The sequence below is a fragment of the Salarias fasciatus genome, chromosome 14 (assembly GCF_902148845.1).
Source record: "Salarias fasciatus chromosome 14, fSalaFa1.1, whole genome shotgun sequence".
Classification (NCBI taxonomy): domain Eukaryota; kingdom Metazoa; phylum Chordata; class Actinopteri; order Blenniiformes; family Blenniidae; genus Salarias; species Salarias fasciatus.
The window spans coordinates 6,198,822-6,270,910 of NC_043758.1; the positions used below are offsets into that span (position 1 = coordinate 6,198,822).

Sequence of the window (72,089 nt, forward strand, 5' to 3'; positions counted from 1 at the left end):
ACTGTTCAGCCCAAACTCCAGTGAACACCAGATATTTTAGTTGCATTTGGCTGACACTACTGAAGCTCATCTTTATTTCATCCGGAAACAGCCAAAAATCCAAAATAAAGTCCTCAAGATCACAACACATAGGTACTTATTCACTGTAAAACAGAACATGGACTGATTTACTGCAGAATGACCCACACAGAACCACAGAAGACACTCAATATATATACTCCGCAGCCACCAGGTGAAGGCGATCACACACTCAGGCACAGCTGAAACACATCAGGTGGGAGAACAGCAATCAAGAAGGAGCGGGGGAATTAATCCAAAATGAAACATGTTGTCACAAAATCTCATAATTAGAAAAATGCATTCATATTAATGGGGTAGATTTGCTTTCACTGAAACATGTGCAGAGGTTTTGTTGGAGAGCATGTCCTGTAGGAAAATGTCTTGAGTGAATCAATCTGAGTTCATATCTCTTCGTACACATAAGGCATAGTGAAAACCTGCTCTGCTCTCTCTTCCAGTATGGATGAGATCTCGTACGATAAGCACTCAGTGTTCACAGCCTGTAACTCAGGCTGCGCCTGTTCGTCGAGCGACTGGGACCCGGTGTGTGGAGAGAACGGCATCACGTACGTTTCTCCGTGTCTCGCTGGCTGCACCACCTCTGCTGGCTCAGGGAAAAACACAGTAAGTGTCCAAACTGTAAAGTCACTGAAATACTGAACAGTGGTGCCTCTTTTAAACAGTTTCCTCACCTGTTGGGGTATAGCTTGACCTTTAAAAATGAAGGTACAGAGAATTACCTGCGTGATATTCCTCAACAGGACAAATGAAAGGTTTTCATCAGAATTATATTTTCTGTGTTGCGCCTGAAACATTTGTCATCCCTCATTACTTTTCTTTCCCTTCATCTTCAAATTAATTAGATATAACACTGCAGTATGCTTGATAGTGTGGAGCTACACGCTGTCACATTTAATCACGCAGTCGCTCCACTGTGAACGTGAGCGAGAAGCAAAGGAACGATGCCATCCTCAGCAGATTGCTCTTTTATAAACATCCTCTATGTGCAGAATGCTCATAATTCTCCTGTATGCACGCGATGTCACTCACGGTGTTATTCTTAGCTGTTCACCTGTGAAATGCACATAAAATGAAAGCACACTCTGTCTGCATGAACATGGAATTCAGCAAACTTTGAACAGGATCTTAAGAATATCTCACACAAAGCCGCTGCCACTCAGTAACAAGAACACTCAGGACTTAAGGGCAACTCAAAGAAACCGCAATAATCAGAATGGTAAGAAAACATGAGTCTTCAAACAGGCCAGCCAGATTTTTTCTTTTCTTTTCCCCATTCTCATTTGACATAAGAATTGACGCCATCTACACTTCATTTTGAACTGCCGCATGTCTTCCACCTGCATATTTGTGTGTAGCCCGTAGCGTCGTGTGCACACGCGTGTCGCTGTGTTTCTATACGTGGTCATGTGTGTGCGACTGTGCGTGTCTCTCCAGGTCTTCTCTAACTGTAGCTGTGTGGGTGTGGCTGGTAACTTTACGGCCAGTACAGGTCAGTGCCCTCAGAAGGACGACTGCAACAGGATATTCCCGTACTTCCTGGCCCTCTCCGTCATCACTTCCTTCATCATCTCTCTTGGAGGAACGCCGGGCTACATGCTCCTCATTAGGTAGGGTTTTGGAAAGTGGATCTCATTTTGTCAGTGTCAGGGTGGAGAACTCCACACATTCGACTCGAAACTCATCCCACACTTTTCTTTTTCCACGCGGTACACGCTTTTTTCCCCAACACTTTTTCCAAAAGGTACAACTTTACTTTCACATGTTTTCTTTATGCTTTAATGCTCAGGCTATTTAATTCAACAGTGATTTTTGTTTCAATAAATTAATTTTGTGACCCTCTTGCGGCCACTTTTGGCCCACGAGCCTCATGTTTGACATCTTTTGGCAGCCTCTCCAAAAGTCTGCTGACTGATTTCAGAACCTTTAACCAAAAGCTGGCAAAGTGGCTTTTAGCTAAATGCCCGATGGGACTGTTGTAGCACTGTCTCCAGTGAGCGGATGACTCCTTCTTTGACATGGTTTTATGCAATTAATTTGATGTAGTTAGTTACACTTAATTGACATTGAAATGAAGTTCTTTGTGGATCTTGTGTTCGCCCAATCTCTGCACGTCTGCGGATCATGAAGAAGTAATTGATTTTATCATACTTCCCCAAGAATCAAAGCCATCAACCTAAATGAGTCACTCTTAATGGATTCACTACAACTAAATATCAGAATGTTTGTGCTTTTTGTCTCAGAGGAGTTTTGTGGAGCAAACGGGTCAATAACAGTGTTCAGATGGTCAAAACTGGTTTTCTTTATTTCTGAGGGCAGATCTGTGTTGTGCTCCATGCAGACGAGGTCAGTGAGGTTGCTGAGTACAAAGTGAAAAACATCTGCCTTGTTGACCTGGATGTTATTTCAGTAGGGAGCACATTTTCTGGCAGTAACAGACGACTCCGATACGCTCGCGTAGTTACCTCTCAGCGAATACTTGAAAATAGATTTCCCATCATCGTGGATTAGGCATTTCCTGACAGCTGAATTAAGATAGACATAATCCCACACCTGGAAATACAGAAGCAAACACATGCATTCATTCACTCATTCATTCAAATCACTGCACTTTGTTTCAATACTTAACTCGGTTCCTCTTTATTTATGACATTTTATTAAAGTGAAAAATGTTAGCAGCTCCAGTCTGGGCTCTGTGATCACAAGATTGTCTTTCTGTCCTGACACTGTTTTGGAAAGTGGCTGCTGGTCTCTTTAACTCTTCAGTAGGACACTGGTGGAGATACTATTCCTTGGAAAATGAAAACTTGCGTGATAAATGTCTAGAAAATGTGTAATCTAGCTGCGGTATCTGTTGGTTATTTGAAATGTAATTAATTTTATCTCAATTGTGTTTGAAAAAAAAAACCTTATTATTTTTTATTGTCATATTGGCATATTTCTGTCAGGTGTTTTGGGTGAAATGTAATAATTTCTGTTTAACCTGAATTTAGGAGCAGTGTATCCAGGTTTTTATGTCTTTAAGGAAAGCTTCTAATTTGACGAGTTGATCGGTGTCATCTGGCTTCATAGATAAGTAGATCTGTGTATCCTCAAAAAGTCTGTTAAACTAGGATTCAAATCTTGTGCACTACAGCAGCCTCTGGTGTTTACCTCTGAACATTACTCCAAGATGAGAGAATATATTCCACAGATACAATCTACTTTCGTTTTGATGCATTTCCAGGTTCTTGTGAAGCGTCTAGAATCCGAATGCTGCTGTATTAATCAGTGAATCAACTCACCTCGCTTCCCTGCAGGTGCATCAAACCACAGCTGAAGTCTTTGGCCTTAGGCGTCCACGCTCTGGCGACGCGCACCCTCGGTAAGTCCAAGTCAAGTCAAGTGTTTGAGGGGTTCGCTTCAAAGCGATGTGACTGTGAAAATGCTGATCCCGCAGCCGGAATCCCGGCTCCCATCTACTTCGGAGCAATCATTGACACCACGTGTCTGAAGTGGGGTCAGAAGCGGTGCGGCGGCGTCGGAGCCTGCAGGATCTACAACACCACTGCCTACAGGTAGCATTCACGTTCACGTGCGCGCCGTTCAGCAAAAAGCTTTTCTTTCAGTCTAAATTCGACATGTTTTACGGCACAGTGTCAACCTCCACTGAATCAGAGGCGACAGGCGATGTTTTCATACGTTATCACTGCACGGCGCTCTCCGTGTTGCATCTACTTTCATGACATGCCTGTTTGGTTCCGTCGGACTCGTTTCCCGTCCCTCTCAGGATAGCGTACCTGGGCCTGACTCTGGGCCTGCGGACCATCTCCTTCATCGTCTTCATCCCGGGATTCATCCTGCTGAGCCGACAGGTGAGGCAGGAGGAGCGCAGCGCCCTCCACGGCGCGCTGACCAACGGAGGAACTGAGCTGGAGGCGCTGAGGAAGGAGGAGTTCGTGATCTGCAACTCGGATCAGCCCCAGCAGACCTCGGACAACAGCATGGACAGACAGACGCGGCTGTGACGGACGCCCCGGGTTCCCCATCACACGCTCGCACGTCGACAGCCTCAGCGTGTGCGCGCCCAAACTGGACACACGCACACAAATGAGATTTGCAGGGAATAACACGTCGCATCCAATCCTCTCATGTAAAGCAGAAACTCTATATTTGTACTACGGGACCAGTGAAGGTTTTGTTAATTTGAGAGAAATTTATATATGTATTTATATAATTGATATAACAGAACTATTTCTTGAATGTACATGCTTTTCTTTTTTTTTTCTTATAACCAAAAGCATAATAATTTTTTTTTTTTTAGTTTAAACGCTGGCACAAGAGATTAGAAAGGAAATGTACCTTATACAAACTACTGCAACACACAACAATTATGAACACCAGCATTTACGAAGCTGCCTCTTCTTGACTCCTCTCTCAGATTAAAGGTTTCTTCCTGACTCCAGTATTACACAACAGCAACGTTAAAGTGGCCTTAGAACCAAGAGGCGCCGCACTCTCACAAATATGTACAAACTACATAATCACACGAGGAAAATCGGGCCTTAAAAGTAGTGGGGGAGTGATTCAAGTTCCTGTGGAAATACATATTCGGATCTGAATTTCAGGAAGTTGTAGAGCAGTGGTTTTCAAAACTGTGGGAGGAGGAGCTTGAACCAGATTGTAATCCCAGGCTCCCCTAACTGACCGTCCCAAGTGGCAAAGTTGAATTGAAATGACTTTAAATGTCGTCTTATGACTGTTCCACCCCCGGTTTCACGCTGTCCTTTAAATTTTGTGCTTGAATTTTTGCTGGGGAGCGTTTTCTCTCAGCGATGGAGGTTTTTCAGAGTTAGTGTAGCAGCCTGAAGTTGTCCTACAGCGCCAGCTGGTGGTCCCAGAATGTACGTTCTACTATATTTTATATTATAAAGCACCTTTTGTAGTGGAGCACCCTTTTAATGCTCAGGCCACAGCCAAAAGGTTGTGGGTTCAGATGTGTGAAATGTGCATGTTCTCCCTGTGCACTGGGTTGGATGGACGTCACCTCTTAATGCAAGTTGCACTAATCAGCCTGGAAACCTCAAAAACAAGTCGTTTGGCTGGTTATGTAATGGAATATAAAGAACAGTGGCAAAAAAAAAGAAGTGAAAATCAGCAATGAAATGCTTTTGACATCATTTATGAACAAACATTGAGAAGCAAACGTCAAGCCCACCCCAGACTTTGAAAACCACTCGGCAGTAGATTTTACTCACGTGCCTCATTTACTCAACATTTACCTCGAAATGTGTGTGTTGTCTGTCTTGAGCTAAAAGCATTTTTTTTCCAGTTTTTGAACAGAGATATTTGAATACTTTTGTTCCTTCTTTTAAATTTCGCTCTTTACCTGCAGATGTCTGACTTTCACTGAAGCCTGGAAGATCGATTCTGATTGTATCAATATTTAAATTGTCTGCTTTCTGGATGTGCACCTTTCCTGTCGCTATTCCTACTCTTTGAAAATTGTGTTTTAAGTGTAATTTAATTTGAATAGTAGAGACTTTTCTGCTTAAAATATAAATAACGTTCGAAGAGAAGCCTTAATAAACTCCTGTTCTTATGTGGTTTGATCAAGCAAGAAGAGCCACAGCACAATGAATTCACTCAAACATTACTCATTAGTTTTTGTTTAAAATTGCTCCAAAATATCAGAATGGTGCTGGTCAGCCTCTGGTAATGTGCCTTTTTAGAGGCAGTGTAACTTAATCGGTGATGTTCTTTATGCTGTCCTGTCTTTCACTGGCCAGTATTTTATTGTTTTAACACAGCTCTGTTTTTCTGGGCTTTTTTTTGGGGGGGGGGGGGGTTATGAAGTAAATCATCAGTGCCAACACATAATTCCCTCCTGAATTTTAACCATTTTTTCAGTTTTATTCAGCTTCACGTCATAATCATCACACCGTTTTACAAAATCAGTCATTTCTGAAGGCATTTACAACGGAGTACAAACTGTTAAGTTGTCATTTAAAAAAAAAAAAAAAACAACATGTAGCATTTCTCTGTCATGTCATAGACTTTATTTCAGGTTTCTATGAGTCCTGGAAAACTTTGAAACCAAATGAAAAATATGACGGAAAACATGAAAAAAAAAAAACCCTAGAAAATACCGTCATCATGGATAATGCAAACAGCACCGTCGGTGGACTGACAGGCTTCTCTTGCCTTGCTAGTTAAAGACAGTTCCTTACAGGTCCCTGCAGACGTGCACTACTGTGAATCCTGCAAATAAATAGATTATCTGTGTGCACCGAAATTCCACAATGCATGTACAAATCTGTGAATGTCCAAATAAATCTCTTTACATCAAGTCATTTTACTTAAAAAAGCCCCGATATAGTCGAATCCACACTTCTGCTGCTGTTGTGCATTAATGTTTGGAACTCTTTAACACTCGCTGAAACAATAAAAAAGTTTTTTACCTTTAACACTTATTACTGCTTTACTCTAAATAACTGCAGGATGTCATGACGTATACATAGGAAGGTAAAAAAAAAAACTTCTTTGGTGCGATCTGATGGGTTCATAGAGAATTAAGCTAAGAAATTAGTGTTCGATAGTAGATCAGGTGCTGTTAACATTTAATAACAGTGATCCAGGCGAGGTGTCACTGGAAATTAAAACGAGTGTTAAGGTATTGCCCACCTCTGCGTGTGTACTTAAAAAAAAAACATTTTTATAACGTGTAGTCTTCAGAGTGACAGTGACTTAACTTTGGAAAGCGTGAAAAAGAGAGGTGAAGATGAGTGGTGCTGCTCGTCTGCTGTGGGTTCAGATGATTCGCTTCGAGGGTCGTACTGAGCGTCTGTCTGTCTTCACTAAAACTGGCTTTTGGTCTGGCAGGAAATTAAAAGCCAACATTTCCTGTTTTTTTTTTTTTTGTTTGTTTTGTTTTGTTTTGTGTGAGCTTGTTCTGCACACCAAAGACTGAATCTAGTGTCTGGTCATAAAGAGGGTTAAACGTAACACAAAAGTGACACTGTGGTTCTAACTAATTGTAATTTCCAATTGAGGCCTACTCCAATGTGGTTCAGTTTTTTTTTTTTGTTTTTTTAAATTCCTAATGTGCTCCAGAATTGATGGAGATATTTAGGTCTATTAAATTATCGATCCATTTTTTTTTTTTTCAAATTATGAAATGGATGTTAAGCTATTTGGATGCAAAGCATCATGTTGTGTCGTCGTCTCATGAGTTTGAGGCACAGGCAGAGCGATTCAGAGCAGAGCTGTGAAGGGCACATCGGTTAAATCTCAATGATGTAAAGGAGTTCACTTGCGCTGAAGAAATCAGAATGTAAATAATTTTCTTGAATTATTTTTGCTAAATTTCAAACAGTATCTCAGATGTATTACTAAAATAAAACTTTTATTATCCAATTAAATGATGCGTTTGGTTTTTGTCTGTGAGAGCTTACAGCACCAGATCAATTCTTGAATTCGTGACGGACGCGGAGAACGTTTACAAAGGTGAGCTTCCACTGGAGACCAGTAGGGGGAGCGCGAGAGCAACAGTTGCATCGTTCTGCTTTAACAGCAGAGCGGGCGGGGCGACTGTCACGAGATAGCGGTGGATGGGGTGTCTATTCTTTATATATCTACGGCGTTTACTCTTTGTAGATCTATGGTGGTGTCGAGGCTTGTGCCGTATAAAGCGTCAACTTTTCACACACACAACACACACACACACAAAGTCGTGATTTTCTATTCCTTGTGGGGACCGTCCATTGACTCCATTCATGTCTAGCCCCTAACCCAACCCACACCACAACAAAGCCTAACCCTAAAGAAATGTTTTGCACTTTTTCTTTTTTCCAGTAACAACAACATGGTCAAGAAAACACTGTTTCTCCTACTTAGGACCGGAAAAAAGGTCCCCACAAGGCACGCCGTTCCACGTTTTGCTTATCCTTGTGGGGACATTTGGCCCCGACAAGGATAGAAATACAAGAACACACACACACACACACACAAATACACACTGCACATCTGAGATGTCTGAGCACGTTGGCCAAAGGGCACTTCAATCATCACGCATTCACCAGCACACTTCAAGCCATTTCTTTAGGCCTCTAATGTAACTTTCTCTTATAATTCCTCTAATGGAGAAGTTCAGTTCAGGTTGAAATAAGTGCTTTGCTCAGAGCTGAGAACAGAACATCCAGGAAGCATTCAGGGTACCAGAGGTTTTCAGCTGCCAAACTTTGTTGTTGCAGGTACAATTCAGATTGTTAATCAAACTGGACGATGTTTGGAAAAACTCAAAACAAGGCATGGCATAAAGGAATGTATCTTTATTAAAGGAAATGTTTTACATTCGTCTAAAAAGGCACTTCAATGCGATTTTTGGAAAAAACAGAATGAAGCTCAAGTGATTTTTTTTTTAAACTCTAAGTAGCCAGCTGTGGTGAACCAAAGAGACCTTGTTTTTGTTTTTTTAAATGAAACATGTGGTGAATACAATCCCATCTTTCAGAGATTAGATAATGGACACACAAAATAATACATTCCTGCTTTGTGAAACACAGTATACAAATCCCAGTGCAACCTGTGCTAGAACAAAAAATGAGCACGTGTGACGCGAAATGCAGTAAAGCAATTATTTCAAAAGTCTGAACTGTGTGGATGAAAAACAGACACGGTGAGACGAACGTCAATCTATTGCCATTTCAAAATTAAAATAAGTCGTGTAAGAAAACAGCAACATCCATCCCAAAATCTGAGATCCTCTGAAAATGTAGTTAAAAACCCAAAGAACAATTGAACAAACAAAAGATTAAAAACAAAAAACAAACACCCTTTAATGAGAGCTGAAACCACGAACAAATGTAAAGAAAGGTGGGGTAAAAAAAAAAAAGCACACCTGCTAAGATAACTGGCCAAGTGACAGCTGCTTCCTCTACCAGCTTTTTATAGCAGAAACATGACTTGTGTGGGCACAAAGTTCTGTACGTGTGTGTCATGATGTGTGTGTGTGTGTGTGTGTGTGTCTACAATAAGGTTTGGATGTGCATACTGATGCTTGGCAAGCGCAACACAACTTCCATGTGTGTAAACTGTTCTGTGCACACGTCTTTGGAGGCACACCAGACATTTTACACGAACACAAATCATTGGTTTTTATATTTACAGTCCGATGTGGTTGTGTTTATCAAGTCTCACAAGCAGAACTCTTCAAATGCACGCACAAACCATTTTTTCTACTGTAATAGCCCCATAGTGCAAACACTGCAATAACATGGAAGCAGCGGGAGACCTTCAGGTGCACAGCGTTAAAGCCCTACATGTTCAGCAAAAACATTTTATACCTTTTCATATCCATTTAGCGCAACAATAATCTGCTCCAGCTTTTAACACCCATTGTTCTTTGCGCTGTAGAAATAGCTGACACAAAAAAAAAGACACCTTCTCTCCAGCATTAACATTGTCGGACTTCAGCGATTAGACCTCAGTTAATAAACTGTTTGTGACGTGAGTTCAGAAACTTCTCCAGACGACCCCGTCCTGCTGATACACGCTGTGACACGCGGTGGGATATCAGTGACGTATACGTTTCAGTGGCTCCTTTGTGTTTGCGTTTAGCTGCTGTATTGTCAACACGTCAAACATTCACAGATTTAAAAAAAAGAAAGAAAAAAAAAAACTAGTCGTCCTTTTTATTCAAATTCTCTTGAAGATTCTGGAAGGAGATGAAAAGAAAAAGGTCAGATCCACAAAATAAGGCAGAATTTTTCTGTTATAGTTGAAATTATAGGTGAATTTTTATTTAAAGTATGTAACTGTAACAACTATTACCCTACATTCCACTTACGATCAGTCCAGTTATGTGTAAATTTGTGTTTTAATAAAAATAATATCTATTATCTTTTTAGTGATGATGATGATCCTGGTGTGGCGCCATGCTGAAGCTTTACAGCATCTTCCGGGGAAGATCGACTTAAAAAAAACCTGCTTTGGCATATTTTATATAGACTAGTCTCAGAGCCGCTGTTAAGGTCTGAAGAACCTTCCATTAAACGTCCATCCTGTGTCTGCCGGCTTGATGGCAATTCGTTTTCAGTGCCACCCTCAGATTGCTCTCTTCAGGAATTCGAGTCATTACCTGGAGCGCCTGGTGCTCTTTCAGCAGTCTGTCGTACTCCAAGGCGAGGCTGTCCATCTGCTTCTTCATGTTCTCCGCCTCCGACTGAGAGTTCGTCAGAGCTGCAGCGGAAACAACAGCAGATCACCATCAGGCACCCTCCTGACACACGCTAAACGCTTCAACGTCTAAACACGTATGGACAACAGCATGATGGCGCGACGGAGCAGCTCCCTTACTGTCCGCCGAGGTCTTCAGCTCTCCTTTCAGCTTCTGCACCTCCGTCCTCAACAGCTCCATGCCCTCCTCGGTAGCCTTGTCACCTTTCCCTTCCATCAGAGTCTGGAACGCACCAAAGGAAATTCCTCGATTCAGTCATTTCATATGTGGAACTCATAAAATTGGTGAGAAGCAGGGAGAGAAATAAATGAGGCGAGCATCTTTTGAGCTTCTCAGATTTACATGAGGAAAAACTACTGTAGTTTACATAATCGTGATCTGGAGCGATAACTCTCTTAGTGCGATGGCCCCAGCTCCAAGAGCAACGTGGCTGTGGCTATGTGGTGATGTTAAAGGTCCATAGTTACCGAAAAGGAGAAGTTAGCTCAACCCTAACACCCGGCTTTTAATCTCGCCTCTCCGAGCTTCCACTGAAATGAGTGTGTAGAAGTTGTACCTGTTTAAGCCGCTCATTCTCCTTCGAGCACTTCTCAGCATTTTGATTAGCGCTATCAGCCTGCGCCTGAAATGCAGCCGTGGTCGCAGAGGCTGATGCCAGTTGGTTGATTAAGGTGACCACACGCTTCATCACCCTGAAAAAGGGGAAACAAGCGGAGCAGTTAGAGCAGGGGTTGGGCTGCGGATGGAGGAGTGGAGTCACGGCACTCACAGCCACAGGAAGACGGCAAAGCCGGAGATGTAGAGGTTCCTCTGTGCCCTGAACAGCTTCATGTGCAGATGGTCAACCATGTTCGGCTGTAGCTTGGCATCGGCACTAGCTTGTTTACCTGAATACTTCCTCACTTCACGAACGGCATCTTTAAAAACAAAGGACTTCAGTCAGATCACCATGTTTACATTCTTCAACTTTTAAGTGAATCCTCGGTTTTACTACACCGTCTCAAAGATTACTATTAACGTTTGAAACTTCCCGTCATTACTTCATGAGGTCAAAGGTCCTGCTGAGGACAAAGGTCCTCACAGACAAAATCAATCCATGGACTGTTGTCCGTTTTTTTTTTAAATACTGCAATTTTATTTCAGTTTGATGAATATGAATATCATTTGGTGTCCTTTAGTTTAATTTGTTTAACATTATTTTTAATATTTTTGGTTTGTATTACTGTCAATTTTTCACACCGAACCGACACAAATGATTTCAAAAACTTTGAGTGAGTTCATGTTAGACTTACCGAGGAAGAGAACAATGAGTATTATGATCATGGTGAGAAACACTTTATTCCAGAATCTGGACATCCAGCTCCAGACCTTCAGGTGGATACACGCTGCACATCTACATGAACACCGCGCACAGGCACTCAGAAACAGGAAGGATGTCAGGCTCATCAGTCCAAATGAACATGACTGCATTACATCCACTGATAAATGATCTGTTTATCTTTCATTCAATGCTGCTCACAACAGATGAAAAGAGCAATTGGTCCGAATTGAGACTGAAAACCAAAAAAATAAAACAGACGAAGCGCATTAAGAGCAGCAACAAACCTCAATAAATGATGGAATTTAATAGAAAGTTTTAAGGGAGTTCAAGAACTCGAAAGAATTGTTTGAAAAGTCTGATTAAAACATATTAATCACATTTTTTTGGAGAGAAGATTGAAAAGCTGAATCAACACTTAAACCGTGACAATTACCTTACATGTGTCTGTTTTGTTTACTGTACATTTAGTTAATTGTGAAGATTGTACTTATTACAGCAGCACAGACTATGTCCCCGTTTGCAGCGTGCTATAACTCACCCTTTTGGCTGAGATGAAGGGTAAACAGAGGAAGGATGAGGGCGATCTCCCATAGAGGAAGAACGCCACTGCAGTCCACTGCAATGACATCTTTACCGAATGCTTCTGAAGAGGACCAGAACCATGGAGAAGAAACACAAAATGTAAGGAGTGAGACTGACCCAGCCTTTTGGACTCATGAAGCAAACTCCACACATTTCACTCACTACAGTTTAGCACGTGTGGCTTTGATTGTTAGACAATAGTGCCACTGTTTAGCAACATAAGACTGATGACAACCTCACCCTTTCTTTTCACAATTCACATACCTGAAGGAGAAGTCAGCAGCTGCAGCTTACTCAGGAAAACCCAGCAATACTGAAGTTATCTTCTGATTTAAATCAACTTTGAGAAGATAACACGTTTTATAATTAACTACATGTGAGGTAAAAGTTCAGCTGAACATCTCTGATTGAGCTTTCAATTCTAGACGATCCAACATTTAGGCCGTTGTAAATAAATGGAAAGTATACTATGAAGAAATGTATCAATTTATCAACACCGTATTTGGGAAGAGAAAAATTCTCAATCAGGGTGTTTGACAGGAAATGTGTCCACCAGATGTGTGGATATATGAATGAAGTTTGTTGTCGTCTTCGATTTCATAGGATCCCTCTTGACAAGAAGCAACACGTCGAGCTAATAGTTAATGAAGTCACTGTTAACATATAACCACATCATTTTGAAACGACAAAAAACTAGAAAAAAAAGACAATGTAGAGAGAATTAAAGTAGAAAGCAAGACAAATTTGCTGAAGCCTCCGAAGAGTCAGAGGCGTGTTTTATTCATTTGAAGTTAAGTTATGTGAAACACCTTCATCACAGCTTAAGTCCTTTAAAAAGCGAGTTTAAATGTTTATTTGTGGAAAACTGAACTTTCCTAAATGTTGAGTTGACGTTTCTAATCAACAGAGCTGCGTTAGCAGACGAGCACCAAACCTGTGCGACGTACAAACTTACTACGAGCTAAAATCACGGAGCAACTTTCTGAAAACATGCTGCGAATCAGTCGCAAATAAAAAAAAGCACACAAAAAAGAAAACAACAACAGAGAAATAATTACCGAAAAACTGCCCAACTCTTTCCTCTGAAGCAAACTTGCTCTTCCTGTTTGCTACTTCCGGCTTCGACAGCTGTGACGCGGAAACTGACGCGCTGGCAATGACGTAATGACGCAAAAGCTTTACGTCGCTGCACTATCGCATCAGTCATGTTGACGTGCTTATCGTTCTTATAGAGAAATTGACAGCAATCACCTCGTCCCTTTGCAAATAAATCCCTACATGAAATAATGAATCAGTCATGAAAAAAAACCCTGCTTGCATATTTCATTTGTACAGGGCTCCTGCATTTGGGCATATTTCATTATATTTGTGTAAAACACCTTCAGTAAAAAGCACTGATTGTATATATATAGGTTAAAAGTCAAATGAATTTAAAGTTCTTGCAGGTACACATTGCCTTTCTTAAAAGAAATGCATAAAGGGTTTCAAACATCAGGCCTGTGGACCAAAACCAGCCCACGAGGTCCCAACGCAACTACCATGCAATTTTCAGTAGCAATTGTTTGGTCTTTGTGAAAACACTATCAATATACTCTGTGGTAGAGCATTAAATCATTAAAGTTTAAATGTAAAAGTTGTTTCGGCACTGTCCCACCAGTCTAGCCCTCTACACACGACAGACGCCCTGCATGCCCACTGCATGTTGCCCCTAAAAGAAAACGTGTTTGACACTCCTGCTTTATGATTACTTGAAGCTTGAGATTGATGAGATATTTTATCAATTTAAATAGTGAGGATCTTACTGCTTTCAAGATTATACATATAGTAAAAAAAAAAAAAAAGTAGGAACAACACAAATGAGTGTACGATACTCTGACATACTCCATAGTTTGAACTTATGTTGAATGCTAATGTGTAAGGGTAGGTAAAATGGATCATGTCTTTACTGTCATAAAAACTCTACTGTACTAGTAGTTTCAGTCATTTCACTCAAATAAGGTCAAGATTGATTTGACAGAAGCCCTTCAGGTCACGGAGTAACATTTTTCACTACATTGTGAATGTTTGTGGTAAAACTGGTGCAAGGACCCACTGAATATAATAAATTATAATATCAAACATGTTGTGATTAATATGTTTCGATTTCACTGGAGAGGAAAAAAATACATCAATTCCAACAGTTAAAGTTTTATTTGGTATATATAAAAACACTGTGATAAAAAATAAAAGCGTCACACTGAAATCTGTTATGTTCCAGGATCCTGAACTAAGCCGTACGTGCTCTGAAGGTAATCGATGACAGCTGAGGTACTGGACAGAGAATTAAAGACTTTTCTCTCAGCTGGGAGCTAACCCTCTCCAACATGTAGATGAGATGATGGTGGAAACAAGGTGAACGGAGTGCCCTGCTCCACAGAGATGTCCACCCCAGTCCCATATGCACTCCAGAGGGGTTTCCTCATAACCGGCAAACATGGGGGTTTGCCAGCAACCCCGAGCAGCCATCACTCCTAAAAAAAAAAAAAAAAAAAAAAAAAAAAAAAAAAAAAAAACAGAAAGAGAGAGAAAAAAGTTTTCAGTTCAGATGTCTCTGTGTGTGGCTTTGTCGGGTTTGTTTGTGTTATCCCTTAAGTAACTCAAACTGCTCGTAAGCTGCCATGTGCTGCATAACTGAACATTTAGCTAATGAGAAAAGCTGAGCCTGGCCCTTGTACAGAACACACTGAACTGCAGGTTCAACGGTTTGTTACTGAATGTAACTGTGTGTCCTGCCGTGTCGTATGATTCAATCAAATACAACCTTCACGTTCCACTCACGGTTCCATTCACGTACCGTCCACACCAGTGAGCTGGTGAGTGGCCTCCACCATCTCGCAGGTACTTTATGTCTCCGTTAAGCAATGCCCGGAATGGACACGCTGTCCTTGATGGTCTTTATGGCATCATAATGGACTGGCTGGTGGCGCTCTTCCGCTGTACGGCCGTGGACAGTAATCCATGACACACCAGCTGATTCGGCCTTCTGACACAGGTCCACTGTCCGCGCCAAGTCCTTGTGAATTCTGTTGAAAGGATGAACACATGAATAATTTCTTTAGAATCTCTAACAACAAATATCGACTAAGTCCTGGTGTGCTTTGAAAGTAATGAGTAAAATCGTTTAAAACCAACCAACTACACTGCATTATTCTTATTCCAGTGCTGCTATAATAGCTCACAAACGCACTGCAGTCGGAAGTCGTCCGCCTGTAAGTCTCATATGAGGTCAAACTGGTTCAGTCCTCACCTTATTTTGATTAGAAGTTGTGTAGTTGGGATTGTCCACCTGGTTTCTGACATGTCTGACCATGTCTTTAACCAGCTCAGGTTTATTGATGAGGCAGGCACCATAGCCAGCTGACATCGCCCATCTAAAGCACAGAACACACATTTATTTTTAAGAGATGATGATGAGAATATAAGATGTATGGGATGGTGACTGAGATTTTAGTTATGTATGAAAATGATGCTGACGATTGAGCTAAAAGGTGAAATGAGAAGAGGAACTGGGAGGCTGGGAGTGAGTGAACAGCTACAGTACCCTCTAACAGGAGGAAGAAGAATGAAGCAAAAAAGAATAGCAAGAAAAAACAAAGAAGATCGAACATGATGGAGAAATAGTCCAGAGCTTCCGTCAAGAACAATGTTACTCCTCTAAATAATTGAGTATTGAAAGCATAAATGTTTCACAGCCTTGACTCGGTAGCTGTACCTCTGAGGGCAGCCACAGTTCAGGTCACTCCATCGGAGAACGGCGCCACCACACAGGCTGCATCCGCCAGAGTCTGAGCATCATGTGCAGCAAACTGCACAATGAGGGGCCGGTCATCTGAGGAGGGAAACCACAAGATTCACTGTCTCAGCGCGTCCGTTTGCCTCACGAGGGAGGCCTGATATAAATGTTACACACAGTACAGAGATTCTAGAAAAAGCACAAACAGCAACAGGATGATCAAATACTAGTGTAAGGCAGAGAAGTGAGGCTTGAAATCCCTCCTGTCTGCCATCATAAAGGTTTCCATAATTTTCTCCTGTCATGGATTTAAGTGAACATATTTCCAACTTATTTAATAAAGACACCCCCTCTTAGTATTATACGTGAGTATTACGTAGCTTCATTCTATTCAAAAACGCTAATCTTTTTCAATCGATTGAGAGTGATATGCTGTTATCTATAGTTATGGATTTTTCTACCCAATCCAAGAATCTGCCATAACATTATTCCTTTACATGAATCAAAAAAGTGGCCTCAAATTAAAAAAGCTTTCTCCCTCTTTGCAGCTGTCAGTGGCTTTAGGGCAGCTACCAAGTGAGGTATTCCAAGGAAGTGAACATATGCACACATGGACAGAGATGTCATGATTATGTTAGTCCCAGCACGAGACTGGGTGTTAGTTTATAAAAATGGGACTTCAGTTCATCTCTCTCCAAGTGTAACTTCACTGAGAGGGACAGATGACAGAACCACCACTGCAAATCACATCATGTATCTATCCATGAACACAGCAGAGGCGCAAACCTTGATCATAATGCTCCCAGATATTTCCTCCTTGCAGTGGGTTAGAAAACAAAACCATCTTGCTACTCACTTGGTTGGTGGTGAACTCACTGTCTCTGGCTTTAATCGAGCGCAGGAAGTCTGCAGCAACTATCATCGGGGTGAAACAGATATCACAGTTGTACTTCTCACCAACGACCTGAAGGCAAGTCTGGAAAGAAAAAAGAACTCAACTCAGACAATTCTGTTTGACATGGTTCAGTGCTGCTGGAAAAACAAATCTAACCCTCTCTTGAGCAGGTGGCCATATTTGACAACTTCCACTTTTGGCATTATTTCTTCCAGATATGTAATAATAAGCTGAGGAGAATCTCCTTACACTTAAGTTTTAACTCGAACCTATGAAGACATGGATAATGTGGTATGCACAATGCAGTCAACTAGACAATGAGGTAGTTTAGTTTATTTACAGAGCTTTACAAGCTGGGAATAGTAACATGTTTGTGTTTCTTGGTGGCTTAATCGTTTTAAACACATTTTATTATTTACAAGTGCATAATAAAGGTTTTTATGAGAACACAATATTTAAAGTGCGTATTGATTTTTTTAGTAACTGTAAGTCACTTAAGGCACCTGTCAGCCTCTGGTTTCCTCTTGAGGTGTTACCAAATTAGTGAGGATCAATAAAGTATTCATATTCTCTTGAATTACAGATTTGGTCGTGTCTTGCCTCTTCATTTAGGTGGTCTTTACCGCAACAATAACATAATCAGTCATCTTTGCAGGAATATTGTGACCGCTTTTAACTACTTGACGTTACAGTTGGGTTTTGAACATTAAAATACATCAGCGATTTAAGAAACGAATACATTGGTCACTTACTTTGAATACCGGACCATAGGGGCGCAGATTTTCAGGACTTTCCCTTTTTTCAAACATGTCCATGACGGTGGCGTGCTCACCGGCAGACTTCATTCTCCCTAAAGTACTAAGCACTGTTAGCACTACAAGCTAAGTATCTCAATGTCCACCGAGGAAAAGTTCAGTTTAAAGTATCTATGTCGCCGTGTCATGAGGACAAAAGCATTTTCAGACCCCATAAGACGCCCTTCTGCATCACACAGGTGTAAACTACACAGATTAAAAGCGAATTTAACCAAACAACGCGGCAGAGTGGACAGAGGAGCATGTGAGAAAAATGTGGGCGTGTCGGTGACCTCTGCACTCTGACGTCGTGCCGCGGGTGAGAACGCATTTCATTTATTTATTTTTATCAAAAAACTTAAAAAAACTCAGGCCTAGCATTGTTGGTTGATAAATATAATAATTATATTGTAAAAACTAAATTAAAAATCTCTGAAATTAGATTCGACGTCATCACCACGCGTTTACCCGGTGCTGCCTTCAGGGACTTGTGGGGAAAAGCAGCTTTCTAATGTGAAGAGCACTTTCAGTTGACCCCGTTTAAAAACAGGGTCCGGGCATATTCACCTTATCAGTAATAGAATCTGAACACCCTCATTAGCTGACTGATATTTAATTCAATAGAACAATGTCGTAAAAAAATATATTTTGTTTGTTTCACAGATTTTGCTGTATTTCATAGTTGCATTTCACATACTATACTACTGCTGCTTTCGAACGTGGCAGCATTTGAAAAAAAAAAAACAAAACAACCCGAATGTTATAAACAGAGAAACAATTTTCAAAGTCCACAAATCTCTTCTGGACTGAGTCACTCTGTTGCACTTTCGTTGCATGCTCACGATGAGGGCACCATCTACATGAAAACTGGAAATTATAATTCTGAAAAAAAAAATTCGGGGTGACGGTGATGCCTATGAGAAATCACAGAAAGCGGAATTGATAAATTATTAATCATTTTATTTAAAACCAGCACTGGATAAGTGAACAATATATATAAAAAGAAGCATAAAAACATACATCAAAAGGTAGGAGAGGCATCACAAATCATCCACTCCTACACTGATAGAGATTAATAGTGGGGCTGATAAAATCTCAGATCCTAAATTGTCAGAATAAATACATTTTCACACTAAATGAAGTTATTGCGGAGGAATGCAACTTCTACTTTCACCTGTTAAAAGTAAGTCAAAGAGTGTGATCCAGTCATGATTCATCAATACTACCCTACCTGATCAGTTTGAACAGACAAGTTCCCTTTAATCAAACAGCACTTGCAGTGTATCCATTTAGCCTTTAAAAGCAGAGCAACTTCAAGGACACCAAGTGGTATGAAGGGCTCCTCGTCACAAACATCCTGAACAATTGGGCTTCATATCTTGTTTGGGTTGACCATTACTGTGAGGAAATGTCCTGAGGGCTGCTCACAAGCTCCTGTAGGCTGACAGGTTGCGTTACGTTAAGAGTAGCAGCTGTAAACGGTGACTAAGGAGAAGACTTGCCAAGAGCTTTGCTTGTGTGCATAAATACAAATACCCTGTGAAACAAAAAAAATGTGAGAAGTATCAACACACCCTTCTACAGTGTGGATAAATTAGTAAATTAGCTTCAGTCCAAACCACACAAGTAAACCACTCCTGGAGAAGTCACCTATAAAGAACTCAGCAGGGAGTCATTGCTGTACAAAAACAAAAATAAACCGTTACTTCTCAATGAGAATAAATTTGCTAAGAGCCAATTATGAATATATATCTAAAATTCATACTGCTGGAACATTTCAGCAAACAAACTGTGGCAATCCCCATGCAGGTGGACGGTGTCAGAAGCACATCAGGACATGGACCGACATTCACTGTACTCAACCAACATCGTGACGCGCTTTGCGTCTGTAACGTCACGGCAACGGAGTCCGGAACTCATCTGGGAGCAAAACTTCAGTCAACGCAACTGTGAAAAGACAGCACAGCAGGTCAGTGGCAGCCGGCCTCCAGACTTCAGGGAGCATCACTGATAAGAACCATGGGAATGACTGATGTTTCACGTCCCCAGCCATCTGCTGCCCCCCCTCCCTCGCCTCCTGTTCTCACTGAGGTAACTCTCTGCGGCCGGTGGCCTCGAGCTCCACGCTGGAGAGGAAGCGTCTTGATAGCCGGCGGCAGTCGTAGCTCAGCTCCGTCGTGTAGACGGCGCTGTTTTCTTGGGGTAGATGATGGTGGTGCTCCTGTAGCGCAGCGGGCGGTGGCGTTGGTTCGAAGTCCAGCTGCGTCTTGTAGTGCCGCCAGGTGCTGTGGGGCAGAGCCATGACGGTCTGCCGGCAGTGCTCCAGCGCCTGGCCCAACGGCAGCAGGGCCACATCCTGGATGAAGTGGCGGTCTGAGTCGTAGTGCACAGAGGAGGTGTATCTGGAGAAGACAACAGGGTCAATGGCCTTCATGACCCTCGAAGACCAAACACTTCACAGGATTAAACTGCTCTACCAGCTGAGCCACAGCCGTCCCTTTAACTGCACTTGATTTATCGGATGAAGAATCAATCTCTGCTCCCATCTGCATCATTTATGACCTTACAAGGAGAACGCCTCTCCAACTCATGGTCTCATGAGAACACTTGAAGTCCTCATATCCAAGTCAACCCACCTCATCTCTTTTGCAGCAACGGATCAAGTGCTATGCCTTCCCCAACAGGACAACGGCTGCAGCTGAGGAGGAGGAGGAGGTCCCGCAGGTAAAACCTGAACCGTAATGCAAAATTCATGTTTATCCACCAATTCAAAAACAGAAAAATCCACACTTCAGAGAACTGTAACTAGATATGTCCAAGTCACTCAGTTGGTGTCTTTTAAGGTGTATTTAGAAATGTGTTTTATTCATTGTGTGAATGATGCAGGCAGCTCGTTTCCTGCAGTTGACTGTGGAGGAGTGATCTACAAGAATTACTCTGTTCAAAGTCAGCACTTCATTATGTACAATAGAACTGAGCTTCATTATAGTTCTCTTGTTCATCACTCTGCACTTTATTCAAGGCTGAATTCATCTTCTTTTAGACGACCAATTCATTTGTTCACATTTATCTACAAACCCTCATGTCACATTTCTTGTTTACCGACAATTCGGGAACAACTGACTGCAAAAATGTCTGAAGATCAGATGTTGCATCCTTGTTTCTTGAATGGAAAGAACTCTGGAGTTCTGATTATCTGTATGTAAATATTTCATATGTTCCCTTGTACTGGAGTACTTTAGACAATAAAAGCTCTTGTTTGTAACTTTTATGAACTGTGCATTTGCTGTTGTCTTGATCTGTGATATCAATGTGAAATTTACTCAACTGATACTTCAAGACATGATGATTTCTGCTAAATTAATCCGTGCATGTGAAGCTGATCCCAGCTGAGTGAATTAAGGCAGGGAAAAAAACAAAAACAAAACACATGCACAGGGAGAACATGCAGCTGCAGACCCCTGCAGGAAGAGAGGCTGCTGGCCGTGCCTACCAGGGAGCCCTTCCCTTCGTCCTCGGACCCGGGGCTCACGGCTCCGGCTTTGTCCGTGCACGCGGGCTGCAGCCAGGCGCTGGGGCTCGGGCTGGGGGGCAGCCCGGAGTCCGGGCTGTCCAGTCCTCTGTCCGCCCTGCAGCTCATATCCAGCGGCTCTCCGTCGCAAACATGGGGCAAGTTCAACCTGCCGACCATTTCTCGTTAAAAGCAAAAGAAGAAGCAGCGAATAGCGTTGCGCAGCTCCGCAGGTTGCAGCAGAGTCACTCCCAGGTTGCGTCTCTTTCTCTTGCAAAAGTCCGAACTTGGTCCGCGGGCTGGAAACACCACCAGCAGGGCTCCAACCCCGCAGCAAAACACCGGCTCCAAGCTGCCCGGCGCACGGGGAAACCACGGTTTGTTTCGGCGCGGTGAGCGTCAGGAGAGGAGTGAGTGTCCCGGACCGAGCTGCCCGCGGCTCCTCTTCAAACTCGCCCCCCTTCCCCTCCATCCAGCGGGGCTTTCACACAAACAGCCGGGGGCCCGCCTCCTCGAGGCCGATTGGTCACAGCGCAATTAGCAACCGGAGCCGGAGCAGCAAGTCCTGGGAACTTTAACGCCGTGCAAACTCCTCCCGAGACGTTTTCTCTGGATGACAAAGTAACGACAGACACTGGAGTTCAGGACTTTTCCATTAGGCAAGTGCTACGAGCACAGTGGCCTCAGGGGGCGCCACATAATTCACCATATTACCATTATATTGAAACTAATTTTTTATTCCGATTAACTCTTTATTCGGAGAGAATAAACCTACTCTGGAGGAGTCGTTGAGCTAACAGTTTAGTATAATACATTAAAGTTGTATCTAAACTAATATACGAATGGGATTCCATATACAGTATAGTTTGTTCCATATCATTTCTTCCATACTGACATTTTTAGGCCCAGTTTACATAACAAAGCAGTCAAATGAAAACACGAAGCTTTCGTTGCGTTTCTGTCTTCTCTTTACATGTCAATGGTGCTCAGAGTCAAAGGTAAAGACAGTGTCGCCCTCCCTGGCTGAAACTGGGAGCTGGTTCCACATGGCAGGAGCCTGGGAGCTGAACGCTCTGCCTCACGCTCTACTTTTAGAAAACTGAGGACACGTTTTATTTCTTGCAAACAATCGATATTGAGTGGGCCGGAGCGATTGAAGAAAGGGTGTCAGCGCTGTGATTAGAATGTGAATCACAAATGGTGGATAGTGTGCTTTATCTCGAGGTGTTTACAGATTCACCATCGGAGGCCTCAGATTGTGAATTTCTCAATATAAGTACGACGTCCTGCCATCTGCATTCTATTTTTTTGTCTCTCTTCTTCTTGTTGGTTGATTACAGCAGCGTCATCTGGTGGAATGAATGCAGAAGAAATCCTTTTCCAGCTTATTGAATGCACGGGGAGTATAAAGCCAGCAGTGTTTACTGCGTTGGTTTTTTTCCGTTCTTGCGGGTTTGTAGCGCCTCAGAGCCAGGGTTGATCCGAAATAGTCCAAAATGAGTTTGACACCCTGTTCTCACACATTCAAACATCACTGTCAAGAATGTGCCTCATTGTTGACAATACTGAAGCAGAGAACTGGATTAAAGTTGTTGCTCTGGACAATATGTCGTCCAGGTCACACAGTATCGGAGGTTCATGGGTCATACCCAGGTTTTATTCCTTACAGGGAGTGTGAACCAAAGATCAGTCGAACTGACCAAAGCCTTGCTGAGACAGTCTTTAAAATTTCAATAAAGTTATACTTTGGTCAAGTTCCTTAAATATTTTATTTCGGTTTTATTACATTTTTCTCATAACAAGGGAAACCAAACACACATACACACACACACACACACACACAATTTGGACATATCGATTAACCTCAAAGACTGGATACTTGGATTGTGTCAGGAAACTGTGCCCAGGGAAAGCCTGCAGATAAGAACACCTGTTACTTCTCCATGTGTCTCAGTTAGTGTGTTTTCTCTAATGTTCACCTCGTCGTATTACTGCGGCACCAGTGAGTCACTCATTAAGTTCAGCTGAAGTGGAAATGAAACGGCGGTGAGCACAAATTATTTTGGGTGTTCGAGTTAATCAGTCATCATTAAAGTCACATTATTTCAGCGATCAGCTCTCCCAGATCATTTTCCACAGACTCGCAAAAACTCGGCTCCGCCGCTGATCCAGAAAGAAACTGATTTATGAAGTAATGACAAGAAAAATCAGCAGAGATTCACGACCAGCATCCAGGAAGCCCTCAAAGGTGAGATGAATCTTACTGCTACAGTGAATACAGGCTAATGCTAATGGTATTGATTGAACATCTTTCAACTGAGACAGTTAAGGATTAATTAAGCGCTGATCCTTCAGTAAATATCTCAGCCAAAAGCTAACAGATGATCCAGAGAGAGCGCGTTCTCGCTTTTCACTACCAAAAATAGAGCAACATGTCACTCTGGCAACATTTCACATCAGAAGGCATTGATGTACAGAGTGATGCAGTCATTAGGATGATTCCAGCAACCTTTTAACACAGACAGGCACCGTTTTCATTTTACAAAGCTTAACTGATGTAGAGTAAGAATTTTTTCAAGCAATTTTATAATATTAACCAAACCCACCGATGTCTGCTGGGGAAAAGAAGAATACATACACACGAAGACAAACAAAAGTAATTATTATGAATTAATAAAGAATATTTTGCAATGTTAGAACAATGCGATCAGCTGCACACGTACTGATGTATTTCAACGAACCAGTAGATCTTTGAAAACAATATCTAGTTCGACAGAGAAACAAAGAACCTTCATAAATCGGACCCACTTAAAAAAGAAAAATTATACTATGAGAATTAATCATAACATTAAAATTAAAACTAGAGCATACTTCAGTTCACATTTATTCAATGCAAATGATATGCAAGTTTCACAGATCGAAACCTTTTCCAAAGTTTTCAAACTGTTTTTACTCTAATTTTATAAGACGCAAAATCAAATAATTTAGTCGAAGGCTTTACAGACCAAATAAACTTATCTTAAATATCCAGTGCACTCAAAATGCCCCCCACCACCTCCTCTCACACAACTAATGAAAAAGAAAAAAAACTACAGTTTGAGCTCAAGTGCATATTATATTCAAAGCACATCGACTTTAATTAAGATTGGGTTCTTTTGTAATCAGCGTGAGCGAGATTAAGTTGGAGGGAAGCAGCCAGAATTGAATTAAGAGCACGACATTCGGGTCGTCTCCAGGAAAATGTACAAATCTCATACGTAGTGTCACAAGAAGACGGAAGGTTTCAGAAGTTCAACAAATAATGTAATGACAACGGGAAGTTTCTTCATCATCCAGCTCATCAGTCAGTGTGAAATCAGTCAGCTTGTTGCTCCTTCTCTAAATCTGCACAGTAACTCAGCAGAACGGAAGTCTTTGAGATGAGGAACTGCAGGAGGGCTGAAGGCCGCCGCCGCCGCCGCGCCCTCCGTCTCCCAGACTCTCGGGTGGGGTTTCGGTGCGCTCACAGTCTATTCTTGATGAGCTTCTCCAGTTGCGGACTGCGGGACGACTCTTGCTCGGGGGTGGGGGTGCTGAAGGACAGGGAGGGACCTCCGTCAGCACCCGGAGGGCGGGGGGTTGGTAGTCTCTGGCGGAAGAGCTCCAGCATGCTGCTTTGTTCGCTGCGCTTCAGGACCCTGCATGCACACATCAAACAGCCAGACGCATGAGGAACACACCGCAACAGAAACACAAACAGGAAAGAGAATTACAGTTTAAGACGAAATAAATCTTGATAAAGCAGAACCACGAGGTCTTGAGCCATCTTTTTTCTTTCATTCATCAAATCCCTCATTTAATTCAACCAATCAGAACCTTCCATGTTCTTCTGCAAGGTTTCTGTTTGCAGTGACTTCCAACTGCTTCTGAGATAATTATGAAACATGTTTACATTCCTGTAAGAAGGACTTAAGAAACTCTGCATGTGTGAAAACTTAAAAACAAAATTAGAACAAATAACTAAAAAAATAACAAAAGCCCTGTGCTCTGTCTGCAGAACTACAAAGTGGGTAGTCCTGCTTTTCTTGAAACACTGCGTTTGAGAACGCTTGAAAAAAAATGAAATCGGAAAACAATGAGGCTAAACGAGAGGAAATACTACATTGACATTTTGGCTCCTTGACTGAGAGGAGACGGGGAAATGGCTGGCCTCTGCCCAGAGGAAGCTACATCCACCACCCTCAACCTCTGCAGCTCCATAATCAACTCTGTACATCTTGTTTGTTTAATCCACACACACACAAAACCAGAGTATGAACAAAACTAATGAGGTCTGACAGGGTGTTGTGCGCCTTGGTCAGTCCTCAACCGGAAAAGCAAACAAACACACTTGGCGCTTGTTTATTTGAAGCGCCGACGAAGAGTGAGAGGACTCACTTCATGTCCAGGATCTTCTGGAAGGTCTCCGGATTGCCGTCGGCAGGAGCTTGATGTAGTTATCAACAAACACCACGGGCAGTTCATGCGGGGCCATCACCACCTGCGGGAGAGTACAGTTTATTGCTGGCTCCAATCCGCCGCCGCCGCCACTTTCCTGTGAAGCATCGCGACGACCCCAGAGATCTTTAAATGGTCCCACATGGGCCGAAGCCGAGGAGGGGCGCTCCAGCTGACAGAACCCAGCGACAAACACGTCTATATTTAGAAGCTGTGATATTTTTCTTCGTTTACGGATTCCTTCATTCAAGAGGAAAGAATTAGCTGTGCCGCTAATTACTTTTGGGGCCGTAAAGAGTCTGGGTAAAAATGAGCATTAGTCAAGATCAGGAAACCATTTTAATGGAGGCACAAGACTTTCTGGATGGAATTCTCTTTGTAGATTTGTTTTTTTTTTTTTTTTCTTTCTCCCCCCCACTACAATAGAGGCTGGGTGGAAAACGTGGATCGGGTAGCATTTCTTGAAGCAGCCACAAAAGAGACGGACCAACACATGGCTGACAGAACCCCCCCCCCCCCCCCCCCCCCCCCCCCCCCCCCCCCCTCTCTCCTCCTTCAACCTCCCAGTTCATGCATAACTCCGGTCCACGCTGGGACTCCCGCTCGCAAACCGTTTCTCCTGCCCCGCACTTCAAAAACAACTTAATCCGTCCTTTCAAAAGCTTCGCCTTAGTTCTGATTGCAGCAGAAAGAAGAAGAAGAAGAAAAAAAAGAAACACGAGAGGAAGGAGGAATCACAAGAGGGAGAGATGGAGGAGGAAAGAGCAGGCATGAAAGGCTCAGGATCGTGAGGAATTCTGTGCTTTCTTACTCTCATCCTGCTGACTGAGTGATTTACTTAGCAACTGTCCTGGAGCCACGCCAAGGGAAAGGCCTGGAGGGACCATGTGAAGAGAAAAAAGAGAAGAAGAAGGAGGAAGGAGCAGGAGAGGGAGTTAAGAATGAAAACGGGTGTAAAAAGGGAGAGAGAGAAACAGCATGTTGGGGGGGGGCATTCATGCCGAACAAGTGTGGGTATGAGAGAGAGAGAGAGAGAGAGAGAGAGAGAGAGAGAGAGAGAGGAGGGAGACGAGAGAGAGAGACGAGAGAGAGAGAGGAGAGAGAGAGAGAGAGAGAGAGAGAGAGAGAGAGAGAGACGAGAGAGATGAGAGAGAGAGAGAGAGAGAGAGAGGGGCTGGGAGAGACGGTGGAAAACAGCCACGTCTCACAGGCGGTGCGGCGGCCAGGAGAGGCCGTCTCAGACAGACGGGGAGAAATCTCCCCACTCTGAACATAACTCAGCGCCGCTTCTCCAAACCGACAGCTCCGAGCTGAGAGGCTGACAGCTACACACAGATTTAAGAGGGGGGGGGGGCTCGGTAGTAAAATCTGAAAATCGCAGTGATTACCATCTTCGGCGGGGGGAAACGGTGCGCGTGATTTTCTCACCATTTTATGGCAACATTAATCAATATTCTTTGTGTTTAACTAATGACTGTCGGTAATGAGGAAGGCTCTTCTGTAGCTCCTCTTCGTTTTTGTTTAGAGCGTTTCGGCCTTTTTCAGCTGGCTACGTAGGATTTATGACGCAGCGCTTTATCGCTTCGGCTCAGTCTTCTTCAGGATGGTTAATTCAGGCAGCATTGTGTTTTTAATGAATACGCTTTGACAATCGCTCTGCGGCACATATCCCGACACGAAGCATCTGGGAATCAACGCAGACAAATAGCTGGAGAGCATCGAGCTGGAGGGAACAAAACTGGGGTGAAAGAGGAATATTAGATGCTACAAACAACGTAACGTCACATTATCATATTTCACTTCCAAGTTACTGATAAATTGGTACCTTATCACAGCTACAACTCCTTTAACAAGATTCAATAAACAGTAATAAAAGAAAAAACAACAAGATACCTGCACACATATGGAGCAGGAGAGACAAACAGCAGCTACACAACCTTTTTTTTTTTTATTAAGTTTCTTAGCGATTTATCTTATGCATGTTTACTTGCATAAGATAAATCAGGTCACAGCTCACTGCAGTTAAAAGCGGTGTTGACATAACACCATGTTACAACACAGAGCATTTGACACAACGGCTCGTGTTTATTTACTGAATTCAGATACATGTCTGGCTGAGTGGAGGCCGGCTCATGTCGCCGACTGCTAAAAATAACGGCTGCCTCAGCTTCTGAGAGAAAGTTGTGCAGGACGAAGGAAGTGTCAATAGAAAGAGAGATGTGTGGAATCATTTAAAACACTGATTTATATTGTTTATTTTTTCCTCCCAGTAACTGTGCAGCTGCCTAAGATTCAACTGGTTCCACTGATTTACCATGTGTCACTATAAAGACAAAACACTGAGCTGTGACAGCGCTGAAAATCATAAACCACAATAAATTAAATCATCTAAAATGCACAAGGTTTTTTTTTTTTGAGCCAAAGTCACAACAAAGACAAACAAAAAGTATATTTCTATACATAAAACTGCTCCCTGTGTGCTGCACTGAGGCAGGCACTGCTCCTACGTACACTTTGGTTAAATATAATTATCTCTGCTTAATTGTACAGCGCGGTCAGACAGACCGACACTGGATACTGACTAAACACAATGACAGGCTTTTATCATTCCATGAGATGTTGATTTAAATATTAACAGCTTCTTTAAGCTCTTATTCACCATCACCGGATACTTTACTCAATTTCTTCAGGGTAAAAATATGAACTTAAAAAAACCATTTAAAGAGTTTAAGCCACACTTCATTAACTGAAATGTTTCAAGCGTCGTCTGCTGTCTGCTTAAATCTTTAAACGCCCAAAGTGCAGCTCTCTTCACTGCACAGCAGTTTCTTAGTGGGAGTCGAGAAGATTTCATTCCAAACCACATAAATCTCGGAGTGTAATTTAAACCTATCACTGAGGAGTTTTTGTATTGACCTTCTCTCAATGGGTTTGTCTTTCCGAGGCTTTGGTCTCAGCCGAAGGTGGAAGCAATTACCTGGGAGGATGGCTGAAACGCTGGCAAACAGCACTAAAGCTTTCCTCACTTGTGTTCCAAAGCCAAACGCAGTGCCTGAAGAAAACTTTGGACTGTGTCCATTTTTAACCAAACTATTTCAACAGGACAACGCAGACAGAATGTTCTCGGTATGCATGGTGTGAACGTGCAGCTGGGAAATTGTTCACATGCCAATACGAGTCAGGTTTGAGCCCACAAATTCATTAATTCTGCTATTTCTGCAGCAGAATAGGTGGTAAAAAAAAACTGTCTTACTTAAACTGAAAAGCAATAAAGTTTGTCTTTTCGAGAGAACATAATTAGAAAACACTTTGTATTCTAATCAAACACTGCTGTAATGAGAGACGTCATGTTAGCAAACTGGAGATTTAAAAATTGTCCCATCAAAAATTATTTTAAGGGAGTAGTACTGTATTTATCAAACAGTTTTAATGACTTAGAATTTAATCTAATATCAAGTTACAGGATAAAGACTTTCTTTTAATATTTATCTTTGAATCAGATTTTTGGCCTTTCCAGGTTTTACTTTGGTCCCTGATCTCAGGAAAACCCGTCATGTCAGCTCACGTCAGGTTTTTAAAAGTCATAGAACTCTCATTCCAGCTGAAGGGACCTGCAGGGGTCAAATCCAGAAAAACGATGAGGGCTGACGTGAATGAATTCTTACGAGTCCGGTCTGTCAAAGCCTCTTTAAAATGTGGCAGATGAGGGTATAATCAAATAGGCATTAGGCGCATTTTTAGGGGGCGATGGCAACAGGCCAATATGAAGTGGCTGGATCGGTCTGCAGGACCATGGCTGCACTCACATGGCATTACACGGACTGTCCTCTTCACACGATCAAGTGATCAGATTAATGCTGCGTTTACATTCACAAACAGCGTTATTTAATTAATGTAACACCACAGAACCCGAGCCTTTTCTTCCTCACTGCAAACAAACCAGCATTACTTTCAAAGTACTGTTGTCAGGGTGAGTGTGTAAAAATGCGCGTAACGCAACAGTTAGAGGAGAAGAGTTCTGGACATTTCACTGCATTTTGCACCAGACGTGTCACTAAAATCGGATTGATGTTGGGATTCAAGTTATTTACAGTGGTAATTGTTTAGTTTTTGCGAAAGTAAAGACATTTACATCACATGCACTCTGTACTACAAAGAAAAAAAGTTCAATTTTAAAGGTTATTATGGCACTGTTTTACCGGCCCAGCCCAGCCGAGATGAGACTGGTCTGCATGAGGCCCCGGACGCCCCTTATCTAAGACACACTGAAGTTAATGCGTCTAATAGCCTGTTAAAATGGAGACTATTAAAATGCAGAAATAGAGGAGAACTGGAGGAATTCACACTCAGCGGTGGAACCATCAAGGCTAACCAATTTTAAAATGGAAATAAATCCTCCGAGGAGTCTAGCTGAAATCAGTGGACAGATGGGTATGTACTTCTGTGTGTGTGTGTGTGTGTGTGTGTGTGTGTGTGTGTGTGTGTGTGTGTGCACGCACTCTTGGGACAGTTGATTAGAGTGATTAGACTGGGGTGTCGGCCACATAGCAGTGTCCTCTGGAGTCTCATAAGGTAAATCTGAGGCTAACTGCATGCTCTTCTCACTGAAAACTGCATGTGTGTGTGTGTGTGTGTGTGTGTGTGTGTGTGTGTGTGTGTGTGTGTGTGTGTGTGTGCGCGCGCATGAGTAGACACATAGTTGCAAGGTTTTGCTTATTTACTTACTCACACCTTTCCACTGGCTGAAGGTCAACCGCATACTGTTAGTAAATAAGTGTGTGTGTATGTGTATTTGTGTGTGTGTGTGTGTGTGTGTGTGTCTCGTTCATTAAACCGGCGTTGCTCGCGCTCCCCTCCTCCCCCCTCCTCCCCCCTCATGCCAGTTGGATTATTCTGTGAAAACATGCTCATAAAGTACCATTGTAAGTGGGGTTAACGACACAATTTAAGGCCTATTCTGCCAAAAATAAACTCGAAGTAGGCTAATCTCCTCAAGTGACTCAAGACAAACATGTCAAGCTGGCTCACCACTCCGACCACAAACACTCGCAAGCAGAAATATTTGTTCGGTCTATTGTTGCGTCCCACGATCAAACCTCCGCCGGTGGAAAAGCAGTTCCTGGTCGGGTGTTACCGTCAGCGCCGGAGCTCATGTTTAACTGGGAACGTCAACGTTTCAACCATCAAATCTACTAAATGCCAAAAAAAACTATTAGAAAAGAGTGCACTCAAACAATACAGGTCTGACTGAACTTCTAAACTAAAACCTTTAAAGGTCAGAAACTCGAGCTGTGGTCGTAAAAAATATGAGCGGCACGAGTTTAGCCACCCAAGGTAAAAGTCATAAAACCTCAAGTGTCTCATAAAGACGGAGAAGGGCCGATGCCGTGTTTAAGTTGAGGAATCTTGTATTTACAGTTCAACTCAGGTTCTCATTAAAAAGCATCAGTTTGAGGCGGAGGCTCATTCTGGGTTTATACGTGAAAAGTTAAACAGTTTAAAAATGATCGGCAGTGGCCTCAGGTGGAAGGTGGAGTGTTTTTCCAACATTCATCAGGGAACAGGCAGGAGCGGAAAGTGGACCGAAAAAAAAAAAAAGCCGACTACCGTCACGTCGCACTGAAACGCAGGTCGAAGCGCCGCTGTTGAAAACACTCCAGCATCAGCTCACTGTTAACCACTGAATGTGCTGCATTCGTACAATCGACGCCTTTTCAATCACGTTAATTGATCTGTTCAAAATATCACTTTCACCCCTGAGGAAAGGTTTAGCCTGGGTTTGTTTCAGACGTTAAAGGAAACCCGTTGTACTGGAGTCGATTCCACGTCGCTGTCTCCGCCCAGCTCCTCACCTTCAGGATCATTTCTGCACGCGTCATGCCTTTCACCACGATCTTGGTGTAGCTGGCGGGCGCCTTCCGGAGCACCTGGGATCCGATGGAGGGCAGATCCAACAGCACCGTCTTCAGGGAGTGGGTATCGAGCAGAAGCTGCATGTGCAAGAGGAGAAAACTAAAACCTGGTCTAAAACCTCCACCGACACAAAAGGAAACATCTATACAGAAAGAATAAATGTAACTGACCTGTTCGGCTCCCACCATGCTGATCGGCTTACACCGAAACAAGTGGTTGATGAATTTGGGAATGAAAGAACTGAAGGCGAAAACAGAAGAAACAAAGGAATTAACTAAAATAAACAAAAACCACTGTTAATAAAACATGTTTTAATCAAATATTAGTGAGTTGGAGTCGTACTTGGTGAACTTGATGCAGAACTGAGTGAAGTATTTGCGCGTTGAGGCGAGATTGTCTCGGATGATCGGCACATTTTGCTTGATGTGCATAATAATGGACGTCACATAAGGACTCTGGTCCCCGACATGCTCCACACTCTGCCACGGCATCTGAGACGGAGGGACGGAAACGATGCAGCATCTCGTAAGACAATCCTTGATTTAAGTAGCTTTTTAAATAATTTCCTATTTCTAATCAATTTCCTTTTAACTCTTAAGTAAAATACCAATTTACAGAATCATGTACAATTAGACATAATAAAACACATCAAAAAATCACAGCATTCAAAATTCTACATTAAAATTAAGACAGTTTTTTTCTAAACTTCGAAATTCTTTGTGTCTTGATCATGCAGTGTGTCTTCTTTTCAGGGCAAAAGTAAAACAAATTCTTGAACTTTGATGAACGTATTAAAACACATGAACACACTGAAATCTTACAATATTATAAGAGCTGAATGGGAGAGTGTGTCTCACCTTGCTCATAGCGGTCAAAGCAGGGTCACAGGCAGCGTCCAGATCCTGGACGAGCAGCTGGATGCTGTTTGAGATCACACTGAAAAGACAAAAACATGACATTCAGGATAAGATTTCACTCATATTCAACAAATGCATGTCTTTTACTTTTTTACTTTATGAATTTAGCTTATTGATCATAAAAATCTAAATTCCAATACCTTAATATATATTAATATATCTGATAATATATTAGCTGTATCAATCAATACATGAAAATGGCTTTTTGGTCTTAAGTGTAAATAACTGTCAAAACAAGATTCCGTTTTTTCTCTTTTTGAAGTTGTGACTTACGTGCTAAATGTATCCATCTCCCCCGTTAAATTTATTCTCTCCACCAGGACTTTATCTACTTTCTCTTTCAGCTTCTCTTCCAACTGAAACACATAAACATGAATACACTCATAAACACATTATAAAGAAAAACAAATCATCTGCATGTCAACCTTTATCATAATACTAAAAACTGTTCTAAACAAGCTGAAAAAAACCCAGAGGGGATCCATTCAAGCTGTTTTATTTGGGCCTCGCAGTAAGTGTCTCCTAAAACACTCAATCCGGCATGTATCAGTCAGTCAGTGCTCCCATATTAAGGGATTTTCCACCGATAAATACCGACTTGGAATCGATTGAAGGGAGGCTTTGTGCGAGTGCACGTGCCTGCTGTGTGGTGGCCAGGCAGTACTCCGCCGTGCTGAGGATGCTGCAGATGAGGCAGAGCTCGTCCACCGTGAACTTGGCCGCCTCGGAGCCCTCTTTCTCCTTCAGCAGGCTGCTGATGGTGAGACCCCCGGTGCTGCTGCTGGATCTGGAGGCCGGATGGAGAAAACGGGGAGAGACACAGAGGAGATCAAGGACCGCAGGTAGAAAACCAGAACGTCGCGCCAGTTCAGGTACGTCCAGCGACATATTGTTGGTTTCTAAACTCGCCAGCTAATTCAATAAATTACGCTGGACAACCACAGAGATTAGCTCTCAAAGTGGATTTCAGATAAATAGAATAAGTATATATTTTAAACCTTTTTTTCCCCCCTGTAGCCCATAGTTACAAAAATTAAAATCTAAATAAATGCCGAAACACTAATCAACAGGAAGGTATCTGTTCTTCACTTGAATATTTATTTTTCTGATGACGTTACACTTTCATTCTCGGCATAAAAAAACAAACAAATATCTGTAGTTTCTCTGGCTGCATTTATCAATCAGGCTCATTAATTCTTTACACCTGTATGGAGGATGAATCAGAGTTCCAGTGGGTGTTAAATTATCGATTCTGAAACTGAAGGAGTTGACCATTTATGTCAACAACAGCTTAGAGACAAACTCCTGCTTCGAAATAAAAGGATTTCAATAAAGTTTTAAATGGAAATGACATTATCCTCTTGATAAAATCCAGCCATTTTACTAATCTTCCAAAAAAATAAAAATAAATAAATAAATTAAATAATAATAGTAATATTATATATAATTTCTGGTGCAAAATGACGATAAAAGTTTTATCTGGATTTGTGGTGAATAAATAATGTCACTTTTTGGAATTGTTTACTTTGAAGTTGCACCTTTTTGAATTTAAGTTAAAATGAGAAGTTAAATTGGTGGTTTTTCCTTCAAACAAAGTTTTTTTTCTTTTATTTTTAACTTTTTAAAAAAAATAAACCTTTTCTTTTGCACCTTTGGTTGACACACAATGGTTCCCATTGGTTAACGCTGTTGAAAATAGGGGTAATTCATTCACTTATGTGTTCATTTATGGTGCTTTGAGACAATATTTGCCAAAATATGCCAATATTATCTTGAAAATATCAAGCTAAGAGTTGCTGTACAAAAACATCAACCCAAAAACCTAAACAAAGTCAGATTAATAGCTGCAGTGTAGCCTCACTGATCTCATTTTGTAGATATGTGTAATTTTTGGAGTGATGGCGGTGGTCAGTGTTGTGTATTTTAAACATGTGCGGTTGGACTTTGTGCTGTTTACATTTCACTCATAGACAGCCATGTGCCTTTTTAAATTACAGGCCGATTTCGCCTCAAGATGTTGACTTTTATTCCTCTCAGAACGGGCTGCTGTTGAACCCCCAATGCTCCTGGAGCTTTAACAAAATACAATCTGCGTGGAACATATTTCTTTAATTTAAATTCCAGGTAAAAAAAAAAAAAAAAGGTCATTTTAAGTAACTGAGACACAAAGGGAATAATTATAAGCAGATGCAAATGTATGGATGTTGGGTATATGCGGCCTCATTGGCGACCCAGTCATTAATAAACGTCATAACAGAGACATTTGGGTTAAACCGCATCACAGTTTGCGCTCCTTTTGAGGGCCCCTTTCAAAACCCTGCGAAACCAACCCACAGCAGCGGCGTCTGCATGCAGGAGTCTGGAAGCCAACACACTCGCAAAGAGGCCGAGTGCATCTATGACACTGCCTGTATTCCAGTCAGGAGCATGTTATGCATTAGTCGCCAAGCACAAGTGTGTAATTAGCAGACAGGGAGAAAGAGAGCTGTGTGTGTGTGTATGTGTGTGCGCGCGCGCACCACTGCCAGCGATGAGCTCTAATGTGGCCAATGAGCCTAAGATGTTTTTGCTGGTAGCATATTAGACTTTGCCACAGCGTAACGAGCTCCAGATCGCTCATGGCGTGCCGCGCGGATCCATCAAACACAGCCGGGCCCGACGATGCTGCCTTCAAGCTGAACGCCTCAACGGCCGCAGCGCCATACGAGGACACAAAGCCAGGGCGTGGCATGCTTGTTTGTGGAAAAACACGTCCTGAAAAAATAGTTTTCTTGTTGGCGTTACTGACCAGGAGAATGTATTAATGCTGACAGATGAGAAATCATCGGCGCAGCAGAAAAACCTTGTTTTTTCTGGTAGAAATTTCATATGATTAAATGTAATTTTCTTGTACTAACCCTGAAACCATCAATATTTCTTAGAATTATCCGGCTCTTCTACCTTTGGTCTCTGAAGCCGTGTATTTTCTGTAGAGGTATACATTTTTGAAATGATTACGCTATTTAAGTTTCATTTACCACCAAATAAAGAGTAAAAAAAAAAAAAAAAAAACCCAAAGCGCATTTAGGTTTCATTGCTGTGGATTGTTTGTCTTTCTTTACAGACTGAGTGTCATACACCGATACCATGAGAGACCTTTAGGATGGCAGGGAACTGACTTATTGAACTTTCTGTCAATAAACCGCATGAAAACCTAACCAAAAGTGTCATCTCTTCCACGAATATTAATATTTGGTGAAGCATTGAGGCTGCAGATTATAGAATTCTATTTTGTTCAATGTGAAAAACAGGGGCAGATTTTGTAGTTAACTCTCCTCTGATGACACTGACTGAATTTGTTTCGATTTGATGGCTGAAGAATGTCAGAAAATGTGGAAAGAGACATTCCTTCTTTCAATATCTGGCATTTCTTCAATATTGCTGCAGTTCTGACAGTACTGAGCGGCTCGTGTTACAAATGTCTGACATTCTGCTGGATTTGGTCCGTGATTAGACAGCTGTAGAGAGAAAGTCCTGAGGGCAAAGCTCTGTGTTGCTGCTTTCTGGTAGTTTTTAAAACTCAAGATGTCACGGGCAATAACGATCTCGAAGTTACGGCTGTGAGAACTGCATGCTGAGCTCCCTCAGTGGCGACGGGACATGATTCTGACGGTAAACCTGGAGGTGGGACGACTACGAAATCCACTTTCTTGAAAGACTGACCGAACCGGGTGCAGTCTTACTTGGGCAGGTTTCCCGAGAGGATCTTCCAGGCGTACTCTCGGAGGAACTTCTGGAAGACGGTGGTGAGGGCGATCATCGGCTCCCCGGTGCTCAGCTGAGAGCACTGCACCATGCACTTCTTGTAATACACGAACAGGTCGGCGCAGCTCGGCAGCACGGCTCCGCCCTCCTCCGTGCCCGCCTTGGGTGGGCCCTGTGCCCGGAAATCCGCCACAAACCGGTCAATCAGTTCGCCCAGGTTCCTGCAGATAGCCGAAATATATCCAGACGCGCACACACACACACACACACACACACACATCGAAAGACACAAACACATGAGTGTGAGTTTCATTACAGGCAATATGAAAAGAATTAGATAAATCACATAAAAACAGGAACGTATGATAGGTCCCTAACCCCTGAAAAAGAAACGAAAAAAAAAAAACTAGCAAACAGAGGGATGAATAGATAGAAAACAGAAAGAAAAAAAAAAAACCTATTCCAGGCATCCAAATTCTCAGTAGTACAGTCAACAGGTCTGCAGCCAGTTGGTGTGGCCCTTTCCTGAATCAAGGAACTAAAGCCAAGGACAAAACAAGCAGGCACTGTTCTCCTCCGCTATGTCCCACTGGGGACCGGCCGATCTGGCCACTGCCTGTTTAAGGCCTCCGGATTGAGCTGAAATGAGGCTGGAGCTGCGGAATAGGTCAATCCGCCCCCCTCGGGGAGGCGAATAGCATTTAACGCTCCAAAGAGCAAAGAGCCGGGGGCTGCATAAGCACAGGAGTCACAAAACTGTGTGCAGTTTTAGGAGCCATCAGCAACACCGGGGGGAGTCGGGGGGGGGGGGGGGGGGGGGGGGGGGGGGGGGGGGCAGATGGACAACGGGAGGATGTTAGTAAAATAAAGGAAGGTGAGGTGAAAATGACACATATACGCACAGAATGAAAAAAATAAAAGTTTACTAAAATGACAGTGGGATGGGATTATATTTTTTGTTAAAAAAAACAAAACAAAAGGAGACGTTAAAAAGAAAGAATCAAACAAATTACAGAAAAGGAAGCTGGGAAAAGGCTACAAAAAAAGAAAAAAATTAAAGAGGTGGGAAAGAAAATAGGCAGATCTGCTGCAGCAGCACTTATTCAACCTCCCTCTTTCTCTCGGTGTCTGTGGTTGTGCAGCTAATGGGAAACATTTCTGCCACAGCAGAGAGAGAGAGAGAGAGAGAGACAGAGAGAGAGAGGGAGAGAGGCATGTACAGGAACAAGGGATGGAAAGACAGAAGAGGCAGTGAGGCAGAATAGGAGGAGGGGGATCTGATTGATGAAGGGAGCAGTGGAAAAAGCATGCAAGTGCCAGCTTCACGCACAACCTGCTCCTCATTCTGGGGTTTGTGCACCGCGGCCTAATTCCACACTCCCCGCCTGTAACTCGTGTGTTCCTCACTTGTCTTGAGACTCTATGTAGACGTATAGATGAGGCTCGAAGCACTTGGAGACGATGCCGTGGAAAGGGTTGTCCGGAGCTTTGGGCTTCCGGGGCTGAAAGAGAGGAGGGAAATGGGCGATTAGCGAGATAACGACTACAAGGCGTTCTAGTCGGCCCGGAGGAAGCGCGACATCACAGAACATCTTCACGCTGCGCGAGTGCTTCGACGGTGTCGGTCCGTGCCAGCTCACCTTAGTCAGGTCCTCCTCCTTTTCTGGACCGCCGTCCTCTCCGGCCTCGTCCTCCAGAAAGGGGTTGGTCGGGTCCAGAGGGCTCTCTGGCCTCTTTTGCTGCAGGTTGGACATCATCAGGAGTAAAGTTCTTTTGCTGAATTAATATAGATCCATTTCTTCAAGTGTGTTTTTCACCAGTTTCCACACATTTCCCACCTTGAACATGCACAGCATGATCTATTAGAAGCTCAGTTTAAGCTCAGATTTCTACATTGCTTCATGCCTCTGAAGAACCTGCACTGGGCTAAATCCCCGATTGAATTACAGAACCTGAACAGAATGGGTGTGAAGTGAAGCGAGGACAAACAGGCCTCTGTCTCACCTAAACATCGTCACCTCTGAGTCCCGCTGGCTTTCACTAAACTTATCATTGTGGCTTTTGTAATCTGTCCATCCACCGCATATCACTTTTCCCTCAAATCATCAGTGTGAGGCGGATTAACAGCCTGTGACGCTCCAAACGCAAACCTGTGGCTGTAGCACGCATTAACACATGGAGTTCTGTCAAACACGACGTTGAGAGAATTTGTTGTTGGTGCAATTAAAAAGAAAACAAAAGTCAGTGAAATTTGTTTGACACTCTCTCATAAAGGTGAAGTCAATAAAAATCAAAAACACAAAAATAAATATAAAACAAAATCAGACGCTGGTGAAAATTGAAAGGAGAGTGTGTGATGTCGGTTATATTTCAGGGTGCTTCAGGGTGTGTGTGCATCTTTGCAAGCATATATTTATGCTTGTTTATGTGCGCACTTGTATCTGTGTGTGTTTTTTATGTGTGTGTGTGTGTGTTTGTGCCTGTCTATATTTATATGTGTGTAAAATGACGCTGTGACACCGAGTCATATGAAACGTCTTGTTAGCATCGGCTCCGCTTTCATTCAGCATTAAATCAAGTGTCGACCAGAGTTTCTGTAACGAGAAGCAACTTAAGCTCTTGATTTATATTCGGGATGTCTTCATCTTCATCCTCCCCTGTCAGGAAACCATCATTAGGCCTAAGATCTTCAGACTTCAAGTACAAACTGAGGGCCTTCTTTGTATTCGCTAACAAAATCTATTGTGAAGGACTCACAAAACCAGGAAATACTTCTGGAATGATCCAATTGTCCCCAGAAGAAAAATTCTGAAAGGAATTTGGAATTTCCAGCTGGTTTCTGGAGCTAATGTAATGAGTTTTAAACTCTAAATTTGCACTTGGAAAACACCGAGAACAGAGAGTTGAGATATGCGTGCGTATAAAGCGACAACAGGGAGAGTTCTAATGCTGTTTCGAGAGTGTGTGTGTGTGTGTGTGTGTGTGTGTGTGTGTGTGTGTGTGTGTGTGTTCCTCACTCCAGGCGTGTCTGTCAAGGTGCATCCTGTGAAGCGTTTGGCCATTAAACCCTCGAAGTTTGTTGTCCTCTGGATGGCAAACAGGAGCAATTTCACCTCGATCTCCTTTGCCCTCGTCCGCATCACTTTAGCCAGCTCCACTCTGAAGAACACACACACACACAGATACGCACACACACAGCTCATTAGAGCATTTCAACACGTTGACAACCTGAAAGACTTGTAATGATCCTTGTTTAGTACATCATTATGGCTCCAGCTCTACTTTCAACACAATCATGTCTTGTCAGAACTCTTTCTGAAGACATTAGTGCAATTTTCGCCAGATGTTTTTTTAATTCCTGGTTACTGCCAGACGTGACACGCTGAGGCTCAGCTCTTTGTTCTGTCATCTAGTTGAAAGCAGAGGACCGAGGAGTGTTGACACTCGGTCACTGCTCATGTAGGCCACCTACGTCAACAGTGCAGGGAACTGTACCGGATTCCAGAGCCGTGCCACACACGTCATAACAATCGGGTTCACTTCATTAAAAACTCTGAAGTCCTGGGAGCCAATTTCTCCATGACTGCCTGCATAATTCGATTTCATTTTCAGGACTTTCCTTTTCTTTTGGGTGGAGACACAGTCTTTAAAAGACACCGATAATAAAAGGCCAATTACATGCGATGTGCTTTTCGTATCTCTACCTGGTGATGTGGCAGAACTCCACGGCGATGCGCTCCGTCATGCACCACTCTTCGGGAAACATGCGCCCGTATTTCTCTTCGTAGTCTACGAGCTGCCGCTTGATCCAAGCATAACGGCGGTCGATCTTGTCAAGCCAGGCAACCTGAGAAACAGGAGAAAAATACTTTTTAAAGAACTTCCTGTCAGAGTGAGAAAATGCTGCGGAGTCAGAAGGCTTTCAATTTTTTTTTCTTTTAATAAAAACAACGTAGGCTCATCATGAGGATTAAATCCAGAAGAAATCAGATGGTAATAGATGCACGCCTCAAACCTCTGAGACATGTTCAGGACTGAGGTCTGTAACCACGTTTCTTTCAGTTCTTACTCACGTCTTGGTTTTCTTGGAAAAGGACCAGATATTCTGAGAGGTGCTGCCTGATGAACTTTTTGATGATTTCCTGTTTGATGCGCGGGTCGAGCACATTGGCCACCAGACAGGCATCCCTGAGCACATTACTGGGTCCGCCGGGTCTCTGCGAGCACAGATCGCACCAATAAAGTATCTACTATTTAAGAGTCGCAATAAAAGAAAAGATAAATCTCAAAAACTGCATTGCTATTGACCACTTTTACCTTGGAGCCCTGAGAAGGGAAGGCCTCCTCAAAGTCTGCCAGGATCTGCGTCCCCAGTTCACTCTGTGCCGCTTTGACTCTGCAGGAGAGAAATTGCAGTCACTGAATATTCGATTATCTTTTCAATCTTCCTGACTTTGCATTAAAATGTCAGTATTTTTATGTGGAAATATACAATATACAACAAAGCAGGAGCCACTGAGAGGCCTGGATATTTCAGCTCTGCCACTGCGGCTGAGACTTTTTATGGCTAACAGTCCATCAAAAGCAGTTGAGCTATTGTCCAGAAATGAGCAGAAAGACGCTGTGGGAATTTTAAATCCATCAACTTCGCATATACATTTTAACTTCTGGCAATCGACAGGAGCAGTGGTGCGTTTTCAGTGTGACGGAACCAAACACGAAAAGCTCTGGAGTGAAATAGCTCAAAAACAATGGTGCAAAGCCGTTGGGTCCTGTGTGTCTGCGTGCGTCCAAAAGCAGCCGGGCCAGGTTAATCAAGGACAAGACCCGGAGCCACGACAGCCATCCAGAACAAACAGGAGAGGGAGGAGAGTTATTATCACTTTCAGATGCCAACTGGATTAGTAGCCCTTATTTCAATAATGGCTGTCCACTTCTGTCTGGCGGACTGTGGAGCATTTACACTCCGATCACGCACGCCGACTGCGGCGCGCGGGTGACGAGTTTGATGTCTGCGGCTCCACGCGTACACGCCGCATGGTGCAGCTTCGCACGAGCCAATCGCTGCCTCTCTATTTCTCTCAGCGTGCCACGGCTGAGAGGTGTAAGATGAGGCAGGGAGAAAAGTATTAAGTGATGAGGAGGGAGAAGGCTTATTAAAAAATAATCACAGTTGAACTTCTTCAGAGGTGACAGCTGCACGGACTCCGTTTAGTCACGGTTCAAATACTTCAAACTATTGTCAGGACAAAAGGTTAATTTCTCTGCGAATTAAATAGAGAGGTGTCACAGGGAGACTGTCAGAAAGCTCTAATATGAATATTAGCCTGTAACCTGGTAGACGTTTCCCCCGTTTTTTTTTAAACACCAGAACTACCGTCTTTACAGCCTTAACAACCTCTTATCATCAAGACCTTCACTTGTCTCTTCATCTCCTTCTTGTAAGTGGCTCTTATAGGCGCAAAATGCTGTGAGCGTGCACGTGGGCAGCTGTGTGCATCTCTATTTCTGTATGTCATTTATTTGTTTGTGCATAACGATATTTGTTTGTCTGCAGAGAGATTTGTTGGAGCGCATTAAAGACGTGTGTTGACGGATTTATATAAATGTAAAAAAAAAAAAAAAAAAAAAAAAACTTAGTTCAATCAAAGTTGTGGCCGTGTAAATGTTTGGATAGACTGATAGCTATGGTAGACAATCAGAAACCTCAGAAAGCACAAACACGTCCAAATTATATTATATCTGCACAAATTTCATTACAGATACTTTTATACAAATGAGTGGAAACACACAATTCTCCACAAACACACACAGGGTACTGTGCTGCTTTAATAGCACCGTGCTGTCATATGTTTCATTGTGAAGAGGCTATAACCCTGTTCATGTTTTCCCACAGACGTCCCTTAATACTTTTTATCAGCTTTTGGCATCCAGCTGTCGGCCCTGCCTTCATATCTTTCCCTTCCCTGTTTCTCTCCTCTCATCCGTCTCTCCAGCAGTCACTTCTTCCACGCAGCTGTTATTTGGTATGAGCACCATCTACCACACCTCAGTCCAAACACAACGCAGGCCTGTCCTTTATTTTACGTGTTCAGAGGGATCGGCGATGCTTTGAACCTGAATATCGAGCTCCAGTGATTCTTTTGTTTTTGGAAAATATTAGTGAAAATGGAAAGTTGGTCTGAGATGTGTGAGAAAAAAAAAAAACAGCATGACAAAGAGTTTCACTGTGTGTATGTGTGTGTGCTTAAACAACAACTAAACACAGGCATACTGTGACAGTGCAACTTGCACATACATGTGCAAGTGGAAGCAAACATATGGAGATACACACACACACACACACACACACACACACACACACACACACACACACACACACACACACACACACACACACACACACACACACACACACACACACACACACACACACACACACACACACACACACACACACACACACACACACACACACACACACACACACACACACACACACACACACACGTCAGAGTAGCGCACTTCTACACTCACCCTGGAAGAAATGTTGGCATAATGAAAGGCTATTCAGCGAGTTTCCTTCCTGTGTTTTCCTTTATGTGTGGGCCTGTGTGTGCGTGTGTGTGTGTGTGTGTGTGTGTGTGTGTGTGTGTGTGTGTGTGTGTGTGTGTGTGTGTGTGTGTGTGTGTGTGTGTGTGTGTGTGTGTTTGCGGGACATAATATGCAGAAGGCCTCCTCAAATGCCGAAACCGCGTTTCAACAGTGGAGTTGAGAAGCTGTGGAATCTTTCAGGCTGGCTGTAAAGTCAGATCAAATTCAGGCTACTTTTAATGAGTTTGACAGTTTCGCTACTTCTTGCAGAGAACAACTTAGAGAAGATTTACATGTTTGAAGCTGTGGACAACGCACTTTATTACGCCCAGCCTGTTATTTGCATGTGCAAAAGATACAAATCAACAGCAACAGAGTCACAGAGAGGCTTGTTGTTACCTACTTTTTCATACTTCCTTTTTAACGTGCAAATTATTTTTCTAGAATTTCCTGTCATTTTTGTGGTTATTAATGTCAACATTTTTATGCGGAAGTCTCCAAAACACAACAGAATGAAGCCCTGCACAAAGCCAGTGTGGCTGAAACTGTTTATGGCCTGTCAATAACAGTTTAATTGTTGTTTTAGAAGGAAAAACAAACCCGAGTATGTCCAGCTTCAACATGCTAAATCCACTGCATGCTTCCAGAACATGAAAATAACAGGGTGAGATACCTTCAAAACTCTCAAACTGATGTGAGACTGTTCACCGTTTCATGATCGTGTGACTTTGTTTTATCAGACGCAACCAAATCAGCTCATAAAATAAGACAACAAGCAGACGTGATCAGAGTTACTAGTTACCTCTCGGACAGCTGTCTGATCTGGGGAATTCCCATGTACTTGTGGAAATGCTCGAGGACGTTGACCACACCCTGCAGGAGGTTCGCCACTTCACCGTACTGTCTCTTCCTGGTCATGGCCCTGGAGCAAACACACGTTAGTGTTCATCCGTTATTGGAAAATTCCAAAAAGGAGCAATACGCCTTTACACATCCGCATTTGATTTTTCAATATGAATGTGAGAGCTGCGTATTTAGTGTATTGTTTGTTCTTCTCTTTAATCTATTTATTTATATCTGTCTTTAAAGGTTTTAGCCAAACACATCATAAAACCCCCAACTTTGCTGCTGAGAGCAGCGAATCTCTCCCTCCCAGACGAAGGTCACTGCTCATTGTATTTCATTTTGGTGTTGGTTGTAGGAATACCCACTCGAGGGAGTCGACACCTCCAGCCAGCATGTGCAGATGGTTGAGGGTCGTGATGGAAGTGGTGAGGTGGCGCTTTGCATGGTCCAGCTGCTTTATGTCCCTCGTAATCTCCTTGACCTGCACAGAAACAAGTCAGACTGGCTCAGCAGCAGAGGGGCTCGGTGGGAAAGAGGAGGTGGAGGCAGCAAAGGAGGGGGGGGGGAGGAAAGAACCAAGATGAAACAAAAAGATAAACAAATGTTATAAAGTGTTGCAGAGTACGGAGACAAAAGAAGTAGAGCGAGAATAGTCTCACGCCCACAGCTTTGTGAAATTAATTCTACTTGGCTCATGAGGGAAGGTCTGTTTGCCAGCGTCGCCCTCAAACACCCCATTCTTTCTGTACTCACCCAACCTACTGCCCTTCCTGACCCACCGATACGCACGCAAGCAGCGCTTCTCATAACAAAAAGATGACTGAAGCTGCCCTACTGACCCCTAAACCGAACGTCCCCGGTGTGTGCGTGTATGTGTGTGCGTTTGTACCATTTGTTCAGACTTCTCTGCCTTGTCCTTGATGTCCTTTATTTTTCCAAAGAGCTGCTGGATGGCAATCTGGGCCTCCTCCAAAGCCTGCACAAGACAAACACAAACATCAAATCAACTAATTCACATGATCCAGCAGCCACAGTACATACTATTATGTATGAGGTGAAATAGATTTGTGTTTGCATCTTTCTTTCTCTCCTACTACCTAAAATCATTCATTCATTTTCTGAACTGCTTATCCTATCAAGGTGCTGAAACTGGCGGCTGGAGCCAATCCCAGCTTCTCATGGGCGAGGGCAGAGTTCACCTGGAGAGGTCGCCAGTGCATCGCAGGGCCAACATATGGCCAACAGATAAACACAAATCCCCCCCACACACACTTACGGTCACCAATTCACCTCATATGCATGTTTCTGGAGTAGCTGGAGTACCCGGAGGAACCCGGCACACACAGGGAGAACACGCAAACTCCATACAGAAAGGCCTCCCATTTTCCAAACATTTTCTTACTTCATAAAGGCAAATTTTATTCCTTGGTGCAAGTACAGCTTGAAGAGCATTTGATGTTGACCGACCTTTGACCTTACATTCACCACATTCTTTCACGATAATACTGTGTGAATTGTTAATTTTCTTAAGTCCTAGTGTTTTAAAAACAAATCTCTCCTATAAAATCCAAGATAATAAAGTAAAATAAAGGTTTATGGATCTGCAAATTACTGCTTGCTGTTTTTACTCGCATTTCACACACTGTGAAATGTGGTTGTTCATACATATTGTACAAAAACCAAGCTGTACAGAGACTCTCAGACGGATGAAGTTTCAAGCAGTCAGCTCACTAAATGTGAATATAATTGTTTTAACTGTATTCTTGGGGCTGCAATATGAACAAAATGAAATGTATAGTGTGTAATTTTTTTGGAGTGTTTTCATTCATTTCTTAACATTTCCCCCCAAAGCAACATACAAAGAAACCACAAATTTATGAGCAGATGGAAACATGAACACGAAAAACCAGCCAGCAGCACATAGTAAAGCCTAATATTATCTATTTAAAAAAAAAATTAATTCTCCATTCTACTTCAACAAGCACTTCTATTAATAATAAACTGTCGTGAGAAGCTGTTGTTTGGCGACATATTTGTGGATGTGGGTGTTTACTTGAGCCGGCCCCCCATGTGAAAATCCACCCTGCTAATGCCCATTTCCATCTCTCCAGTGTCAAACATACTAATTGCAGGTCTAATTGACAAGCTATCTCGATATCTGACATTGATAGATCCGAGGTGACATCCAGGCCACGCGGCTAAGCTCCGCGCCGAGACCGTCACCATGAAGGCTAAAGAGATCATTAGCAGTTTTAACAGCCTATAAAGCCAGCCCAGATTAGATGACAGTTACAACCGGAGGAGGGCTGAAGTGCTATTCTGATATTTCGCCATCACCTGACATGACAGCTGTCCTTTGATGGTCCTAAACCCAGATTTTGCCCTCCGACATCTGATGCCAGGGTAATTGGCTTCATTTGGCCTGATGCTGTGGCACCACAGACACAACTTCGACTCTCCTCAGACTCTCTGGCGCGCACACACACACACACACACACACACGCACACATGCACACAAGGAATGCTAACAGCCGGCACCAGCTGTGGGAGGAATTCACCACTTTTACAAGCACCTCTATGAAACAAGTGGACAGTGGGAGAGCGAAACACACGGAAGTGTGCATGTGCACACACACACACGGCCAAAACACATACGGAGTATAAATAAATACGCAGTGATTTACACAAGCATTCATACAAGCGCACCCCTTGCATGAAAAAGTCTTGCAAGTCAAAAATGACCCCCAGGTGACAAACGACGCCGGTATTGATTCGGCCTCGGTGACGATGAGGGAAAACCGGCTGCGTTTCGAATGGATCCTCTTGTTTTCCTGCTGCATGACACCATTCGGTTGTCCAGCGAATTAAACAGAAAAATAAAGGCAGGTTAAGTAATTAGTGTTTGATCCGAGAGCCGGGGAGGAAGGGAGTGCCGCTGGGCCTTTAAAGACATTCCCCGGAGGGGCTCTTGAGTAAACAACGTGCACGCAGAGGAGGCCGGCAGCTCTGAGGCTGCAATTGTCGCTCATGCAGACTCAGCTGGCTCAATCTGGCACGCTTCCCCGTCCTCATTTCCTGTATTTAGCCTTGAGGAAAGCTGAGAGAGGCCGCTGCCCAGCGGGTGCCTCAGCGCCAGAGATATTATCTGCGCTCGCACAAACACGCACATGCAAAAGCAGTGTATCCCTAACATGCAATAAGCGGCACGCTGGATGGCACGATGAGGTTATATTACAGAGCCGAGACAAGAAGTGGGGCACTTCTTATCAATGTTTGAACATGCTTGGGATGAACTTTATGTCTCCCTCTGGCAGATTTCAGTGTGCTTTTCTCAAGTAAAGAGCATATAAAAACGGTACTTTGGAGTTTCGGGCCAAGCACAATAAATCAGATCAACCCAACGGTGCTATTTTAACAGCTGGAGCGCTGCCTGAGCACAGCGCCTGATGTAAACATTTTCAGAAAAGACAGTTGAGAGAGAGAGAGAGAAAAAAAATAGAGAAGCTTCAGAAATCACTCCTCATGGTAAAATGTTTCATCACATGAATGTCAACACTCCTTCACCCATGCTTTTAGAAAACACCAACAGGTCTGTACATTGTTGCAAAATATCCTTTAATTCCAGCCCCACCTCTCACAGCAAGAAGCAATTCGATCGATCTCGGTCTCCAGTTCAAGGCGTTTAATTTAACATATCTGGTCAGACGTGTCATAACATTTACACGATTTGCACCTAAAGCTTTTTCCATCACTTTAATTGGTCTCTTTCGACACAGAATAAATCCATACGTCCATCCTTTTCCCTGTTTAGCCCACACGGGGTCGTGGCGGCGGCACCAAGAGGCTCGGACATCCTTTTCCTCCACAGCTTCCTCCAGCTCAATATATACATTCACTGACACAGTGGTGGAGATGAAAGCATGAAATCCCACAACAAGCCGTGAACGGCCCGTTTTAAGTTAACATTAAATATTTATATTAGGGCCCAGATAGACGAAGACCACCCAAAACTGTGGACAGAGAGGGTAATGACCCCCAGAGGACCCCGGGAAGCAGAGCGCACGAGCAATATCGCCTCAATGTGGGCGTGCACGAGGGTGTGATGTTATGAATGCAGTGAGTGTGTGCAGCGCTGTGCTTAGCGGCTCACTATGGCGTGACCCTGCAAAAGCAATCAATTAGGAGGGGTAGGAATGTGAACGGCAGGCAGTAAATGATAACAAATGTTTGCTCTTGTTAATGAGCTTCTCCAGCTGAGACTTCCACAAATGGATTCAGACGAGAACTTTTTCATATCCCTAATTTTCATTTCACCCGCTCCCCACCACCCTCTCGGAAAAAAAAAAAAAAAAAAAAAAAAAAAATGTAATAAATGCAAAATAGCCTTTTCATTAGCTCTGTAATTTTTTGGGCTCAGGCAGCTGTGGAGCGCACATCGTCCCCACTGCCATGACAACAGCACAGGCGCGAAGATACACTGGCAGCTGCGCGCGGCAGCAAAACGTGGCGTTGGCAGGCCGCAGTGAAATGCAGGTATTTGGTGTGTGTGTGCCGTGTGCACACAGTCAGAGCCGGCCAGGAAATTCCTGCTGCTGTCACAACCTGCCGCACATTGACAAGTGGCCTCTGTGACATTCTGACCACGTTAAATCATTCAAGTCACGAAAATATAGAAATGTTTTTAATATTTTAACTGACTTCGCTTCATTACCACTGATGTTACAGTAATTCCTACTGAGGACAGATAGAAAGTGTGGGTACACAGATATGTATAAATACATATCTGTGATTTTATTACAGTCCAGAAGAGCATTCAAATGTTCCATCTGAATTCTGATATTCCCACACAACGGAATACATGAGGAGTGACTTTATCTTCAGCTCTTTCGTTAAAAGGTGTAAAATTTAACTTAATGCCACTGCTGTGCTAACGTCAATGTCTATACCTGAAACACAAAAGACGAACACATCAATGGAATAGCATTAAGGCTATTGTTCCTTTCATTAGCTTATTTTCAAAAGTTTAATAGAATAACGTATCTTTAAACAACAGCACGGGTTTCAGACTCAAACAATACAGCATAATTTCAACTTGAGCTGTTAAAGCCATTAAAATGATGACACAATAACATTGAAATCAATTATTTTGGTTCTATTATATTCATAGATAGTTGGCTTTTTCCAAATATTACAGTAATTACATTTAATCAAACATCTTCATACAAAAGTCTTTTTTTCCAGTTAGATATCAATCTCACAGTATGGCTATGTGATGCTCAGGCTATTTTGGGAACAGTTCATGTAAGCTTTCCATGCTTCATCACTAAAACAATGCAATCCTCTCAATAAATTAGCAGCAGCTATTACTTTTATGGCAACATTTCAGTCTATGATTACACCATGTAATGTCATCCCACGGGTCAGATCAGGCTCTCGGGCATGACAGCTTTGGCCTTTTTTTGGCGACTCTAAACAATGGAACTTATATTGGCATCTTTGCTTCGCAGGATAGGCTGTGAAGTGCAATATATATATTTGTAGCCCAACTCTGCCTGTTTCTATTCATACACTGAGGCCTAAATGTGTGATTCACAAGTTAATTAGTTGCAGGGTGGCAATCTCAAGGATGCAGACCATGAAATTAGCTGAATAACAACCAGTGATGGGTGATAAATTCTTCTTTATACCACAGTTTCCAAGCTGGAACAACTTATTAAAAACCAATTTCAATCCTACAGCAAACTACCTCAAAACATTAACCTTAGATAATCAGTCCACACCGTAAAATATGTGTCAATTAGTCTTGTTTTCAATACAAATATATAAAAAAAAGCAAATTAAAAAAATCCTTTTTACAATTATGTAGCTGGTATTGTGTTTCTATTTTTTCTACACCATAAAATAATTACATAAGCGTGTAAATGATGTAAAACAATATAAAACAGGAGCAAGTCTAAAGCATTTTGACTGCCACAAAGAGACACATTTCTACTCTCGTCTGTCAAGCACATTACTGTCTGACTCCTGACAGAATGAAAACCTCCTCAGCTCTCTGTCCCCTTATTGCTCTCAGCGCTCACCATCAACGTTATCGTCTCGGGTTTCTACCTGCATTCGGGTCATTGAGGGAGCTGGCCTTGTTCATACTCCCCTCTTACTGTCTGTATGTTTCAAACTCCGGCCTGAAACATGCACCTCTCCATCTTTCCATCTGCAGAAAGAATTTTCCCTCCCGGGAAATGTTGGAGGGGCACTGAGGGGCTGGAAAAACAAACTAGAATTATTGTGTGTGACTGTTTAATGTTATTGGTCTGGAGGGGGATTTAGTGTGCTTCCGCTATCAAACGGTAGCAAACTGGTAAAGACGCGGCCACCGGGCCAGACGCGCTGACAACAATGCACACCTAATCATGTCGGCCGTCCGTGTCGCATTCCCCTCAAACCACGGCTCCTTGACAGAGCAACCTGGTTTGTATCAGAAGGGCCGCTCTTTTCCAGTGTGATCCCACAAGATATGACACGCTCCAAAACCTCAGCTCGACAGAAATCTGAGACTTTACATGATGGAATCCGTTTCACAGACGTGTTTTCCGTGAAGAGGCAAAGTCACAGCCAGTGTTGGGACTGGATCTGAGTCATATTGTCCTTTTCCATGGAAGCAACATGGAGAGCGGAAAGCGCAGGACAGGGGGAGGAGCACAGGTTCCAACTTCAGAGGAGTCATTGAAGAAATTAAGATCTCTACTGTCTGATCTAAAAAAAATGGTTTCTTGATATTTTTTTACGTGTGGGAAATAATGTGGATTAGCAAAGACAGAACAGGAATACAAAAATCGAGTCGTGTAATTTGATACTGAACCCCAAAATTATTACATTTTTCAAAATAGGTTATTTAAAGGTGCTGTAGGCAGGATTCTGTATCTCCGCCATCTTGCTTAGGGTTACCTAAGCAAGATGGCAATTTGACCCATCTAAGATGGCGATTTGAAACCCAGCACAGCCAATCCTGTCCTGTTTTCTCTGACATCACGCCCTTACGCAAGTTAAGCCCCTCCCACAAGAACGTGCGACGAACGCCCCTCGACCAATCACGGTTAGAGCCTCATGGGCTCTTCTGATTGGTCAAAGATACCTGGAGCTGTCGAGATTCCTTTTCAGCTCAGAACAGAGACAGATGGAAACGCTGCGCCCTCGCGGTAGTGCAATTATGCTACACTCCTAAAGGATTATCAGTGGATACTCTAACATTTAATCCAAAGAAAATACAGAAAAATTAGCATTGACTAGCAAAATCCTGCCTACAGCACCTTTAATATATGGGCAAGAAAATTTAAACCTGTCTTATTTATCTTACCACAACAGCACGCCACAGCCCAGCTTACCTGCCTGCCGTCCTGGCCCACATTGGTCTGCCCTCTGACCACCGTCCTGATGTTGTCATCCAGCCGTCTGTTGGAAGAAGGACAAAATTAGCTGCTAAAGCACAATCGAGACACACAAAAAAAGAAAATGTTTGGTGAGAGTTTCGCATCAACTCACCGAATTTTCAGGCGAAACTTGTTCACAACATCATCAATGTTCGCTAAAGACTGAGGAAGAAAACAAACCGAGATCAAACAAAGAACCATGATGCACTTTAAAAAAAGCACACACACAAAACTTCAAAAAATATAACAGCAATGCCTCAATTAATATACATGAAACAATATGAGATGAAGCCAGCACAGCCCGTTGGCTTCTACAGTAAAGCACAGACTGTGAGCTTACAGTGACCCCTTATGGAGAACAAATACACTCAAGTGTGCAGGACACAAACATGGTTCTCACTCAATAAATGAAAAGACATTTTGGGCAAACCTAACATTCACACAGCTCAAATTTCCAAAAGTTCATCCTGAAATCAAGATTCTTGACTCTAGGTATGACATGGGTCACGTTGTGAATTCTATACCATACATTCCTGAATGGTCTTTCCACAGAAAGCATGTTACTTTCATGCTCTGGTTTCCAAAAAATAATTGTTGTATCACGTCCTGTTTTGGCAATAGCTCTGCTCATGACATTATGTGTGTGCAAAGCTGCAGGATACAAAAGTGGACAACCACCTCACGGGGATATCCGCACCAGGAGACCCAGGATCAGAGCCCTCTGGATTATTCAGGGCCTGTCTCCTTCAGCTGTTAAAATCCGAGCAGCGCTTCAGAAGCTTTCTGGCCAAAACATTGAGGTTTGGGAGGAGCTTCAACTCAAAAGTCCTTAGATGTCTGAGTTAATGAGTGTAAAAGCTTGTAACTGGTGCTGTGTGTGTGCAGGCAGCCTGTGCGACACAGTCTCCATCCAATGACAAAAGAAACAGCAGCAGAGACCCCACCTTGAATGGAGGGTGTATAGAAAGTACCAGGATCTATGGATACTGGAAGAGTAGAGACTGGACAACAGATGGAAATGATGCCTTGATCATTTGACTGTACCTGTTCCGTGGGGAAAAGAGTGTTGATGTATTCCACCGCATTGAAGTCTGCCCTGTCCAGTGGATCTTGACTGGGGAAAACCTTTTGCAGACAAAAATAAAGCAGAATTGCCAGACAGTCGTGGTGGATAATGGAGCACGAGCGAGGATAGACGTGAAACAATAACATGACAGTCAGTAAGTCTCCTGTTACTCATATTACCGCGTGATTACAGATAAACCGACGCTGCCCGTCACTTCTAACCTAACAACAATTCGACACGGCTGTTTTTAAGCGTGACGCCATAAATATTTGCACTGTATTCGGAGTCTCCGCGGGACGAGTCGGCTGCGGCAGCACCGCGGAGCCGCGGTCCCACCTGCTCAATGGCCAGCTGCACCTCCGGGGTGAGATGCAGAATAGCCTCCAGATCTTCAGCGAATTCAAATTCCTCTTCCTCCATCATCTTCAAAACAAACTCAGCAGAGCCCAGAGCCTCTCTCTCCGGCGCACCGCTTCCTGGTCCGGAGGATTCTGGGATACGTGATGACGCGACTCGTTGTGTTGCGTTCGCGTACTGTCGAAAATGGGAGATTCAATCAGCACTATCGGAATCGCTTTTGAGTTTTTTTTGTTATTATTAATCAAAAAAGATTGAAGGATCTTCGGTTATATTCAACAATTGTTTTTCTTTCAAGTGTTTGTTTGTTTGTCTGTTTTTATTTCATTCAGTTGTAAATTAAAAAGGTTTTCTGTAAATGAAGTCACCAAACAAGAATGAAAAGGGAGCAGAAAGAAGATAAGTCATATTATGTCTGCCCCTTATCCCCAGAAATCAGTTACAAAAAAGTAAAATTAAGAACAACAACAAAGAACATGAAAATACATACATACATACATACATACATACATACATACACAAACATGTACACACACCCACACATATATTCTCACACATACTTATAATACAATAAAATACAATAGCGGAAGGCCAACACAGACAGTGACATACCATTAATTCTACAGTTACAATAAACCTAGTGCTTCTCACAACAACAACAACAACAACAACAACAACAACAAAAAGACAATCAAATGTAACTATTGTATTTCATTATACTTCTTTAACATACTGGATTTAATCAATCTTTTAAATGTGGTGCTTGACTTAGATTCTTTGATTTCTTTCTCCAGATTGTTCCATTCCTTTTACAGACACACAACATTCCATTATTTTAGTCCTAAACCTTAGTTTTTTAAAGATCTCTGTTCCTTTTAAGTTATACTTGCTTTCTCTTTTTCCAAACCTATTCTGGATGTTAACTGGAAGTGCATATGTGTGAGCTTTCAGCATAATTTGTAAAATATTGACATCTACTAATTCTTGGAATCTCAGCAATTTTAATTGAAGGAATAATGGATCAGTTGGATCTCTATATTGTTTTCTGCTGATTATTCTTATGGCTCTTTTCTGTAATATGAAAACTGACTGAATATATGTTTTGCAGGCTTTTCCCCATACTTCAGGGGGAGCATCTTCTTTCTTATTTCAAATTCAGATTGCTAGGAGCTGTACAGAAACTCAATAAAAGGAAGGCTACATGTGTTTACCATGTTGTCAGTGCACTAAAGAAGCAAGAGGTTGCTCCTGAGCACCAAATTAGAGTTGTGAACCTAATCCAACATGCATGCTTTAGGATTTTGATAGGAAGGCAAAGCTTAGGCCCACAAAACCTAAACCCAATCAGTACATTTTTGTATAGACATAAATCAATAAAACCACCCTTTGTACACAAGTTGAAATCAAGAACACCAAGACTAGAGAATTCCAAGACAAGACCAAGAAATGAGCGGGCGAGAAGAGACGACCTTGACAATGTGATCTCGACGCAGAGTTCTACAACAGTAGCACACATTAGTTCAGATTGCACTCAATAGTCAAATAAAGTGGCAAATAAGATTGCTCTTTCTTTTTTTTTTTTTTTTTGGAAGATTATAAAAATAAAATTAATGCATCAATCGGAGGTCAAACATGTTTCTTGAGAAACAAATGAAGGCAAGGCAAGGCACTATTTATGCAACACCATTCATACACAAGGTGCATCAATTCAAAGTGCTTCACAAAGCCAAATAAATATATATAATTTACAAAACCAAGATATTAATGAAGTGCAGAAAATACTGTACTTTGGACCTTCACAGCTTTCCTTTATGTATGAACAATGCAGCTGAGTTGTACCTGATGCTGTTGTTTGTCGGTGATGTAATTCCTTTGTAACACCTACACCAAGCGTTAACAATAAGAGCTTTAAAAGAGCATAATTTCCAGTCAACATCAGCTAAAGTACATGTTTGCTGTTGACCCTTTCCAAAGCAATCGTTCTGCTTTTAACAGTTGTGATGCCCGCCTCTCTGAACTGAGGATGTGCTGAGCCCCACGTTCTTCACACAACGCACTGTCTATTGATGTGTACCTCAAACAATCCCACTTCTTATAATACAAACTATTCCCTTAGAAATGCACATCAATTGCAGTTAGGAAGAAAAATAATTGAGCATTAGGATGCCTGCTCATCCTCTTCTGTCCTGCAAAACTGTTAAAAGATTCAAAATAACACTGAAATATGTTTTGACTTTTAAGTAAACCATGGTACCTACAGTGTATTTTACTTTTAACCCTATCGTCATCAGTACGTTGGATAGCCGATGCAAGGATGCACAAACCCCCACCTGCCTTCCAGAGTACAAGGCTATCAATAAGGACTTCATAGAAATCTGCTTCAAATAATTCAGAGTACGCCTTCATAAGAAAAAAGTCTCCATAATTACACGTAAATGTCAGATACAAAGGGATATCCCTTTTTAAAAACATGCCTGGCTCACTTTTTATTCTACTTTCATCCCTTAAAGTCTTGTGTGAGCTGAGGGGATGAAAATCCCTTCTCAAAATATTCTAATTAAATTTTACACAGTCTGACAGCCTCTTCCCACACTGCTGCACTCCACAAATCTTCTCATCTCCCCATTGCTCGGCTATGATCTTAGTATATTATGATCTCCCCTGACCTGTGACATGACTCTGTGGACAATGTGCTTCTCGCTCTTTTTAATGGTATTTTAATGAAGTAAAATCTACCTCGGATACACCTATCGTGCTGAGAAACTGGCATCATCAGCAGGAGCCTTTTCACACTTATGGTAGCACATATTGTCTTGTGAGGAGCAGCAGTGCCTCCTGCTGTATTAACAAGATGCAACACACAAACACACCCATGCAGTCATGCTCACATAAGCCTCTGCTTTTAGAGGTGTCACGCTTTCCTGTTCCTGTTCACAAGAGAGCTTTTCGGACGTTTAAAAGGAACGACTGCATTAAAAAAAAAAAAAAAAAAAAAAAAAGAGGAAAAAAGTTGAGCAAGACTGACAAGAGAAAAGGGGTTGAGAAAAATCAGTGAAGTGGCAATAAAAGAGAAGATGAATGAAGAGGAACGATGACAGTATCAAAGAAATGATGGGGATTAAGAAGGAAAGAAAGACAAAAGAGAAGACGGCGATGGCAGTAAACGGTTTAACTAGACAGTTTTATGAGGATGAAAATCAGAAGAGTAAAGACAAGAAGAAAAGGGAAGTATTAAGAAAATAAACGAGGAGCGCAGATGTAACAAAACACTGTCATTTTACGTATATACTCATTCAGTCTTGATGGAAGCCTCTTTTTTTAACAGGTAAAACCAAAGGCATATATGAGAGAACTTGACGTGAGTCATAAGAATGAGCTGCAGAAATACATTAACAAATAAGCATTTTCAAAAGGTCATAGTGAGGCATTGAAACGTAGAGGAGAATGACTGTGGCTCAGGGCCAGAGATGAGAGAAAAGTAATGAGGGAAAGGGAATAAAAAGAGTGCAGCATAGACTGTATTGTACTTTCAGTGTGTGACAGGGCTCCTGTGAGGAGGCTTACAAGAATCTGTACAACCTGGGAAACTCATTATCTCACAATGCTCACAGGGTAAGAATTAACACAGCACACAACTGATGTGTGCATGCAGCTGCAGGTATGGGGGTGTTTTGATGTACTGTACGCTGAGAAGCAAAGGGAAGTCGAGGTTTAGTTAAGTTGTTTGTACATGTGAGAGCTGTTCAGCAAACTGCTTTATCACATGCAGGAACTGGAAGCGAGCCACGCGATCACATGTAAAAGCAGAGGACATCACGGACACTGTATCTCAATCCATCGCAGGGGAAACACAGAAGTAACACACTCAGGCAATTTCTTGTCACAATTCAAAGTCACATGCATGTCTTTGGAGGACAGAAACCCAAAGTCCAAGAGCTTCCAAGGCAAGAGAAATAACCACTTCACCACTGTCAGAGCTGTTAACGGTGTGTGTTTTGGCCCTGTGATGGACCGCTGGTTTACCCAGGGTATCCTAATCGCCCAATGGAAGCTGGTATTAGTCACACCTCTCAGTGACACCGAGTTTTACAGCAAAGAAGATGGATATATGTCCAGACAGTCCAATTAAAGAAACTGAATTTAAAGAATAGTTTATCTTTTTTCCTGGTGAAATTTATTCGAGATCAATAGCATTCCCAGCTGGAGCACAAACGTCTTTGTCGAGTGCAATGATCCAAGCCAGGGAATTCGTTGTTGCTTGTGTGTCCTGCTGATATTTTTGACAGCAAGATCTAGTAGCCACATATTTATCATACAGAATAATATTTATCTGTTTTTTTTTGTTTGTTTTTAACAAAATAAATCCCAAAAGTGTATGGATGAATTGTTAAACATAATTGAAAATAGGCTGCAATTATCTGAAAATCTTACAGCCCATGTTTTGCTTTGTCCTTTCCTTGGAGAATTTATAATACATATTAAGTACTGCAGCTGGAGGGAAAACCTTCCCAATTTATGTTGAGAAACATTGTTGAGCAAGTTCTGCTATATTAACCAATTTGTTTCTGTCAAATATTTTCAAATAACCTCGCTAATTAACTTAAAATAGTTGGAAAATACTCCTCGTATTTCTTGCCATTTTTTTGCATTGATGTCACGTACTTTCACAGCCCTTTGTTTCTCTTGTCCCAGGTCTTTCTAGACGTGCTTCTCCATCAATGGCCAATCTCTTCATGCACGTCAGACACTTTTGAGATTAAAGAATTGCAAATGAAGCCATCACCGTTTTTTGAGGAACAAATGAGGCAGAAGACTTACGCTGTTCCTACCTGATATACGTACAGCTACAATTCAACTGCGGTGAGTTCCGAGCAAAACGAAGTGGGATGTACAGTCATCCAAGTGTTTGAGTTAGGTGAATGACTTCTGTTACTTTCTTCCACCACTATGAACACATTCAGAGTCGTGCTGGAAAAGGCCGGACACACAAAATGAGAAGATAACCACAATCATGATAGCACTTAATTAGTCAGCCGGTGGAAACCCATTTTCAGATAATGCCTGAGCTGGAACGCCGCTGTCACTAACAGCTTCATGTTGGCTCGGCAGATCTGAGAAACGAGAGATGTTAGGTCAGGCAAAAACAAATGGTTCAGCTCATTTGAGCCTCTGGAGAAGAAAATAAAAATAAACGAGATTCGTGCATTAGAAGGTCATTAGCTTTTTTTCTTTTTTTTTTGCAAAGAGTGGCATGAAGTTCTTCAGGGTCAAAATGGAGAGCACCTAAAGAATAGTTATGAAAAGTGTACCTGTATTATTGAACTCTTATAATGAGGTGACATTTTTCTTCCAAATCCATAAATGTGTTTTTAATTACACATTAAGCATCAGTGAGCATCCCCACTTTATTTCAACACAGTTAAACTTGCAGTACCCGTGTGACGAGAGTGAACTCGTTTCATTTCTTGTATGAAATCTTAGCGGGACAAAAAGCTGAGAACTGCTTTGCTTTGTCATCGCAGCGTTGCAGTGTCCAGAATCCAATGCTGTGGTGAAAGTCATCCCTTCAAAATCAGCAAGTCTGGGATCACTTCGCTTTCGCAATTCACAAAGAAGATACTGGGGCTTGGAGTGTGGTCCAGGGATTACACTGCTCCTGGAAGAACAAAAGGAGGGAACTGTCAGAGGCGTCAGCAAAACCAAATTTCACCCAGCATCCAATCCCAGATGTTCTGCATTATGGGATTTGTCTGCATGCGCCTCGCATTATTTGTTTATTGAATATCGTGTGTCATTAAAATGAACTGAATGTAAAAAAGACCACTGGAAAATGTGCATTGATGTGATTTAGAAAATGCTCTTTTGTTAATTTTTTATAAATAAGTGTTTGGAGAATTTGTTTGTTAAATGGAGATGTGTCTCTCATGAGGTACTTCGGAGTACAGCAGGAAGAATTCGACAATTCTTACAGCATTATTGTTTGTTTAATTAGTCATCAGACGTGTGGAAAGAAGACAACAAACCGGATTTTAGATGGGTTATTCCCATTTTCACAAACACAAATTGTTTTGTCAGAGTCAATTTAATACAGTATTTTAAGGTTTAGGTAATGCTTCAGTTTGAAGTAGAATTCTCAACATTTCTTGTTAGTTTTTAATACAGTTGTCGACAGCAGAGCATTGGTTCGTGTGTTGTTTCTTGTGTTCTTCTCGATATCCTGATTGTGACTCTGGCTTCAGGCTCCTCATCTTCCTCTCTTCATGCCTGATTGCTGTTCGCTGCCCTGATGTGTTTCACCTGTGCCTGAGTGCGTGATTGTCTTCACCTGGTGGTTGAGGTATATGTTGGGCGTCTTCTGTTTCTTCTGGTTTTTCTGGTCGCCCTCCAGCATCTCAGCCTGTGTTCATCATTCGTGTGTCTTAGCAATAGTGTCCTGTGATCTTTTGGGATTTTGTTCGTCTGGATTTTGATTTGACTCAATGAAACCAGCTTCTCCTCCACCAACAGCTGTGTCTGGTGTCCAGAGTGTCGGGGCCAGTGGCTTTTATTTCCCAGAGACGGTGTTTTCTAGTGGGATGGCGCTTTACATGAACAAAATACAGACCTACAGATCAGACGGGGGGAACCGCACAGCTTACAAGCCGCATGCAGCCTCATTTCTGATGGTCTTTAAATACAGTAATGAAGTAAAAAAAAAATCAATTTCAAGTTGTTTTAAACACTGATGAATCTGAAAAAACAAACTGAAAATGTTTCAGTGTTTGAAAAGGGCTGCAGATAAAGTAGTGAACTTTTGAAATATCGCCACCTTTTTTTCCCAATGATTACATAACGTATATTTGCACTACAAATACATATTATATAGAAATATTAACTGTTTTTTTTATGAAACAAAAAAAAAACGAAATGAAGAAATATGACATATTAAATTTTTTGAACTGTGAATTTATTGTATGAATATTTCCTTTGGATCACAAAAAGTAATGTTCTTGAATTTAAAATGCTAACATTCATTTTGCAAAATGTGTTACCAGCAGATGCTGAAGAACACAGTAACATCTCGCTTCTTCAGCCTGTGTTTCTATGCTCCATCCCCTTGTCAGATGTCTAAAATATATTCATTGAATAAATCCCTTAAGCTGTCTGAGCGTTTGCCGTGCCAGGTCGAACACAACAAGTGCAAGTAATGTAGAATCAGAATCACAGAGCATGTGGCTTCACTCTAGCACGCAGCATATGCTCCACAAAGATGTCCTCAAGAGACAAACTGAGTCTGCCGCAAATGCCAGAATTTCCGTTATAAGGAAAAAAACAGTAAATTAAAAAAAAAAAAAAAAAAATCAGCTCTGAATATTTAAACCTGGGACGCTGATGAATTCAAAGAACATTTACTGCGCCATCGTATGGTCTGTGAACTTGCACATGTGGAAAGGGAAAACCATCTGCACAGACATTTTACTGTGATAATAAAGTTGCAGCCTTCTGGTTGACTCGCATCCTGGACACCCGTTTCCATTACCTGAAATGTTCATGGATTCAAACACAGCAGCGTCAGCTGAAAGTCAGATGAGGCTCCTTCAGCTCCTGGGATCGAAATAGTTTTCCCGGCCTCTTCAAGATGATCGTGACGCATAATGCATCACAATGCATGAGACAAGCACTCCACACCCAGAATTTGGTGGAAGTGAAGAACTGGTGCATGGCAGAAAAACTCTCGAGGCAGCGCTCCAAGCCTGGCAGGGCTCGCAGCCGTTTGGCACCCCAGCCAGTCTTCAAGCAGCAGCCAGCGAGGCTTCTGATCAAGCTTGAAAACTGATCAACTGAACATGCAGATCTTGCCATATGAGCACTTCCATTTTCCCCCATGGGCTCCACTATTCATGTAGAGGCGAATGCAATTTTGATGTAGATACATCTCCAATATGCTGTACGTGTTTGTTATTATGAAGGAAATCGTTAAACACTCTGAAAGATGATTGACTGTTGATGAATATTCAATTTTCTGTGCAGTGTGCTTAAGGATGATGAAGATAAGCTAAATGTCATCTTTAAAATTAATTCATTTACCATTAGTCCTTTGTGGTACGGTGGTAATCTGCCCTGTGTAAGGCAAGGAATACACCATCATATGGATTTAACCCTCTCCACGCGGATTTAAATGTCAAGGTTAAAACAGACAGGAAGACTCAGACATAACTGCAATTATCATAGTGTGTCCAGGTTATTTTTCATGGGGTAACATGAGCCTCATTTGTAGTAAAGTCCATGAAAAAAGTGCAAAATAAATAAATTAAATTAAATATTGGTAATATCACGGTTAAATGATTCAAATGTGGGTGGCTCAAGTATGTAGCTCTGAAAGGTATGAACCTGCCTGCTCTTTTCCTGTGCCTGCGTGGGTTTTCTCTGGTATGTACGACGAACACCCACAACCCAGAAGCAGCGACGTCCAGGGTGTCGTCTGCCTTTCTGCACCTCATGATGGCTGAGCTCAGCTCCAGCCTCCCGCTGCCCTGGATTAGCTGAAGTGGGTAAACATGGCGAGCTGAAAGGATGAATGATTGTTTGTTTGTGAGAATGTTGTTCCAAGTATCACAGTATCAGGTAATTTCAAGATGACTATTTTTATATGCATCTTTGAGATGCAGGAGGATGACTCAAATTATTTATTAATTAAATGGCAGGTTGAAATATAGGATAAAATAACCAGGGTTTTTTTCTTGATTAATCTGGATGATCTGGGTTTGGTTAAAAGGAAAGGAAGGGTTATAATTAGAAGTACTTAAGGTAATGAACAAATAGAGTAAGAGACACTTGACGTTGTAAGATGAACCGGCAACAGGCATGACTGAAGACAACACAGCTTTCAATTCCAGTGCTCATTGGTCAATACCCTCTCCTGCTCTCTCGACATTTGTTGAAGTGTCCTCGGGCAAGACAGTGAACTAAGTTGCTTCTGAAGGAGGTTGAGCACCCTGCGTGGCAGCCTTCGTCACTGAGCGTCTCTTTGTGTAACCGACTGAAAGTGAGTAACAGTGTGAACAGCAGTAAGACTGCTGGAGAGGTGAAAATCTACAGGCAGTTTAGAGTCAACTACTGACTAGGAACAAATGTTTTTGGACTGAGGGATTAAACAGGGGTATCCCGAGAAAACACACACACACACACACACACACACACAGAGGCTACCGTGCTCAGAGGATATTCAGTGATGTTTCACTGTCAGACAACGGTATTAACCAAACAAACAACCCTAACAGGTTTATCTGTACTGCTCAAGATGTTGAAGATAAACTAATCAGTCACAGGTGTTCTGTTTTGGTAGTGAACACATTCATACGTTTGAAACAATGTTCTCTTGACCACGCCTTACATTTTGTTGTGTAGAGTGAATGCATGAGACTGAAGTATGCATTTCAGTGTGTGAACTGAACAGATACAGTACTCTGTTTGTGGTAATGAAGAAACAATGCGTGCTTGTGGATTGTTGTGCTGAGGTGTGTGAATCTGTGTGTCTGCAGTGGCAGATGGTCCATTTAATAAACTTGCTAGGCTAGCTGCCTGTGGGGTTGGCATGCCAAAGATGGGAAATGACCTTGTTTTTATGACCTATTACAACCGGGAGTGCGCTCTTTCTCTCTTTGTGTGTGTATTTGTGTGTGCGTGTATGGTTGCAGACGTGTGTATCTCAGGATATTAAAGGTCAGCATTCAACACATTTTTTTCATTTTTTTCCCAAACAAGTGTCTTTTATATATTTCCTGTAAATTGTTTCATTAAAAAACAAACAAACCCAACAACCAGCTACTATTCGACCTGAAGTCACTTGAACACATTATGGAAAATCAAACAACATCAAAAATTAATGTGGGGGCTTGCATAAGTTCATGGGTTTGCATGTTCTTCCTGAGTTTGCTTTGGAATTCTCGTCACACAGTCCCAAAATATACATTTAACTTCATTTAATGAGTGAGAAAGATAAAAGCCTTGTAGTGCAGGGATTAAATTCAACACGAGGAGGACACATCAGTATGTAAATGTCAGAGAAATATCAAAAGTGAGGTCCATTATCTTTAATAAAGCATGATGCAAAAGGAAATGGGACATCTGAATAAAAGAGAGTAAGATGAATCATCGACAGGTATCACATTTACAGAGGACATGATGAATCCTCCTTCTGCCAACACAAGGACTAGCATAGAATTACTATCTCAATAAAGAAATCTTCCTAACATTTTTCTTTCTTTCAGGCTCACATATTTAAAACACAAAATCTCTTTGGATTTTAAAGAAATGCCTGGTTTTGTGGCATTAAGTATATTTTCCATGCTCGCAGCGTAAAAAATGGTGTGATCCCTCAGATCATCAGGTTTATGCGACAGGAACCTCGTCTGTTAGCAGCACACTGTGAGAAGCTCACAGTTTGAGGATGAGAAAAAAAATTATATTTTCTGCTTCAGACTGGCATTAAATTAAAGGTTTTGTCTATATATTTGTTTGTATTTTGAGTTTTCTATAGTGTTTCTTATTCGCCTTGCAGAGCTTTAGTCCTTCAGTTTCTTATCAACATATTCATTGTGTACAGTGACCTTGGGTGTGTTGAAAGGCACTGATGATTAAAATGTTATTCTTATTAGTAATATGACTTGCATTTAAACAGGTATTTTATAAATTTAGATTTATCTCACTTTATTCGCCATAAGAGAAAAACAGTATTTTCCGAACAGGTTGATCCTTGATTTTTCTTTCTTCGTCTTGTATTTAATGTTGTCTTGTCATCACTTGCTGCGTATGATTATCACCTTGTCAGTGTGTGAAGCATTTTCAAGTATATCAAAATAAAGGCACCAAAGGGGGGGAAAAAAATCACTTTGTTTAGAAATTTAGATTCCCAGCCCTGTTATCTCTCTATTCTTTGCTTTCATTTCCCAGTTTTTGATTCACTGATCTCAAAACAGCGACAGCCGGCCAGAGAATACTTCCCCCTTTCTCTTTCACTGCGTGGGAGTGCTTGCGTGCCTTCGCTCATTCAGGTGTGCCTGCAAACGGCTGTGAAGGGGTGTATGATGGAGCATGGGTTGCATGCTTGCTTGCTCCCAGGAGCATGAAGTCTATGAAGTGTGTGTATCGGCGCATCTTTTGTGTGTGTGTGTGTGTGTGTGGGACGAAGCAGACCATGGGAGGTCTTTTTGTGGCAAAAATAGAAACAGAACGCCGCACGACAGAGATCACTGATGTCTCTCTCCGTCTCACTCTCTCATTCATGTCTGTCAAAGAAATCAACAGCGCAGTTACACGCCTGGTGATATTTTTTGATCCTCTCTGTTCCACTTCTATGTACTTTCCACAAAAGCAGCCTTTATTCTGTGTCTCTGTCTCTTTCTTGAGTAGAAGAAGCTTTGAAATAATGTTCTTTTTGTGTCTCCGAGGAGAAAAACGTGGTTAAAACTCACTTGATTTTTTTATTATGCTTCGTGAAAACATGGAAGTTATCATTGGTGATAAAATGGCAAAAAAAAAAAAAAAAAAAAAAAGGCCAAAACGGACGACTCCAATCAGTAGTTTGGAAAAGACTGCCATTGTCAGCATTTTTAGAGAGATATTAAATCAACATAATGGAAGTGAGTCAAAGTGAAAATGTAACGTGAGAAACTGTCATCTTAAAACAATCGAGACAAAACCACAGTGACAGTAAGCTGCCGTAACGTACCTTTTGTATGAGAAAATGCTTTTGGGTGAAAGCCTCTGAGTTACTACTATTGTTCTGAATAAATAATCATGTCTATGAAATAAATCTTCGAAAGGGATTTTGTCAACCTGAATAAACGTGAGGGATTTTTCCTTTTTTCTTTTTAAGAGCCAGTCTATTGCCCCCAAGGGCATGAGCTAAGCTTTGTACACTATTTATTTATTAAAATACAAGAGCCTCTTCCCTTCCCTTGTTTAATGAACTCTAAGATTGTGATTACCTCTAAATATTGATGAGAACGTTACAGCTGTGTAATTACTTTGCCGAAGTCATCTATTTCCATTGCCGGATAAATCTGCCTTCGAGCTGTTAATTGGGCAAACTGGCATGTGGACATACGCACAAACATACTTTTTCAGATCAGATTTCTGGGCTTTTGAGGTAGTTGCTCCTCCGAAAATGAATAAAAATAAGCTCAATGTTTTTTTTTTTTTTTTCGCCAGTGTTACGCCATGTTTTGAAATCTGAAAAACCATTAAGAAACAAAACGGTGACCGACTGCCTATTGTCCAGTCACTTCTCTACTCTGCTGACATATTCTAGCCTAAGATACATTTTCACTCATACACAATGGAAACACCAGCAGCATCAATCAGGTTCATTTTGTCCCTCTCAATAAAAACCTTGCTCTTGGATTTCTATATTAAGGGCTCCAGAATTTCTCAGGCTGTGGTATCGGTTCACAGAGCTAATGCAGAATACGGAGGTGGAAGTAAGAAATCACTAATACCGACCCAATAGCTGCATCTGTACATGCTGTTCCTTGGAGCTTCCACAATGAATAAGCAGGTCCAGCTGACCTGAGGTGCTGCAACTCACTAATGAAAGCATTCAGACAACAGGTTTTGAAAAACTTTTGAGCAAATATGTTCCTACAACCCTGAGCAGGACAAAAAACGGATGGATGGATATTCTATGAATGCATTTAAAATTAAATGTCTATTACTGACAATCCAATTAAGCATTCAGTGGCTGTTATGTGAATATTTGTTAAAAGACTTTGCATCAAGCAAACTTCAGGTATTGTAATAGCAGTTCTATTTCAGTACATATCTTCATTCCACCTCTGAGTACTGGCTGCAGCCATGTTTCTTTTCAGGTTTTTGCCAGTGAGAATGCATTTGAAAGCTTAAATGCAGTGGTGCCAGATTAGACCTTCAGTAGCTGATTTTTTTTTTTTTTTTTTTTTTCTCGAAACGTTTCTGAATGTTTTACTCCTTAAACTTGCAACCTTTGACTCCATGGCGGACTGTCTGGATAGCCTTGGAGGCAGTTGTATGGCGAGACTGCAAAGGGTTAAATCCTATATGAAAGTAAATGACCTTTGCATAGACTGCATTTCTCTTTTTTTTTTTTTTAACCACTCCAGCATTTCCAACATGCTTATTCACATTCACATTGTCATACAAGACGATTCACACGCTGGAGTGGCTGCCATGCATGTATTCATACGAGACCAAGGGTAACTCGGAGTTCAGCCTTTACATAAGGACCAATTATGAACAAGCGCGAAACGGGTGATGGAACCGCCGACCGTGAGTCTGACAGACAACCGACTGTGCCACAGGTGAAGTGAAGTACATACGTCACATAAGATACAAGGCTCAGCAAAGTGATTTGTCCACTTTTCACAGCACGGGCTGAGTTAGAAAGCCTGCAGCGGGGGTCCAAGCAAGATTTGCCAGTTGGGTTTTACACTAAACCTAATTCTCTCATGATGGATTAGATGGATTAGAAATAGATATTATTAAAAAATAATCATTGACTGAAATGAACAATCCCTGATCATTTTTGTGTTTGGTGACAAGTCGTGGTTGTAGCAGCCAGTGCCGTTCTCACGCTTCGATGCGCTCCAATGCGCTTTTAAACACAGCCGTCTATTCTAAAGACTGACAACAAGTTTAAATTATTTTTCCCTTTTTTGAGACTGGAGTTTGGTAATTAGCTTTGTCTTGAAGGTGGTGCAACAGAATTATTAATTAATAAATCACAAACCGATTTAATTCATCATTCCACATTTCTCCAAGTTCATTTTTTGCAATTTATCAATTTGTCAGTAAGTTTGTCATTTGTAGCATTATTGGTTGATCAATAACAACTTTTTAATCAGTGATTTAATTATTAAATTGCCCTCCTTCCCAAATAACTGATTATCTGACATTATTAATGAAAAAAATTATTTATTACAATCAATAATTTATTTGGAATAAATTACTTCTGTGTTTCACATTGAACAGTTTGTCACCGTGTAGTTGATAGCTATTAGTGACTCACAGTTAATGAGCTGTAATTATTCATTAGTAAATGACAATTTACTAAAATTAATAATTTAATAAAATGACTTAAAATGATCAATTACCTCTGGTAATCCATGCTTTAATAATTTAATAATAATTACCAAATGCAAACTCCATTGGTTATGAGGATGTCACATAAATGTATAACTGGATTCATTTTCTATTTGGCTGCAACCCACCTGGATATCTCCTTTCTGTTCTGTTAACATTCTTTTGCTTTCTTCTGCAGTGGAAATCAGTGAGTACATGCTATTGATCATAGCGTGGTGCCACTGATATACTCTTCACTCCATTTATAATTTCAAGGTCCTTCCTAAAGGTTCTTGAAGTGAATTCATTCTATTGTGTATTTTCATGTACAGTTTCTGCTTCATTAGTTTCTTCCTTGTTATAACTACTGCCACTAAAGCTGAAACACCTTCAAAATAATGTAAAGCAGACAGAGAATGGTGTTATTGTTTAATACAGAAGTGGTCTTTCTACTCAAGGCTTTCGAGGGCAAGTTGTTGGTGCTAATCTCGCCTTCATACAATGTGGTATTAATCAGGTTTCTGCTGAATGTGTCTGAGGGAAGAACCAGCTGCAAGATGTCAGCTGTCACTGGATTATCTGCAGCCTGGAACCCTGTGATAATGATATATAGAGTATGCATTACTGTCCTGTGGAAATGGCTCATGCATGCGTGACTGCAATTGTGCATGCAGTGATTAGGACGGGCTATTTCTATTTTCTTGGCTGCCTGAATGACTCCCCTTTGAGTGTAAACCTTTTATTCTGCAGAACTTATTAATCAGAGGAAGACAGAGCAATTGCAACAGAGGTAAAGTGTGAAAAGAAGCAGCGATGATGGCATGCCAGAGAAAAGAAACACGGAAAACGAACAAAAGACAAAAAACAAAAGGCTAAGAAAGAGAAGAGCGCGAGAGGGGAAGAATGACTTTTAGAAGGGCGTATAATCCCTGTAGTGTTTGTTGTTGCTCCTCACTGCGGGATGGTGGAATTTGAGTGCTCAAAAAAACGCCTTGCTTAGAGGCAGCCGTCCCACCTCGCCCTGCAGTCTTTGACATAAGTTCCCCATTTATTGTTCTTTCAACCTGGCAACAAAATCTAAGACAACGCATGAGAAGTGAACTGGTGACATGAAACGATCTAACAGTGAACGGCTTCCCGGTAACAACACTCTGACGGTGCACATGCAACAGTAAGATACAAGCCAACACGCAGAATCAACCATCATCAGCTGTTAAATCACCTGATAAATCTGCCCTGTTCGAACATGATCTCGGATGACTGAGACCTGAATGTTATTTTTGATCATACTCGTACTCCCAGTGTTTTGTCCTTCTCCTCAGTAAGACACCTCGAGTTGCCTGTCCTCACTATAAATTCATCTTTTTGATTCAGTGTGTCTGTTCACTCTGACCCACCCCGTTTTATTTTATTTTTATTTACTCTCTTTATATTCTACCCGACCATGCTTCTGTCTCTATTTCATTCTCTTTCAGTTTGATCCTCACATCCTTTTTCCAGCAGAGCAGAAGTGTGACCTTGGTGCTGATTGGATCTCTGCTGTTACGGGCTTTTATAAAGCTCTTACCAGCAGGTACAATTAGGTCCCTGGATCTTTCACCTCGTGCTCCTCCAGTAGCTCATACTGGATGTACAACACCGCACAGAAGTGAAGTAAAAAACATGATACGTCTGCGATGCCAGGTTCACCTTCACTGTCGGTGATCTCACCGACGCTAATAAAAAGGAAGACCGTGTGCTCCCGTGGCCTTGAACACCACAAAGAAGACTGTCCTCATGGATTGGAAATCAAAAAAGCTTTCATGTTAAAAAAAAAAAAAAAAAAAAAAGTTATTGGCTTACGCATTTTTTTTTAAACTCATCATTCATTTCTTTGTGCGTTCAGCCGTGAAGGTGCACAGCAGTCATGTCACACATGTAAAAAAAAAAAAAAGAAGACTCCTGTGAGAGCAAATTTCTTACAACTGCTGAGCGAATGAGCACATGTGTCAAGTCGTAATGATCCGTATAAAGAAGCTAGTCTCGATTACCCTTTAACATCAGGGGCTCCCAATCCCGAGACAAAACCTTGGTAACACCATCTGTTGTTTGATTGTGTTCACCATATTAATGCATCGGTACCTTCAATAGTTAAAAAGAAGTATTTTCACAGCCCTGGCTTTGTGCTTTCTTTTCTTAGGCCTTCATGTCTTCACTGTGTTTTCATAATGTGTCATCGTCTCAATGTCCCTTGTGTTTGTGGCTATATCATGTTGATTTAATAGTTTTTGTTTTGGGTCAGGCTTATATTACGTTCAAGTTTGAAATTTCAGCAGAATTAAACTCTGTAATCCAACAAATGATTGACTCAAATTATGAAGGAAACTATTTGTATTCTCATAACTATAGGCAGATTGTTAACTCTTACAATCCAGAGTGGAGGTAACTATAAATACTCAGATTATTTCAATTATGAAGTAATACTGGATACTTATACCTTGATGAGTTTGATCAAAAATGTAATTTCACCACAAATTAACCCATATAGTGTACTCTGAGTCTCTGACCTTTTCAAATCTTTGGCCACTAGTTCACTCACATTTTGGAATTATATTCAAACCTTTGGATCAGCATTTTTCAAACCAACCAAAGGTTATTATTTGAAGAGCAGAAATCACTGCTTTGTATCAACATTCGTCCACCGTCTTGTAATTTGCATGTATTTTGTCACTTGAGTAAAATTCTTTTTACATATATTTATTTTGGGTGAAATCTTTCTCGTGCCTCCATCTGTGTCAGAGCAGTTGTTGTACTTGAGTGCAAACCTTCAGTACTCATTCCACCTTTACTATATAGTTGGAAGAAAAAGATGGCTAATAACTAAAGTCGGTTAAATCTCTCGTCAGTTTGGGACTGCAGGCATCCTTCCACCGTGCGGACTAGTTCTGCCAGACCAATTGGCAACTGGGTCAGACATGTTCCAGTTCGGCCGGAGGGGCCAAACGGAGTCGGTCAGCACAAAAAAGGGGTTAAATAAAAAAGGAGACTTCATTATCCAGTGCTCAACCCTCATCAGGCAGCGTTTCAAGTCAGCAAGCGGTCTTGGTGACAGGTGAGACGGGGTTGTGATGACTCTGGCAACACGGCTGGGATGTTCGAGTTTTTCCGAAATAATCATTCATAACTGTAGTTTCAGAAAGACACCCTCCCACAGAGCTTGAACTCGTGCTTTATCTCAAAAGTTATAGTTTTTGCCATAAAATGTCTCATTTTTCACATAATTTGATGTTATTGTACACCAATCCGAGTTAAATACCGCTTGGTAAGTGTTTATGGGCTGTATAATCTGTGACTGTTACACGTGTGGTTTGGCATTAAAGCTTATATTGTCATTTCAATTTCTCTCTTTCTCAATAAATTCAAGTCAAACCAAAAAATATATTTTGACATTTTCTCCAAATCAAAAGTACCTCAGTGGCCTCCTCCAGGTGGGGCTGAAAAGGGTAAAGGTCAGAGATAGTCCTTTAGCTTTAATATGTACTGTTGAAATGTACTGCCGGCTGGCTTCATTGAACTGCTTGGTGTCTTGAGGAGCAGGATATTGCTTTTGTAGATGCCTGACTGTCATTCTAGGTTAGCCACAAACTCCTAAAACGAGATGGCCATCATTCATTCTGCTGGGATGAAAGCCGTTTTATTATCTGGAAGTATTGACAGATGTTTATGTCAAGTGTGACACGAGGGGCTTAAAGCTTGTCAGTCCAGCAGTAAAGATCTGTGGAAACTTCCACGATACGGAATGATAAGACCTAATCTACAATTACAGTGTCATTCCTCCGTGCTTTTTTTCCCTGAACGTGGAGGTCAACATAAATAACTCAGATTTATTAGTCTTCCTGTCACTGCTGAAGCTACGTAGAACCAGATTTGATAAGTACACTGCCCTACTTGGATATTTCTCAATTAGATTGTTCATGCTTATTTATCGTTGTTTGTGATTATATATCGTACTGAGGGAGTCACATCAAATGAACAGATTCTGCAGCATAATGTGAAGATGCCAATGAAGCATGCTGCAATAAAAATGTATAGTTTCTATTACAATGATGTCATGCAATTGAGCTTTCTCAGCATTTTAAGAGATGAAGATGTACAAGAAACATTATTATTGGTAATGTAGGAAAAATACAACTTGGAGCCTCAGCCAGCTCTCAAGCTTAAATCTCTGTCTCAGGTCCGAAACAGTGGATTCAATCCACCACATTTCGAGATGCATTTCTTTATCCTGAGCACAGACAGTTTTATCTTTAGATTTCTTCTTGAAAGAGGGGTAGATTCAAACAGATGATGAAGCTATTGAACGGTCTACTCTGTCTCTGACTCGCTCATACTTGTTGCATTCACTGATCGACTGACGCCGATGTTTACCGTGCAGCGTGAGAAGCTGATGAGCCAATCAGAGGCGGAGGAGGGCGGGTCTTCACAAGGCAACTATAGCATGGCCCACATAGAAAGGCACGGCGCTTGGACTAAACTACAGGTCCGCTCCACCTCCCTTTTCGTGGGATGATTGAGGTTTTGTCAGGTCTGTGCGAGGAAATTGGATCCCATCACACAGCTGTTTTATTTCCCAGCGTCTTGATAGCTGTTACTTAGAGGCTGTTATCCAGGGTGTTAAGTTGCAGAATGAGATTAGACTCTCCCTTTAGGGAGAGGGTAATGAACTTTCCCACAAGTTTAACAACTTTTTCTCGCAACTTAGATAACTCAGCAACAGGAACGAGGTGTACAGATGCAACCTCAACAAGATTAAAATCACACAATCCTCAAGTAAAATGGAGCTGTGAGAGCAGCGGGTGAAAGAGGGGAGCCGAGAGTCATTTAGGAGCCTGAAAATAAGCAGTCAGAGCAAAAGGCTTCAAAGCACAAGGGTCTTCTTTGTGAAACCACATATAGATTTTCTCTTAAATAGTTAAATGGTATGACCTCTGCTATGCCAGTGGGGATCTTGGATTGAAAATTGTGACAAGAAACTTCCGTTTTCTAGGTGACTGCCTCACTGACACCTTTTGTAAAGTTTTACCAATGTGAAACTGATTTTTCTGCAGTTTCAGACTCACAACTTCAGTCATACTTTTAAATCTGTGGCACAGGCCAAAGTGAGGCTAGTCAAGAATTGTTTTAACATATAACTTAAAAGATATATACCTCTGTACAACTTACCTATAATTTATACAAATTTGGAAATTTTGTTTTCATCAGTGAAATCAAGAAATCACCTAGTATTACAAATCTTTTATTCCTGTGTCGCTATGACTGAGTACTCATGGTAATCTATGACTGTTTTGTAATTTCTGGCACTGACAATAAAGACCAGTAATTTCAAAAGAGTAGCAGCAAGGAAAGCATTTACCAGAAGTGAATTAATTTTTGCTTCCATTCACTGCTCCCCTATTCATTTCAGGTCAGACTTCAAGATAATTGTGATGATTAATAAAGTCGCAATCTCCTTAAACCTCTGATTC

At 41.8% G+C, this 72,089-nt stretch overlaps 4 protein-coding genes across 4 annotated transcripts in view; 1 reads left to right on the forward strand and 3 right to left on the reverse strand.

Annotated features, from left to right (window-relative positions):
• Positions 1-4,716, forward strand: part of LOC115400633 (solute carrier organic anion transporter family member 1C1-like) — a 38,537-nt gene extending 33,821 nt beyond the window's left edge. Inside the window, exons 11-15 of the mRNA XM_030108635.1 lie at positions 519-684; positions 1,516-1,688; positions 3,378-3,442; positions 3,518-3,635; positions 3,848-4,716. Coding sequence (XP_029964495.1) covers positions 519-684; positions 1,516-1,688; positions 3,378-3,442; positions 3,518-3,635; positions 3,848-4,085 — 760 coding nt within the window. The 3' untranslated portion in view covers positions 4,086-4,716. The remainder of the gene's footprint in view (positions 1-518; positions 685-1,515; positions 1,689-3,377; positions 3,443-3,517; positions 3,636-3,847) is intronic.
• Positions 4,717-9,635: 4,919 nt separating this feature from the next.
• On the reverse strand, positions 9,636-17,941 carry dus4l (dihydrouridine synthase 4-like (S. cerevisiae)). The gene is given in 23 exon segments (XM_030108712.1): positions 9,636-9,772; positions 10,196-10,296; positions 10,414-10,516; positions 10,851-10,986; positions 11,064-11,211; positions 11,587-11,687; positions 12,155-12,255; positions 13,256-13,306; positions 14,465-14,538; positions 14,541-14,586; positions 14,588-14,623; positions 14,625-14,707; positions 15,031-15,064; positions 15,066-15,092; positions 15,094-15,259; positions 15,484-15,494; positions 15,496-15,607; positions 15,949-15,976; positions 15,979-16,065; positions 16,822-16,923; positions 16,926-16,945; positions 17,617-17,663; positions 17,665-17,941. Coding segments are annotated over 23 exon segments (1,695 nt in total). The 5' UTR covers positions 17,710-17,941; the 3' UTR covers positions 9,636-9,736.
• Positions 17,942-18,604: 663 nt separating this feature from the next.
• On the reverse strand, positions 18,605-21,718 carry rflnb (refilin B). The gene is given in 7 exon segments (XM_030109457.1): positions 18,605-19,845; positions 19,848-19,902; positions 19,904-20,060; positions 20,295-20,310; positions 20,313-20,340; positions 20,342-20,389; positions 21,152-21,718. Coding segments are annotated over 7 exon segments (606 nt in total). The 5' UTR covers positions 21,350-21,718; the 3' UTR covers positions 18,605-19,741.
• Positions 21,719-22,925: 1,207 nt separating this feature from the next.
• Positions 22,926-52,626, reverse strand: vps53 (VPS53 subunit of GARP complex). Its single transcript, XM_030108751.1, is given in 23 exon segments — positions 22,926-24,846; positions 25,586-25,628; positions 25,631-25,688; positions 31,498-31,635; positions 31,729-31,798; positions 31,901-32,049; positions 32,416-32,494; positions 32,749-32,831; positions 33,115-33,262; positions 36,198-36,440; positions 37,627-37,721; positions 37,860-37,958; positions 39,237-39,378; positions 39,924-40,066; positions 40,293-40,436; positions 40,537-40,615; positions 43,616-43,735; positions 44,025-44,140; positions 44,549-44,635; positions 51,042-51,108; positions 51,199-51,248; positions 52,131-52,211; positions 52,489-52,626. Coding segments are annotated over 23 exon segments (2,496 nt in total). The 5' UTR covers positions 52,576-52,626; the 3' UTR covers positions 22,926-24,671.
• Positions 52,627-72,089: the final 19,463 nt, after the last annotated feature.